The sequence below is a fragment of the Callospermophilus lateralis genome, chromosome 9, assembly GCF_048772815.1.
Source record: "Callospermophilus lateralis isolate mCalLat2 chromosome 9, mCalLat2.hap1, whole genome shotgun sequence".
Classification (NCBI taxonomy): domain Eukaryota; kingdom Metazoa; phylum Chordata; class Mammalia; order Rodentia; family Sciuridae; genus Callospermophilus; species Callospermophilus lateralis.
The window spans coordinates 40,454,956-40,527,044 of record NC_135313.1 but is presented as its reverse complement, the minus strand read 5'-3'; positions in this window follow the sequence as shown (position 1 = coordinate 40,527,044).

Sequence of the window (72,089 nt, the reverse complement as noted above, 5' to 3'; positions counted from 1 at the left end):
TAATTTACATATTATTGAGGCCTTTTTTATGTTGCTCAACAGAAATAAGTAGTAGCAATATTTTTTTATGGTCTACAAAAAGTTTGTAAATAAGAATTATTTGTTGGTTATAGATAAACTTTATATATTATATACTATTAACTTTATTAAACCATGAAAAATCCATATGCATACATCCTTTTTTTTGTATCTAACAACTGATCAAGGAAAAGGTTACTCAGTCCTTTTCTCTTGCATATAATTTAAGGTGTTAAACAGAGGTATAGTCCTGACTTTTAATCTTATTTTGATTTAAATAACAATAAAAATAATTTTTACTAAAAATTGATGTCATAATATTTTGAATATTACTGCTAGAAAGTACAATTCCATGTTAAGATATATTGTTCATAAAGAGTAAATAGGATCACATTGAGATTTTTAAGAGAATGTGATAACAAATAGTGGTACTATAGGCAGGGATAAACTGATAATCTAAATTCAGATATCAGATAACAAAGTAGGAAACTTTATTTCTATTTGAAGCAACATCTATTCTTTTTGTCAGTCTCCATTATCAGAAAAAGACAGCTTAGTTTATTCAACATTAGTTTCTGTGCTTAAAACAAATCAGAGGAATTTTCTTCTTTGTATCAATGAAAAAAGAATTATAAAAGAATGGAAAATGCAGAGAACACTGAACATCATTATGAACAATCCTACAATTGTATAATTAAGCAGTTATCGTCCTGATCATAGATTATTTGATTTCAACTTGCATCAATTCTGGAAAGCTGATAAAAGTTGGAGCAATTGAAAATCAGTAAATTAGAAACATCATATTTTCCAACTTGGCTGTTATATGCAGTGATAAACATTGTATCTGGAGTCACAGGACAGTAGAGAGACATCAAGGTAGCAAAGAGGATGTGCCATATTTTTAACCTGCTATGTCTTCTAAAATCTCATGTGTACAGAGGTGGAAATTTTAGAACCATGAGGTCCCTGACTTCATCAGATAGCTGAATGGACTGCTGGAAGGTGGGACTTAGTTGAAGGAAGTATGTTACTGGAGGCTTGACCTAAGTAGATATATCTTCTTCCCAGTTCCTTCATTTTTCTCTTGTCTCTTTGCTTCTTGGCAACCTTGAGCTAAGCAGCTTTCCTACAGCATGTCCTTACACCATGATGTTCTGCCTTACCTCAGGCCAAAAGTAATGGAGCTGTCAGACCAGAAACTGAAAGTTCTGAAATAATGAGCCCAAATAAAACTTTCTTCCTCTAAGTAGTTATTGTCAGGTATTTGTCACAATTATGCAAATGAAATTGAAAGTTTCAGTTTACATGTAGAGGATTTCTCTTATATATAAAAATTTAAATATATATCAAGTAAGGAAATAGGAAAGTAGGATCATGAAAATAAAGAACTCACTTAAAATGAGGATGAGTAATGGGATGTATTGTTTCAGTGACACCCTGTTAATGAGAGTCATGGTCACTGTTATTAATCATCATTTTAATGAAAATACACTATCTGTATTGGTTATATGTTGCATAACATTTCCACAAACTGATTACATTTCAGTAACACAGATTTATTTTCTAACCATATTTATGAGTTTTAGTATCCAAACATGGCTAGCTGGGTCCTTTGCTTATTGACTAAATGTGTAGGCAAGCTGTCAATCAGGGATGCAGTGTTCTCTAAGACTCTACTAGAGAAGGGTCTGCTTCTAAGTTCACCCATGCTACTGGCAGAATTTAGCTTATTTGATTTTAGGTTTAGGCTTTAATCATTTATGCGGTGAGTGATAGACTGCTCTTAATTCCTAAAGGCTATACATATTTCCTTGCTCCAGAGGGTTTTCTGTCAAGACTGTTCGTTATTCCTATCCATAAAATGAAAGAGATTCACCAAGAGACTACATATGGTCACCTTTGCCATATTCTCAGAAGCAAATCACACAGATTATATCCATACTTCAGGGGAGAAGACTATACAAGTGATTAAACATAAAGAGGCAGAGATTGTAGAAGGCCAATCTCTAATACATTCAACAATACATTCCTCTTATTTGGGGGAATCTTTCATACATTATTATGATACTGTAGTTTTGTTGATTGTGATTGGAAACACTTTCCATGCCCTTTTCCCAGCAGCAGAGAACTAGATATGTGATTGGAAATGGGCATAGGACCTAGTATTCCTGATTACAGTGGTAGGCTTTGGAATGGTCTCATAAATGGAATATTTATGAATGTTACTTGCTACTTCAAAAGTCAAACCAATCAGAATTATTCCTGATAAATGTTCTTTTACAATTTATAAACTAGAACCCTATATTTTTTGGTCTATAAAGTCATGTTTTTTTCCTAAATTAAGGCAAAATCATTAAATTGAAACTTAATGAGCTCCTCTTTTCTCAGACCAGTTGAAAGTAACAGAAATTGCAAGGAAGATGGAGATTGTGATTCCTGTATTTGAGTTATAATTATAAATTTCCAACACCCCTCAAAGAAGAAGTGTTAAAGGGAAACCAAGTGATATTTTAGGTATAGAAAATGCCTGACAAAGTTTTCCTCAAATGGTGAAATGATATATAATTTTGTTTACAGGACATTTTCCAAAATCCTACAGAAACATTAGCTGGAACTTGAAATTTAGTTTTCCTTAGCTTATATTTATTAATGACATTTTCCCCCTAGTTTGACAATAGTTTCTTCTTAGTTTACCTTGATTTAGGTAACCTAAATTGAGATCACATCCTGACCATTTCAAACATATAAAATTTATCACAACTGACAAGTGTTCAAACTATGACTTCCAGAATTTTTATCAGTTTCATCTATAAATTGTTTAGTGTTTAAATGTCAAAGAAAAAAATAGCACCAGTTATTGCTTAAGAATTACAAAACTTTAATGAAGGACTAGTAATTTAATAAAAAGTAAATGTTTACAGATAGTCAGGATCATTCTTTTCTTGGTAATTGCTGGCTGACCCTAGCAGAATTGGCATATTACTAATGGGGGCCAAAATTAATACTTTTCAATAAAGTTAGTAGCTGAGGATACGAGTCATAGTAACCAAGTTCTTACATAATGGAAAACTCTCCACAGATTCATATCCAGTAAGGTTATACAGTGGTCACAAAGAATATATAATGGTCAAAATCTTCTTATTTCCATAACTGGTAAATCTCAAAATTAGCACATGCAAAAATAATTCAATTTATAAACAGATTTCTTGTGAAATATGAGCAAATGTTGGTTGAATAACTTTAAATATTCCTTTTCTTTAAAATACCTTGAGACACTCTTCCTGAAAAAAGGATATATCAGATTATTCAGTAGAGCTGAAATCTCCAAAGTGCCATAGCTATCACTTGTTTTTCACATTAATAAGTTAGATAAATATTAATCCTTTCTTACTGACACTCATATTCCTATTTCATTCATAGAAGAGTAGAATTCCATAATTCTCTTCCTTGACTAGAAAAGTTATTATTTTGGATGTGAATTCAGTACCATTATTTTGTTATAGAGAATTTGGACATAGTAACTATTCAGAAATATTTATGAATATTATTTGCTACTTCAAAATAAAACTAAGGAATTTTTATGCAGTTAGATTCATTTATTTCTTTAGTCACTTGAAATTTGTATATTTTTATAGTATACAGGATAATAACTCAAAACCTTTTATAATGTATAATGATCAAATAGGGTAATAAACAATTAAATTTACTTAATCATCCCTCTGTGTTGACAACTTGAGGAAAATTTATTTTTAAAAGTTTGAATTTCTGCAGAATTTCACATGTCTTTTAGGAAATCTTTACTATTACATTGTAGCTCTGACATAAGGAAGTTCCACTTGAGTACAAATTAATGTGAATGACATTGGAAAAAGAAACAATAACATGAGTAACAAAGAAGCAAGTGGAGACTGTTGGCAGAGCCAAAATAAAAAGTTTTCTTATGGAAGATAGGTTAAAGTTAAATTTACCTGGAGTTATGTACAGAAAATTAATTTACTGAAAGAACCAACTTTTATGTTTTTATTTTCATTGTCTGTTTTACCTAAGAATTCTGGCTGTGGAAATGCACAGGACAGAGTTCTCCTGGTGAGCAAACTCCCAGGGGGTAACAGGTGCCCTGTTGTCCACAGTTGGAATATTCTGCAGTTTCTCCCAGGAACTAGTATAGTAACTAATACATGTACAATGCTGTGACAATGCCCTGAATGAAGAGGCTTTGTGCTAGAGTCTTATCAGCCTCTACCTTGATCTCAGGAACTCAGTTCCTTAGACTAAAGGAAGGTTCTTGTTAGACAACCACAATGTTTCACCAAGCTCAGCTGAGCCTAAACCTACATAATAGTAACTTTAAACAAAGGACTTTCTTGAGAGCTACACAAGGCAACTATAATATGTAATTGAGAAATAAGCTGCATAATGTTGCTAACTCTGAAACCTGCATAATGACACAAGAACAATAATGTACTACTGATGCCAGGGACCAAATGTAACCTATTGATATAAATAAAGCTGGAAGCTTGGACAAGAGCTTTCTACGATTCTGCCACCCTGCTATTCTGCCACTTTGTCACTGTACCGTGTTTTTGTCTCCTTTTGGTTTTCTTACAGTTTTTCTATTTACAGATGGTAAATGACAGACATGTTTAGATATTTATGTATATGTGTGAACATACACATATTTTATGTGTATGTGATGAACACAATACATTTAATTTGCCATATGAAACCAACTTTTAATTCTCCATTAACTTTGGGGCATGTTCAAAGGAACATTGATTCTTTCTGTTTAGACACCTTTTGAGAGCATAACCTGAATGAAAAGGTAACAATAGACAACTGTAATAAACATTAAGACTTAGATTATGCAAAACATATTACACTTTTCATTTCAATATAGTACCTGGAAAAGATAATGACACTTTTATTGGAGAGAAAATTTAAACATAAGGATAAAATCAACGATTGTGGTTTTAAAGAAGGTATTTCTGGGACAATTGGATATATGCTCTTGTAATAAAAACAGAAATGAAAGAATATTTGAATTCAAATCAGTGAAACCTAGAGTTAAAAACAAAATAAAACAAAGTTTAATTATTTTTAAATGGTGGTGTGTCAAACATAGCTGAAATATATATAGCTATATATAAAGTAACCAAAAATAGAACAGACTTAAGGAACGGTGATATTCAAAACACTGAATACATTTTAAATAAGCAATTTATATTTATATTTTATGTAGCTTGATATTTTTATAGAATGTATGTCTTTATAGAAATACTGAAGGATGGAAGAAATCACCTTCAAGATATACATTAGGAACAGAGGAGGAAAATTGATTTGTTTAGGTAAGGAAAAATGTTGTTCAAAGAAATTAATGTTAGATTTCTACCAGATTAAAAATAGTGATTTCACTAAGTGTATCTAATGAAGTTTTTTTTAAAAACATTTATTTATTTATTTATAGTTGTAGATGGACACAATATCTTTATTTATTTATTTACTTATTTTAAATATTTACTTTTTGGTGTGATGAACACAACACAATGCATTTTATTTTTATGTGGTACTGAGGATCAAACCCGGGTCCCGACCGTGCTAGGGGAGCACTCTACCACTGAGTCACAATCCCAGCCCCTCTTTATTTATTTTTTATGTGATGCTGAGGATCAAACCCAATGCCTCACACATGCGAGGTGGGCGCTCTACCACTGAGCTACAGCCCCAATCCTTAAGAAGTTTTAACTTACGAAAGGAGTATTTAGTGTTTATTAGTATTGTATGTGTTGTATTCCTGGAAAAGAGAATGTGGAAAACACACAACTGCTTTTAACTGCTATGGTCTAGGAAAGTCACTTCTCCCTTTCACACATTGTACTGGCAAGAATCCATCTTATGAAGGGTTGAGATGCTGGTAGGTGGAGACAGCACAAGCTGTAAACTAGCAGGTATACCAAGCATTGGAGTACAAATAATAAAAACAATAAACAAATAAAACAAAATACTATTTTTTGTCTATCCTAAAGATTAGACAAAACATGTTTATCCTAAAGGCACTCAGAGGACAATCCATGATATGCAAACACATATAAGGTATATGCTAGATAATCAGCACTGAGGACATCTAGCCACAAGTACTGAATATTTTCTCCCCCAATTCACAATTTGAATATAGAACATGATGATTTTGCTTATACTGGTGATTTCAAGTGAGTCTATCTCACAGCAAATGACAAAGATGTCTTAGAGTAGTTTTTGGGTGACAGGAATTTTCTCTTGCTAGATTTGAACAGTAAAGTGACAGAGGAGTCTGGCATTTTTCCATATTGTCTCTTACATGTTGATTATAATAACTAATGTCCATACTTTTATTACAATAATTGTTTGCCATTTTGGGAGACAGAGTACTTTACTCTGATTACTGTCAAAAAATTTTTTTAAATAATTAATTAAAATAGCAATTGTCTGAAAATTCAGTACTATTTCTTCCTTCAGATAAATATTTCCATAACTTTATTTTTTCAGTGATATTATGTAACTTTACATAATGGCAATTGGAAAAATGACACTTAAAATAACTATCTGTATTATAGTGTCCTAAAATAAAACTTTAGTAACTCCAGTTTTCAATATAAAATTGACAATAGCATCTTCTTTACTATTCTTTTTATTAGTATCATCACATACATCTTTATTTCCAATGCTATTCATTTAAAATCTCAAGATGATAAACTTCACTTCAGATATATATTTAGTACCCACAAATATACTAAGGATATATCTGTTTCAAACAAAAGGCAAATATTACATTTCCTATTTCAATTTAGAATAACTCAAAAGGAAAATGAAATAGATTTTAAAGGATTGATGATATAAAAGAATACATCAAATACTTTCTAGTCTGTTGGTTTTAATAATTCACCGCTTTTCCCTAAGCTATCATTCAACTAATGTAGCACCATTTTCAGAATATAAAACTTTTTCTGTCTATTCATATTTACTATTTAATAATACTTTTAAAATTAATTTAGTCATGTGTGTAAGAAGAAACAAAAGTATTCTTGTTTGGGCACTTTCTCTCCCTCCCTCCCTTGACTTCTCTTTCCTTCATTCTCCTCCTCCCCTCTCCTTATGTGTGTGTGTGTGTGTATGTGTGTACATGTGAGCACACATACACACACACACACATACACACACACATAGAGAAAGTTACATATTTTATGTATATTGTAATATATACATATATATTATACTATAAGTGTATCTTTCTCTCCCATCACCCTGTATATCTATACTGTTTTCTAAGATAAAATTTCTTTAAAATGCTATCTTTTTGTTCTCTGTTCTTACCAGTTTTGATTCTTTTAAGGATATATAGATTCACATTTACTACCATTGTGAATAGGTTGAAAATCTGAAATGATGCTCTATGTACCTACAAAATTTACCCAATCTAAAATGATTTTCATTACATAAGGAAGCTCATTAAATGTTAATGAAGTAGATACTGTTTCCAGTATATGTGCATTATTTGGCTGCTTATTAAACTATTTTAAGTCCACATCTCTAAAGAAGAAAGAAAGATAGTTTTCAGCTGTTTGAGATGCATATATCTTTCATGTGTTTAGAAACTTAGTTGATTCTGCATTAATTACTTGAGTGTGTTTAGCCCAATCACTAAAGTAAGTGTGTGTGTGTGTGTGTGTGTGTGTGTGTGTGTGTAAAGTACCTGCCATTATCATTTTTTCTTAGGAATAAGTGATTTAATATGTAACAGTGTGCTTGTGACATTATAAATGTACCTTAGTCAATGAACTGAAAGCTAAAATAGAGAGTTTAGAGTGAAAGATTAAGAGAAATCTCCTACATATTAAAATAACATGTACAGCTTTGGAATTAACTATCAGTTTATTTATATCAATCTATAAAATACCCAGTGGAATTATTCCCCTAAGTCATTGCATGGCCTACAATTATATGGAAATATGCAAATGTTATTTGAAATCCATGTGAATGTAATGGACATTTAAATTCTGCCTCCCACAATTCCTGTCATCTAAATCAAAAGAATATAATATGGGGAAAATAAAGCAAAATGTTACCTGTATTTCATTCCTGTGTTTTATGAATTTTCCTCTTGCTCAGTATATAAAATATATCCAAATCTTTCTTGGGTGACTTCATTTATTTTTCTGTATTGTGAAGTTTAGAATATTTTTAGGAACTGCCAATCTAAAGGTCATTACCAGATACCTTCCAGTCATTATCTTATTCTGTGCCACTTCAAAGTGAGGTAAAATACACATTTCCTGGGATTAGAACAAAGCTTTATGCCCTTGTTTTTAATAAAAAGTATTTATTTCTATTATATTATTTGTTGGAATGTTCAAGAAAAGAGGTGGTATTTATCCTTTTTCACAGATGGCTTAAATTATTGATATGGAATTGAAATTATGACTCCTGATACCAGTTTGATTGACATGCAGTTCTAGTGCATTGAAATTTGAGCAAAGTTCAAAATTAGTTTAGAGGCTAAAGAGGGATTTTTTTTTATTTTAACGCACCATTTTCAAGTTAATTTACAATCACTTTGCCTGCAGAATGTTTAAAAACTACCCCATATTCCTCATATGCCATAGCATAATTATATTGTTTTTCATCTCTACTTCCTCCTTGTTTAAATCCCCAATTCTTTAGAATTTAGTATACTACAGTTTCTATGGTATTCTTTATTTCTAAAAACAATAAATCCTTTCTTTTATACATTTTCAAAATACAATCAATATTATTCTACAGATCCTATTTCATTGTGACCTTTAGAATGGAGACTTTGGAACTAGGAAGTTCCTCATCCTCCAACACTAAAAGTTGTAATCCAAGAAGGAAAAGAATAAGATTAATATAGAGAATCTATTTTTGCACTTGTCAGTTTTAGGCTCATTGAACTAAGAAAATAATCATAAAATGAGTAATATCTGACTCCAGTATATAGAGGTGAATATTCATAGGCAAGAAAATAGTATCTGTTTGATTTTGATCTCAGCTTCTCATTTTTAAAGAAGTAAAAAAAAAAAACCTCAAGTGAAAAAAAATGAGAACCTGATGTTCTATATTGACTCTATTTAAACAGCTTTTCTTTTTATTTAAAGATTTCTACATCTATCCAAAGTAGAAATGAGAAGTGTGAATTTGTACGTCTATCTCACAACATACTAAAAAAAAATGTGTATTTGACCATGGATCACAAATTCAGAGCTAAAAGTATAAAACACTTAAATGGAAACACAGAAATGTATATTGATGGCCATGGGTTGATGATTTCTTGCACACAACACCTTAAGCTCATATGACAAAGAAGAAAATGGACAAATTACATAAGATAAAAATTTGAATTTTGATAAGAATATTATTTCCATGGAAGTGAAAAATAACTGATAGAATGGTTAATGTATTTGTGTATAAGATGTCTAATAACAGAATTTCATCTGTAAGTCAACAAATAATTCTTAAAATTTGACAATGTAATAAGATAATTTAATTTAAAATAAGAAAATGATGAATCTACATATTACTTTCCATAGTGGTTGTATTGATTTTTCAGTCCCATCAACAATGCCTTTTTCTTCCCCACATCCTAATTAACATTTACTATTATTTGTATTTTTTATGATTGTCATTATTGTGGTGAGATGAAATCTAAGTGCAGTTTTGATATGTTTTTCTCTGGTTGCTAAGGAGGTTGACAAATGTTTCATATACTTGTTTACTATTTGCATTTCTTCTTTTTAGAACTGTCTGTAGAGTTCATTTGCTTCTTTATTAATTGGATTATTTTTTAAATTTTTTTGGTATTAATATTTTTGAGTTCTCTATATATTTTGGTATATGCTTCGTTTATTACTTGAGCTTTAAGAGTCTTATTAGGGATGTCAGGGCTTGTGCCAATATGACGGAGTGGGAACCCAATGTTTTCTTCTAGAAGTTGCAGTGTTTATGTTCTGATACCAGAATCTTTAATCAATTTTGATTTTTGTGCAGAGTAAGAGATGGGGATCTAGTTTAATTTTTCTATATATGTATATCCAGTTTTCCCAGCACCATTTGTTTAAAAACACTATCTTTTCTACAATGTATGCTTTTGAAACTTTTTCAAGAATCAGAGAACTGTATCTATCAGGATGACATCAGGGTCTTGTATTCCATTCCATTAGTCTTTATTTCTGTTTTTATGTGAATACCACCTTGTTTTTGTAGATAGAACTTCTTTGTATCAAAGATATCAGGTATTGTGATGCCACCAACATCACTCATTACTCAGTAATATTTTGGCTATTCTGGGGTTTTTTTCCTTCCATAGAAATTTTAGGAATTTTTTTCTAATTCCACAAAGAATGTTATAGGTATTTTGATGGGGATTGCATTGAATCTGTATGTCACTTTTGGTAATATGAACATTTTGAAAAGATTAATTATGCCTATCAGATAGCATGATAGGTCTTTCCATCTACCAAAATGTTCTTCATTTTCTTCTTCAGTGTTCTGTATTTTCATTGTAGAAGTCTTTCATCTCTTAGTTATATTTTTTCCCAAGTGGCTGTTTGTTATTGTTGTTGTTGTTATTTGGAGACACTTGTGAATTAAGTAGTTTTACTGATTCCTTCCTCAGCACATTTATTTTTGTAATATAGGAACACTTTAGTTTTGTGTGATTTTTGCATCCTTCTACTTTGATAAATTTGATTATAAGCTTTAGAAAATTTTGGTGGAATATTTTGGGTCTTTTAAGTACAGAATTATGTCATCAGCAAGTAGACATAATTCGACTTCTTCTTTTCCTACTTATATCGCTTTGATTTCCTTCTTTTACAGGCCTTCTCTCTGTCTAGAATTTCAAGAACTATATTGAATAGAAAAGGTGAGAGTAGACATTCTTTTCTTATTCTTGATTTTAGAAAAACTGTTTTAAGTGTTTCTTCATTAAGAATAATGTTGACTTTGGTTTGTCATATATAGTGTTTATAGTGTTGAGGTATATTCTTTCTTTCCGTATAATTTCAGGTTTTCTTTTCTTAATTTTAATGGGTGCTGAATTTTTTCAAAACCTTATTCTGTATTTATTGAGGGGAACATGTGATTTTTGCCCTTGATTCTATTCATGAAAAATGATGAACTTCTATAACCTCATTTACTGTGTGTTAGTATCCATTTATCAGAGAGAACATTCAGCCTTTGTTTGGGAAGAAAAAGGGAATGGGAATAGACTGTAGAATGAATCAGGCACAACTTTCCCTATGCTCATATATGAATACACAACCAGTGAAACTCTGCATTATATAGAACCACAAAAATTGAAACCTAATTAGAACAAGTTATATTCCACGTATGTACAATATGTCAAAATACACTCTACTGTCATGTATGCTTAAAAAGAACAATTTTTAAAAAGTAAAAAAAAAAAAGTGATAAATTACATTTGTTGACTTGTTTTTCTTGAATTAACATTGCCTTCCAGGAATGAAACTCACTTGATGCACAAACTTCTTATTAAGTTATTCAGTGTGGACTGCTATTAACTAATTAAGAATTGCCATGCATATGTTCTTAGATTTATAACTCTGTTGTTTTCTTTCCTTTATGTATCTTTCTGGTTTAGGAATCATGTTGATACTAGCTTCATAGAATGATTTTGAGAGTGTTCACTTCCTTTCTATTTTATATAATGAATTAAGGAAAATTGCCATAAATATTTTAAAGATCTGATAAAACTCATCAGAAAATTCATCTGCTTTTAGGTTTTACTTTCAGAAAAGCTTTTTATTACTATTTCAATCTCATTGCTTGATATTTATTTAGACTTTTTGTATCCCCTTGTTTCAGTTTGCGTAAGTACTATGTGTCTAGAAATTTGTCAGTATATTTTAGACTTTCTACTTATTGGAGTGTAAGTTTTTGAAATAATTCCTAATAGTCTCAGAATTTCAGCCATATCTTTGGTGCTTTTTCCTTTTCCATCTCTAATTTCATTGTTGTTGTTGTTTTATTGATTTTATTTTTTTTAAATACATGACAGCAGAATTCTTTATAATTCTTATTACACATATAGAGCACAATTTTTTCATATATTTGTATATAAACTATGTTCACGCCAATTCATGCCTTTATACATGTGCTTTGTTTTTTTTATGCATTATAAATTCTTATTACACATACATACCACAATATTTCAAATCTCTGTTTGTATATAACATATGTTGATCCCCAATTTGAGTCTTCATACATATAATTTGGATAATGATGTCCATCACATTCCACCATCTTTGCTAATATCCTGCCCCTTCCCATTCCCTCCCACCCCTCTGCCCTATCTAGAATTCATCTGTTCCTCCATGCCCCCCACTCGCGACACCACCATGAGTCAGCCTCCTTATATCAGAGAAAACATTCGGCATTTCATTTTTTTTTTGCGGGGGGGATTTTTTTGGATTGACTAACTTCACTTAGCATTATCTTCTCCAAAGCTAGGACTAATTTCATTGTTTTGTGTCTTCTTCTCTCTATATACCAAATTTTATAGCAGCACAAATCACAATTGCCAAGTTATGGAACTAGTTTTGGTGTCCCTCAATAAACAATTGGGTAAAGGAAATTTGGTATATATACACAATGGAGTTTTACTCAATCATAAAGAAAAATGAAATCATGACATTTGTTGTAAATGGATGAAACTGGAGAACATCATGCTGAATGAAATAATTTAGGCATAGAAAGTCAAGGGTCAATATTTCTCTCATATCCAGAAGACAGAGTGAAATAAGCAATTTTAAAAAGGGAGATAATTGAAGTAGACGAAAGGAAATGAGTGGGAATGAGAAAGTATTGAAAAGGGGAATGGAATTAATCAAACTATATGATGTGCATGTAAGAATATATAAAAATAAATTCCACTGTTATGTATAACTATAATGTAGCATTTAAAAAATAAATCAATAATAAAAAGAAAATTATTAAATAAACATTTTCACCAAGAAAAGATAAACAAATGACCTCAGGAAAATATGTTGAAAATTCATTGAGGACAGATAAATCAAAACTGTAGTATGGTATATCTTTACACAAACCATGGTGGCAAAAATAAACATTAAAATTTATCAAAGACATGGTGATAATAGAACCATCATACACTGCCATTGAGAATGTAATATGGTGCAATCTCTTTGGCAGTCCTCTAAATACTACACAGTTTTAATTATGGACACAGGAAAAGCACTTAAATAAATGTGTCTAAAAAATTAAAAGAGTATGTTCATACACATAAAAATTTGTATAGAAATGATTCTACCATAATTTCTATTAGTCAATAATAAAATGAAAAAAACACAGATGTGGTATATCTACACTTTGAATAGTATTTATTGATATATAGGAATAAGTTAATGATTATTAATTGTGATTCAGAGTAAAAGAGATTTGAAAACATATGTTCAACTAAAAATATCCAGTTAGAAATAACTAAATACTGTTTGATTATATTTATATATAAAATATTTAGAATTGACAAGTTCACAGAGATAGAAAGTTGATGAATACTTGTCTATTACTGTAGTTGAAGGTAAATATAATGATGAGGTTTCTCAGTTTTCTTTTTATGGTGATGAAAAATATTAAAAAATTAGAATGAATGATTAAATAACTTTGTGAATATATTCAGTATGATTGTAGTTTACACTTTGATGGAGGAGCTTTGGATACACTATTTACACCATAAAGCTATTTCTCAAAAGTATCAAATGTCTTTGTTCATTGAAGTAGTTAGGGCCCAATCATTGTGCAGGCCAATGTTGTATGACTTGTCTCCTAGGTTTTTTTATGTTTTTTTTTTTAAATTTTATTTTTATACTTTGTGGCCTTTTTTTTTAAGTTGTAGGTGGACACAATGCCTTTATTTTTATTTGTTTAGTTTTATGTGGTGCTGAGTATTAAACCCAGTGCCTCACCCATGCTAGAGGAGCACTCTAGCACTGAGCCACAATCCCAGCCCCTTGTAACATTATTCTTTTATTTTAAATGAATTTGAATTGATTCTTTTATATGCTGTGAGAAGGTACATTTCCATATTTTTTTGTGGATAATCAATTTTTCCAACATTTATTGTATGCTTTTGACAACTTTGTCCCCTAATAGATCATGTGTGAGAAAATGTAAGACTGTCTAGAGGTGAAATGAAAATTAACCCAATCAGTGAATTAATCCCCTGATCAGAATTAATTGAGTGGTGGCTGAAGGCAGGTAGGGTGTGACTGGAAGAGGTAGATCATTGGGTCAAGCCTTTGGGGTATATATTTTGTGTCTGGTAATGAAGTCATTCTTTCTCTCTGCTTCCTGATGTAATGTCCTGGGCCACTTTTCTCTGCCACACTCTTCTGCCATGAAATTCTGCTTTACCTCAAACCCAGAGAAGTAGAGCCAGATATTTATGGACTGAGACCTCTGAAACCATGAGCCCACATCCCCACCCTCAGTTTTCCTCCTTTAATTGTTTTGAAATGGGCTTTTAGTCACAACCATGAAAAACCTGAGTAAAACAATGTATGAAGGTTTACTTCCTACCTTTGATCTTCTTTTAATATCATATAAGTTATGGATACAGGAGCAGGGATGCCCATGTACTTCTTTGTACTTTCTTGGTTTCAAAGCTCCCAACTTGCTCTACATTGAAATCCTGGATGAATTAAAGAGACAGAAGAAGAAATAGAAAAATGTGGTTGTATTGTCATTTATTTTCTGCCTTATTTACTGTTTCAACATCTTCTGAGTCAAACCATATTGTGGAAAAAAAAAAAAGAGCAAGGAGAAAAAAAAAAAAAAAAGGTGTCTCTTCTTTCTCTCTTCATACCTGCCCTCTACTTAAAATTTGGGAATTGACTGAAAACTAGAATATAATTTTAGGATGTTTTTTGTAATGTGTGTGTGTGTGTGTGTGTGTGTGTGTGTGTGTGTAAAATGTATGGCAAACTATGAACATTAAAAAATCACAATTTTCAAAACGACCTAAGATTATGACAAAAAACAATACACACAAGGAAATTCTACACTTATTTCTTTAGGAAATGTTGCCTATACTATGCATCAGAGGCCACGCCACAGAATATTATTAATGATTGTACTAAGATGATGCTAAAGCCAGGTGAAATAACTACCCATGAATAAAATAAAACTGACGGGGTAAAAAATAATGGCAGTGCAAAAAATAAAAATGCTTAATTAAAAAAAAAAAAAGAAAGAAAAATCTAAAGCAGGCTGAGTGATATAGCTCCACTCATGCTCAGAATTAATACATTTGATTCCTATCACTTTTAGCCCCTCATACTCCATAAAATAGCAGTTCTATTTAAAATTTAATTTGGTGCATACAGATAAAAATATATGATTAACAACAGCAGCACTGGTCAAAATAAAGCTTGCTTTTAAAAAAAAAATCTAAAAATACACTGACTGACATAAACAATAGCAACAGGAAAAAAAAATCAATTGACCTATGATCCTGTAAACTAGGATGTGCATTGTGAATGCTGTGCAGTGTGTGTCATTTCAAATGAGGCCTGTCTGATTAGATGATTCATGACTCCTATTTGCAAATTAGATAGCAGTGCCTGGAATGTGTGAAAGGTTATTCTTGGTCTTTAATTTGTGATCATGTAAAGTAAAAGTCATTTTTTTTTATTTTTTTCTCCATGCAAAAGAGTTTATTAGAGAATGTACAATTATTACAATGCCTATAATTAGGAGTATAAGCAATGCAAATCCTAGAATGATTCTCAATGCAGTAACTTTGTTTAATTGCAATTATATGGGAAGAAATTTTTAGTAGAAATGAATCAGTTGAAAAACTGACAGATAAGGGGGAGTTAGGAGCTGACAGATTTTTAGATTACTGTGCCAGGATTATTAATCATATAGGAAAAAGAAAACTTTTCATAAGGCCAATTAAAATATTTAAGTTAAATATATTATTTTATAAGATTTTGGGATGAAGTTATTCATTCATTGATATATGTCTCTAATCAAATTATTGTGATTCTTGTAGTTCATTTAAGCTATAGCTTAAGTATTTATTATAATTTATTACTCATTAGAATAAAGCAAAACCTGTGTAGATATTTATTAATATATATTTGTTGAATGCATACAATAGAATTGCATCTAGGTATATTTAAATTAAGCATCATATATGTATATATATACACACACATATACATAAAGCAAGATACTTTTATGCATACATGATGAAGCTTCACCAGTAGTATATACATTAAATGCTATTTTCATTTTTTCAATTTTCCAAACAAAAAGTTTAAAAAAATGAAACATTGAAAGATGAGATTGAATTTGATTAAAAAATATAGAATTGTATGAAGAGACCTAAAGATATTTGAATGAAAGCCATTAAAATAGATTTCTTTAATTTAGTTTAGGGTGTTAAATCAATCATACTGTATTAAGAATAGTTTATATTTGGAATCAAACCTTGTATTTGAATTTCTATATCACATGCTATATAATATAGTGGAAATTAATCAGTGTCTCAATTTATTCATTGGTTAAATGAATGTTAGAATTTTAAACTCAGAATTATTTTGAGGAACAAACAATGTAAAGTTTATGAAATGCACACTTTTTTCAAAGCAGTTAAAAAAATCTAAGCAGTGAATAAATTGTTATTTCCATTATTATGCTTTTTTAAAAGTTTTTTTTAATGTTCCAATTAAGCAAGTATGCAATGATAAAGAGACTGTTCTTTTTTCTTCTCAAAGTTTTCCACTGTGCCATGGACATTTGGAATGGTTTGGAATGTATTAAAATAAGAGGAAGTCCATTTATAATATTCCTAGTGTAAGAATCACACATTGATTAATTCAACTAGTTTTTTTTTTTTTTTTTGGCAATTCTAGAGATTGAACCTGGGGTGCTTTACTACTATAGCTGTATCTCCCATCTTTTTATTATTATTATTTATTTGGGGGGTACTAAGAATTGAACCCAAGCACATTCAACCACTGAACCCTATCCCCAGTCCTATTTTGTATTTTTTTTTTTTTTTAGAAATAGGATCTCACTGATTTCCTTAGCACTTTGCTTTGGCTGAGGCTGGCTTTGAACTTATGATCTTCTTGCCTCAGCCTCCTGAGCCACTGGGATTCCATGTGTGCACCACCATGCATAGCTCAACAAGATTTTTTCATCTTTTTATATTAAGTATAATGTGAGAAACTTAGAACAAATTATCATGAGATAGAGTTCTTAGCTTAATACAGTTTATAATTTTGAATAACATAAATATATTTGTCAAATAATTACAGAATATAAATACTAAAAGTCATAAATGCATTGAAATAAAAGCACAGCATTCTATATTCATGAAGGATTTGACAAAGTCAGATCAGATAGGCTTCCAAGAATATAATAATTAACAATACAAGTTTAGATAATGCTGATTATATGAGTATTCCACATTTACAAAGTCTGCAAGAGAAGAAATACAGAAAAAATTCTTAATGGAAAACTTGCCCTTTAATTTGGAAAATAAAACAAATTAGATTGTAACTTGTAAGCATAAAGTAATAAATATAGATAAAAAATGTAGGAAACACACATGTATATGACTTTTATAAAAAAAAAGGTCCAATTCAATTTTTCTTTCTTAAATTTGTTTGCCTATAAAGAAACTTCTATAAGTTCATCTCTTATACAGCATAATTATTTTTAAATAAATGTGCTTCTTGGATGTTCTTTGAAATAAACCTGAATTCTTACATCTTATCCATATTTTTTTTCAAGAGAGAGATTATAAATGTAATTCCATTTTGAGGGAGTAACTAATTATAAAAGCAATGTGCCAGGAATGTTACTTGTGTAATCATTTACAATTTTTAGTAATATATTGGACTATAATGACATAAATCATACAATCACGTAGAATGCTAAGTTGCATACTGCATTGTATTGGTAAGCAGAGATGTGTTGTTAAGTATTTCTGTCCAACAAAGATAAGCAAGTGCTTTATCGCTGGAAACCAACTATTCTTTTTCTCTGAATCTAGAGGGCTTAAATTTTAAATTCAACACCTAAAGGAATGTTATGCATTATTTACTTGCTGAGTTCTGTTCATATGTAAACTTTAAAAATTTGTAGTGCTTCTTAACTTTTTGAATAACATCACTGCATTCATATCGAGGGAATTAGCCCTGATAAACACCAATATTCATCACGAACATGTGCAACAAATATATATGTGCCAAGATGGTATAAGAGTAAGTATAATTATTCTCACTTCTTAAATTCAAATTCACTTATAATGGCTGGTTCTTATGATTCACCAGCATGTAGCCTGACATAGTACTATATTTTGTCACTTTGCATTGAGATTTATTTGCCAAAATGAATAAGGTCAAGTGTAAGCTCAAACATTGCCCTTTCTCTCCTTCCCAATCCTTGCCTTGAGCACTGTGGCAGCATCTCTATTCCCTCTCAGTCAGTACACAAAGAAGAAAACAAACAACAACAACAAAAATTTAACAAAATAGAAAAATTAGCTTCATTTTTTTTTCTTTTCATAAAACATCTTTTGGAGTGTTGATAAAGCAAAAGATAAAGTGCTTTAATGGTAAATTGAAAGAAAAGGAAGTATTGTCTCAGAAGAACTTCAAGGATCTCTAAAATATTACAAAAATGATGGATTCTAGTTCTGGAAGTATAGATATAAATGACTATGAAAACCCAGAAATTGAAGTCCTAAGACATTGTCTTTCCAATTATTTCTACTTTTGTTTGGATTTGAAGAAGCTAGCATGTGAGACTTCTAATGCACAGCAGAGTTTTCCTGTAATACCCACGTGAAAATCAAGCAATAGAAATGTGTCTACATTGTAATGACAAGCACCAATTGGAGGACATGTTTTCAGAGGGTCAGCCAAATAGACCTAAATCAACTTATCTCAGAAAAAATTTTAAGTTTCCAGTGTAAATATGGGGGAAAATGTCCCTCAATTTTTTTCCAAGGGAAAGTAAACAGAAAGAAACTAAATACCTCTTAATTAATTAGACTGCATCAAACCTAAATATAAATCAATGGGTATAATTCACCAGTGGTATAATTCAGTAGACCTCCTCTGTCAAGTATTGTAATCAATGGGCTGAGGTAAAGCACACTGAAATCAGATCCATCCTTACAGAAGTCAAAGTAATTAATAATTCTCTCCTTTTTGTTACAGCACCTAACTAGAACTTGCACATTCAAGCTGTTTTATTTTTAATAAAACTTTTTTTGAGATAAATGTAGATTTACAAAATTGTTGCAAGGAAGGGGCTCAGAGTTCCTAAATACCCTTCAGTCATGTATTTCTTAGTTTAAAAGACTATACAATTGAATATTTATCAAAATTAAGAAATTCAAACTGGTATTTTATATTTCATTTTTTTTCTATTTCAATTTTTTCGCCAGTTTTTATTTCACTTCCAGGACCAACAACTACTAAAGGATATTAATGAAAAAAAAATGTGTGTTTGTTAATGCTTAAGTATGTTGAGGCCTACAGATCTGGAGATGATGCCATCAAAAGACTGTATCTCACAGTTTTCAAGAGAAAAAGACCTGTCACACCAAGCAAGATCACATAGGGAAGCATTGAGGTTGGTCAGGAGGCAGATGAAAGAGGGGGAAACAGTACATGGCCCCTTACTGTTCTGCAAAGGGATAGGCAAGGCAGGGTGCATGGAATAATCAGGTTTAGGATTGGATCATTTGAATAATTCAGCAGTCTTTGGGGTGGAAGTGCTTTCTCTGATTATCTGATAATTGTCCCCAGGTAAATTAAGGGAAGAACATGTTGGCCCCCAATGTGGGAGTTCTCTGAGATCCTGATATAGAAGATGGTTGGTCTGCATATAAAAGGTGGTTTCTGGACTGAGTTGTTTTTATTCTCTAGGAATAGTTAATTCTGGAAAGGGAAATCCCTCTGATGTCAGAAAAACCCTAATATGTCAAAGAATCAGAATAAAAAGACATGCTTAATACAGTCATTGATAACCAATTTTCTTTATCTTGCTTAACTTTAAACATTACAGTAAGAGAAATGCATACAGTGTGGTATGAAGGGCACTCTTTATTTTATATATATATTCTGCACTATACTTTCTTCAAAAAATGTAATCTTGTACTTTGTTTCATATGATTTTCTATGGATTTCAATCTGTTGGCTAGTTTTTATTTCCTTGAAAATACTGGCTTTCTTTCTAATTTGAGATCATTATAAAAGAAGTGATTTTTGCATTTGAGTACATACACATACACACAATTTTGCCCTCCACACACACAAACACACATGCACACACACTCCTTAAACTAACTCCTATATACTCTCAGTTATTAGTTTAAATGTTGATTCTATGAATAAATCTCCCTAGTCTCATTGATAAAAGCATCCTTCCCGTTTATGTTACATCATCACTCTCTACTTCTCCTTCATTGAATTTACCACAAGTTCAATGTGTAATTAGTAGTTAAAAGCATTGCTCCTCCAAGAGATCATAAACTGTGTGATTTTAGGCAAGGACTACCTGTTTTGTTCTGTTTTTTGTTTGTTTGTTTGTTTGTTTTTTGTTTTCCATTTATATGCAACATGGCTCTGTCTATTGACTGTAACAATTTATACTTAAGGTGAATGCAATCATATTTACATTGAAATTCTCAAAACTGGCTTTCTATTTGAAGGTCAAGTTTTGTTATATAACTTGTTGATATAAGTCAATATTATTAACAATCTGTTATATTTGATGAATTTATCTTTGTGTTGTGTGTGTATATGAGTGAGTAGATCTCTATGATATATTTATGTATTTAATTATTGTGGGCCACAGGAAGTTTGGTTTCAGAAATTATGTCATGTCATACTAAACACTTCATCAGAAATCTTCTAAAAATAATCATAATCTCTATCAGAACCATATGTAACAAAATATAAGTTCACTAAAATTCCTCAATATGCATCTCATCACTTTTGAAAACCAGAATCCGGATAAGGTCCTTGTACTTATTTGTTATTGCTATGGGATTAATGTCTCTTCAAAAGCTCAAGTGTTCAAAACTTAAACCTTAATGTAATACTGTTGGAAAGGGGGCCTACTGGGAAGTGTTTATGTTACGAGAGCTATCCACTCATGGATAGGCTAATATCAATTTAAAAAGTGTTCCTGTCTGGAAGTGTGTCTTGATTTTACTTTGTTCTTCTGCTAGATCCACACGTCTTGTGGTTTTGGTCTTGATCTTGGACTTTCCAGCATCAGAACCATAAGTCAATAAATGTTTACTCATTTCGAATTATTCAGTTTAAGGTATTCTGTTACAGCAGCAAAAAAAAAAATTGACTTTGACAATTAACTTTGTGAATTCAATTTTAATTAATAATATCCCTGTCTCATCTTGATTCTCCCAGAAGTACAACAAAATGATTGAAACTAATTAATCATTACAAAGGTGAGGGAAACACAGGAAGTGAGGAAGTGATACAAGAGAGAGAAATCACCCAATAAAATGGATATTCCCATGCCAGCTAACATTGTGAATATGGTCCTAATTTTTACAGGAAAAATCTGAAAGCAAAGGTACAGCACACAATTCTGATGTATCCCCTGCTTTTCATGCAGAAAGACAGAAGACACAGAGAATTTATATCTCACTATAGTCAATCTTTTTTTTTCATTTTTTTTGAAGATGTTTTAAAACATTGATAACCTGACATGTGATACCTTACTGGATGAAAGGCAAAAAAAAGGTGCTACCTGGTGTCAAGAAAAAGCCCTCAAGAAACTAAACGAGGTACTCAGAGCGGGCAACCAGACCACACATGCAGAAGAGATGAAAGCAACTGAGGTAGTGTTTCCCACAGTACTATTCTCATACTCTATATTATCCAGTGATCACTTGGCAGAGGACTAGAATGGTTGTATTAAAATTAAAGACCTCTAGTATAAATTTGTCTAGTTGTTGCCTCATGATGTCATCTAAATCATTTCTATACTTATTGAATTCCTTAGAAATTAAGAATTAGTACTATGCAATTGAATGTGCAGATTGAAATTTTTGCAAAGATGTTCCACAAAAGATGCTGTATTTCTTCATGATGTGTCATATTACCTATAAAATGTTAAATTCTCCTGTTTTGTGATATGCCATTTAGTCATCACCTATGGCTTTAACAACTGGATTTTTTCATACTAAAATTATTTTTTTTTCATAGCCACAACTAGCAGGTAAATTCTGAGATATTTTTTTTTACTTTGAAATAGCCAGTGCTCATCTCCTCTTCAAATTTTATTTTTTAATATACACTGATGATCCTTGTATGAAGAAATTATTTCAGAGGAGTAACAAAGATGATATTTTACTAACATTTCTTTTTCAAATATTACCTAGATTTCTCCTGTTTCTATTTTTTTTAAAAAAACAGTGAAGAAAGGGAAAAATTTATAATTTCTTTTAACAAGACAGCCAAAATATTTATATACAAATTTCTTCCTTTACTTCACCATAAAAATTTGGTTTTATAGTGATGTAACAATGATGGCTTGATTCTCTTTCATATGTTACAGAAAACATTATAGATTGTAATACAATCAGAGTTGCAGTCCCTATGTTATTCTATTATAGCATATTTTCCAAGAAAATTTATCAGTTTTTTTGGCTCAGAAGCCTGAGGTAGGAAGATTACAGGTTCAAAGACAGCCTCAGCACATAGCAAGGTCCTAAGCAACTTAGTGAGATTCTAATTTAAAAAAAAAAAAAAAGTGGGGGAGGGTCTGGAGATGTGGCTCACTGTTCAGTGGTAAAGCACCCCTGGGTTCAAACTCTAGTACCAATAAATACATTAATTAGTTCATTAATTAATATTAAGAGTTATGATGCCTACTTTTGGCTCATAGGGACTTATATAAAGTTAAGAATTTATTTGTGACCACTAAACATCATATGGGTGATGTTTATAACAGCAAGTATTCATTTTATATCTTTGTAACTTCTAAATTAATTTTTTCACATAAATTTTTTTAAATGACACAAGTTTTTGCTACCTTTAAAATTATGAATCCATTTATTACTTTCATTGACCCATAATTAAAATGTATGATTAAAAGGTACTGATGATCTCTATTATTTTAAACAACCCAGATGTAGATTCCCCTTTCCCCACCTCAAAATTCACCTTTATTATCTTTAGGAAAACTGAGAACAATTCTTAATTTAATACAGAATTAATTCTGTATTAATTGTGTGTTCTATGTCTTTTCAACTAGAGTACATCAACATATGATTAACTCTCTAAGGTATGCTTTCAAATAATTGACTTTAAAGAATTATTTATGTATGTATGGTTTCTTCCAGGAAACACAAAATATTTTCCCTTGAGGGTTTTTGAAACACAAAAGATGACAGTGCACAATTTTACAAATGAACTTTTAATAAGATTACACTGCCAAATAGCAACGATTTATATGCAATTGTAAAATACAAATACTTAATGTGGTTTTTTAAGGCACTGACTTGCATTGCATCAGTCACCTCCATAAGTCATGGGTGTTGATTTTTTTAAAAACATTATTGATTTGTTAAAGAAAATGGTATCTTGGGCCCATTATTCTCCTCATTATGAAACACTAAGTGGTTAGAGGTTTTAAAGTAGTGGGTCAGCTAGGAGAATCTATATTTAAAGATTAGCTTTAGACTTCTCTAGCATTTGTTCATAATTTTAGGACCATTTGGGATATAATTGAAAATATACTTTTTATTAAATCAGACTTTAGTTAATTGGTTCTTATTACTTGATGATGGTTTGCACAGGTGCATAACTCAGGACACTAAAATTAGGTTGGCACATCAATGCCACATAAAATATATATTGTATAACCTTAGGTAAAAATAACTAATAAAGCTTGCTTCCCTGTTTATGTTGCATTATTATTAAACTGGCATATTGGTCTCATGTAATTTCTTTCTCATCCATGGTTAATCCTTACATTCCCTCTTTCTACTCCACCATCAATTTATTGATAGTATTATAACTATCATAGAAGAAAACAGAGATATAAGTAGGACCCCTGAATACAGGAGATCTGGATTTATCCCTAAATTGTATGTCTGGATAATGACTTTCTGTCCTTCATATTTAAGATTCTGCAGTGGTAATATGTGATAGGTTGGATTGTATTTTGTTCCATTTGTGATATTATGTTCCAACAGGATTATCAAACTAGTGAACGGCATGGCCATATTCTTAAAGTCTGGCTTATAAGACAATTAAACACACTATAATTTTTTATAAACAAATGTACATGTAAAGATTATGTTATTTTCTGTTCAACCTAGTGGTGAAATTACCACTTGTTAACAACAATGCAGTTCCAATCTGGATTAACTCTGGTATAATTTCTTTATTTTTATTCCATTGTGGATTATACTAATAGCTGTCTAAACATCATTGGATCTGATTATACTTTGAAGGGACTGAAGCTATGTTAGCTGACTCCAATCAGAGAGAAAATGTGTAAAGAGTGTCCAGGAAGCTTTCTCTATTGTGTTCAGAAATGCTATCCGAAGATCAGATATAGGACTGACTCCATTGCTTCATGGACAATCTCAGGAAAGCTTTCTAGTACTTACACAGCTTCTAAGTAGTGAATATTTATCTTCTTCATGTGATTGTCCAATTTAATTAAATTGACGTAATGACAATTCCATTGTATCAGAACACTAAATCAATGTTGCAATGTCATGTCACTTGATTCTTAAGCTGATTTAAAAAAAAAGAAAGGAAAAAAAACCTTACTGTTATCAAACAATGATTTATGCATTTGTTTCTACTTGAACATGATAATTGAAATTTTTACACCAAAACTAAAATTTCCCATTACTAATGTGAGTACTAGTAAAAGATCTCAAAAATATGCAAGTTTCATATTATGAAGCAAAATTGTAGATAGTGACCTTATTATTAAGATTCAAACGTTATAGTTCAATTTGGGGGTTTTATAATTTTATCAACAGAAGATGTTTAAGTTAAAGTAGTTAACTTTACAAAATGTTGGACTTAACATTATGAACATTAAAGTATAAATTACATGTATATTTGTTAATTTTTAATTTGAAATGAAAATTATTTTTAGCCTTCTGTTAATATTAATCCAGTCCCAATGTTATATAATAAGATTATCAATTATGTATACATTTTGTCTATAATTGTCTGTCATAAGGCACTTGACAGTCTAAGATTCAAGAATCAAAATTTCATCTCAGATCTCTTTTCTCTCAGCACATGGAAATAATGGATATAAAAATTACCCTCTTTGCTTTCCAGTTTAATGAATTATGATCTTTACTTTTATCTATAAGGAAAAGATAAAACAGATTTCTGCTTAAGTGCTCTGCAATGTCTCTTTTCATTAAAATTTAAATGTTATTTTTCTATTCATTTTGCTTAACCATGGAATTTCATATTTCCACCCTCTTATGCCTTGATCCTAGATGTTTCTGAGCACATGAGTGGGGAAACCCAAATTGTGTTTATCAGAATTGCATGCATCAATCAGAAAGAATGGAAAAGATAAGAAAGAAAGAGCTAAGGTAACACACACATAATAAATGTGGGAAGCAACTACACCCCAAGCCCTGGGTCAGGGGTCGGCAAGCAGTGGCCTGTGAATTAATTTCAGTTGTTCACCTATTTTTTTAAGGTATGTACAGAATGATTTTAACATTTTTAAACTTGCCTATATGTACTATAATTGAATTTACCTCTTGGTAGCAAAACCTCAATTATCTGCCTCATGGGCTTCTAATGAAAATTCTTTCAACCTCTCAAGTCAGGAAAAAAGGAAAAGTTTGGAGTTATAGGATCTAGAGTCCTGGAAAACAGATCTGTGTCTGTCACTCTTTGATACTAAACAATCTGAGGGTGTTGCTTTCAGGATGCTTCTGAGAAAGCAAAAGAAGTTGTAGAGCCAGCTGAGGCAGTCAGACTTCAGTCAGGGACATTGCTTGGGCAATGGAGAGGGGCACTATGCACAGAAGCACAAGTTCTCCTTGCCTTCCATGTTCAGGAAGCTTCTGTTCTTCTCTATCTGTCATTTTCAGAGCCTGGGAGCTACTTTCATGATGCTTGGAGCTTTGAATATCTAGAGCCGAAAGGCTTTTACTTAGTAACCTAGGTCATATTCTGGATAAGTCTGGATTATCTAGCAAGTAGGAGCTATGCTTTTGATATAGGCGACATAACTTTTAAGGTACAGGAGGCAATGATGGCATTCTTAACAAATACATGAAAACATACCTGAGGCTGTTATGTATGGTTTGCCTGGTTTCTACTCTCATTCTAGGTTATATATTTACTCGTAATGTACAAATATTGAAAACTTAAGGGTTTCTTGATTTTCTGTAGTCATTTTCTTCTATTTAGAAAAAAAAAAATTACTAGATCTTCACATAGTATCTTTGCATAGGTACACAATTATGATTATAGCAAATGTAAGCAAATATTAACTACATCTGTGTTAACAACATCTTCATTTTATTTCCCTCCAAGCAATTCACATGGGTCAAAGTAAGTATTCGTTATTATTACAACTAAGGATTTTACTTTTAGAAAAGTAAATGCATGAATGAAAATCAATGTAACCAACCATCACTTCTTCTCTTCACCCATTCCTCTGAGTCATAAGTGAGCATTTGTCACTAGATTAGACTAAGCAGTATGTTCTCTGAAGTGAAATGATTACACTTTAGAAAAATTTGCACAATTTGAATCTTACATCGTTTTCATAAAGTAATTTTGTTGTTAAAAGAAATAGATATTATGTTAATAGGAATGAAAGATGTGGGTTGCCTGAGGTTGTCTGAAAAATATACAGACAGACAGGCATGGTGGCGCACGCTTGTAATCCCAGAGACTTGGGAAGCTGTGACAAGAGAATCAGAAGTTCAAAGCCAGCTCAGTAAAAGCAAGGTGCTAAGCAACTCAGTGAGACCCTGTCACTAAATAAAATACAAAATAGGGCTGGGGATGTGGCTCAGTGGCTGAGTGCTCCTGGGTTCTATCCCTGGTACCCATGCCTCCCCCACCCCTCCCCCCAAAACAACAACAACAACAACAACAAAAAAAAAAAACCTGACAAAAGTCAAGAGGTATGTATTATTTTTCTAGAGCTACCTTAGCAAAATTACACACACTGCTGCTTAGAAAACAGTAATCATTTTCTCACAGTTCTTGAGAATGGAAGTCCAATATCAAGGTACAAATAGGGTTAGTGTCTGGTGAAGATGGACAGCTGTTATTCCTCTGTATGCTTCTATGATCTCTTTGGTTTAAGTGTAGAGAAAGCAAGTAAGCATCTCATTCTTATAAGAATGCTAATCTAATGGGATTGGTGCTCCATTTGTAAGACATAGTTTGAGCTCAATTTGATTCTTTCAGTCTTCTCCAAATACAGCTATGCTGGAGGCTAAGGCCTTAATACTTACCTTTGGTGAGGACACAAATACTGAGTCTATGACAACAGAAGCATAAGAAGAAATTATCTGTGCATACCTTTTATCTTGTTTAGGCATCTAGAAAACATTTTTGTTTGTTTTCTTGCAGAAATTGTAAATTGTTAATGAAGTCTGAAATAATGTTTTAGTTTGAGATGGTATAGCAAAGTTTCATATACTATGTGACTTATAGAAAACAGAAATTTATTTCTCATGGTTCTGGAGTTTGGAAATATACTATGAAATTGCATGACCAATAATGAGGGCCCTTTTCTTATTGTACATTCTCTGCTCTTTCATGCATCCTTACAAGGGAGAAAAGGGGTTGGGGAGATCACTAAGGTTTCCTTTATACAGGCACTAATCCTATTCCTAAGGACCCCACACTCAAGAAGTAATTACACCCGCAATGCTCCTCCTCTATTATTATTACACTGGGGATTAGTATATCAACATATGAATGGGAGGGCACATTTAGACCATAACAAATAATATGAGCACACTAGATTACAAAGGATTCACACTGTAATACAAACAAAACTTAACTGCAAGGGAGCATTTTCACTTTGAGAGAAACGTTGTTTGTCATGTATATGTGTTTGTGACACTTGTTCTTGTACTAACACAAGGGATATTTTCTTCGTTTAAAGTATTTTTCTACATAGCTTATAGAATAATTTGTGCAAGGTTAACAGTGTTGCAGTTAAATGTTGCAGAACACAGGCGGGAATCTGCAGTAAAATGCAACAATTAAAGAAACAAGTTCATTTGTATGTTAAGCTATTGCTGAATGAAATAAGCAACATTTTTTTTTGCTTAAAAGTGACAAAAATACATTAACATATTGTAAACTCCTCTCCTTTTCATATCAACCAAAGGAAATACCCAGACCAATAAAGAAAGAAAAAAACACCTGAATTCTTAAAAAGGAATCTCTTATAGTAAAAGATCAAAAAAAACAGGTCACAGAGATATCAGGGACCTTACTCTGAAAATAATTAAAATAAACCAAATATAAATTAATAAACAGAATTATAGCAATAAGGTTGCATAGGAAGAGATGAGCATAGGATACATTTAGGAGAAAATATAATGTGTTTTAATGAGTAAGATATGCTTACTACAGAATATGATATACTTCTATAGTATTACTAGGCAAACAAGGTAAATGCTTTAAATCTTAATTTTCTTTAAATATAGTGAATAAAAAAATGTCATCAGGCTTATAAACAAGATTGAATGAAATATTTCTGACATCATCAGCTTCATGTCACTGTAACAAATACCTGAGATTCTCAATTTATAAAGGCAAGGTATTTACTTTGACCCATAGATTTGATGTTTCAGTCCATGGTTGTTATCCCCGATTGCTTCTGTCCTGTGGTGAGACTGCATATCCACTATGGCTGAAGTAGCTGGTAGAGCAAAACTGCTCAACTCATGGCCAGGGAGAAAAAAGAAGAAGAGACCAGGGTCTCCCAATCTTCTTTGAAGACATGCTCTCAATAATTTGAAGACTTCCCCTAGGTTCAACCTCTTGGTTTCCATCACATCTCCAATATCACTAAGCTGGGGACAATTCCCTAAACACAAGGGTCTTTGAAGATATTCCAGATCAAACTATAGTACTCGGGTACATGATGAAGAATGACTTAGTGTATATAATGTTACCTTCAATTGGTAAGGAGTAAACAAGTCTTATTCTTTAGTAATATTTGAAAATATAACTTATAGAGATAGAACAAATAACTTCAAAAGTGATCATTTAATTAGAGTTGTAATATTCATCACAAAGTAAAATGAGGGAATGTTTTAGTAGATTATAACTAGGATTCTTGGTTTAGTCTCAGAGATTAGTTATTAACTAGTTAATAGAAACACAAAATTTCATTACAATTATAGCTAAAATAATTGGCAACACAATTTGAAATTTTCTTTTTAACTATTCTTCTATGCCTCAATTCACTTCTAGTACCTTAACTTCCTTTCCTGATTCTTCTAGGAATGAAGTAAGGAAAATAAGGAAAGGAAGTAAGAGTAATGGAGTGGTTTATTGAATTGACAGTGATATAAGATTGGGTTGGTTTCTTATGGCCAATGAAGATGTTGATAGCGACATTACTACTTGAGTTGAAATTTGGAGATTTTTCAGAGGCTTTTCCTTATACTAAATCAATGCTTTTGGGTTCCTTAATCTGGCTACTTAACACTCTATTGTCAGCTTCTAGTTTATGCTAATAGAACTTCATTGATTTTATCTTTTGACATTTCACCCATAACTGTTTTGGAAATTATCTTTTAAAACGTGTTCAGGTCAGTTCTCATTGGTTGTCCATGTCTAAGTGGAATATATCTAATATTATGCCAAAACAAACTCTGAATAGGAAGAATGTTTCCAACATAGTCATCTCATTTGAGTCAATCAGGAGGTCAGGTGGTCATCTTCTCAAGCTTTCAGGATTTCAAGGCATGTGTCTGGAACCAACCATTCTGTGCCCTTCTTCCAAAGATGTCAGGAGAAGTAGGGCAAACTCTCTTAATGATCTCTTGAGACTCTTTTCCTTGAATTAAGAATGAGGTGGAAGTATTATCCTATGTTACAGCTCCAAAGAAAGGAGTAAAAAACTTCACTGTATTAACAGTACATCCCTCCCATTTACCTCTTCAACTTTACTGTTTTTATACAGTCTAAATAGATAAAAACCTAAAGCTTACAAATTAATTTTTAACTACGTTTTTACTTACTGCGAGTAGTCTGGAAGCTCACAGATGTGGGTGCTGATAATATCAAGGCTCTATAGTCTTAAGACATTATGGGATTGGGTTAGTAGGAATCTCATTTGATGTCTTAGTATAATATGCAAAAGGTTATAAGCAAAATGTCAGAGTAGTACAGAAAATGCAGACTGAGTCTTTAAATCATTTTTAGTACTTTCTTAAATTATCTCATTATTAATTTCCTGGCAGGAAATCACTGCCCAAACAATGTATATAATTTTGAGATAAGTCATTATTAATTCTGTTATACTGACAGCTGAATGAATGGGAGATGTTTTAAATTTTATATTTCAGGACATAGATGTTTTAAGCATTTATTGTAAAATAAAATTCAGTCTATAATTGTGTATGAAATACATCACTCACTGCAGAATTGGTTTATCTTTTCAAGAGTTTTCCTGAGCTGCACAATTGATCATACATATTTCATACTATTTTATATCTGTGCATTTTTGCATTTGGTATAATTTAGTTCCAACTGTGTTAGAAAATGAATATCAAACACTATCTGGAGGCAAACTGAGGAGAAAAGTGTTTTATCTGGTTAACTTAAATGTTAGGTCATTAATCATATTCTTCCTCATCAGTTTTTTTTTTTTGTTCCAAAGACAGAGTATTTACATTCAAGTCATATGAATAGGCTCCAAGTCACAACCATATCTGAGAAAGTTGGACTTGTTTAATATTTAAGTTTTCACCATCTTCATTCCATCCTTTTTCTAGCTTGATTTCAAGTACTTTAGAGGATATAAAGTTAGATGAATAAACAAAATATAAACATTGTTTCCCCACTACTTGAAAGCAACATTTCTTTCAGTAGATGCATTCACATGAAAGTTTGTGTTTTTTGTCTATTATTCTTCTGAAAGATCAGTGACGGAAATTCTGTCATCCTGGTCTTTTATTTTGAGATGTGTATTGACAGGTGGCTACACAGCAGATGTTGCAACAATTCCATTGTTTTTTTTTTTTTTTTTGTGTGTGTGTGTGTGTTTTTTTACTATTTCTTGATGAATATGATTCAAATATTGTGCTCTGGTCTATGCTTTAAAATAAATTTTTGTCCTCTCAAACTCTGAAGAATGGATTTTACTTTCATCAGCTAAACTTGCATGTAGGAAAAAAAATCCTTAGGGCAATATAAATAAGAAATAGGTTATTTCTAACATGAATGAGTTTGAGGGTTTGAGGTCTATGAAAGTCTGGTTAGAATTAAAGGAAGAAGTGTAATGATGAAGACTTGCTGAATATTGTTTTCGATGTCACCTAGAAAGATAGATGGAAAGAGATAACTCTCCTCTAGACAGTGTGGCCCTGATTATATGATATTTTAAGAATCATATGAAACTCAAGACTATAAAGTGGGCATATTTCTTCTTACTAGGAAGAAAGTGAAATGAAACTCTAAGAAGTTTAAGTGATCATTTTAGTGCTTTTTAAAAAATAATCCCTGCCATATGCAACAATGTAAATGAGTCTGGAGAATTGAAGACTCCATGAAATAAGCCAGATACAAAAGGACAAATGCTACCTTATTCTATTTATAGAATAGATATAAAATGTTGAAACTCACAAAAGCAAAGAGTGGGATGGTGGTTTCCAGGGAGTGGGTAGGAGAAATGGGAGGTTGGTCAGAGGTTAATCAGCTTCAGTTATAGGAGAAGAATGAGTCCGAGAAAGCTAGTGTATGTCATTAGACATATAGTTTACAGTACTGTCTTGTGCACCTAAATACTTCGATAAGAATATAGATCTTGCATTAAGTGTCCTCATCACAGATCAAAGGAAAAACTTTTAGAGGTGATGGATGTTTACAATGTTCATTATAGCAATAATTTTATGGCGATATACTTATCTCCAAATTTAGTAAGTTGTATACATCAAGTATACCTAAGGACATATAAACATATTTCATATGCAAATCACACCTATATAAAGTGGTTAAACTAAAAATAAAAATGACAGCATTTCATTATCACAGTTCTGCTATGGAGTTTTCAGGGTAAGAGCTATAAAAATATCTTAAATGAATGTGAAAAATCATACTCTTATCTATTCAAATTGCCTGCAGTTCATTTCAACTTCATATATACTAAAGTGTAGTTGATCTTGTATTGGAGGCAAGCAAATAAAGAAAGCCTACTGAAGAAATTTCCCATGTAAAAGAATGACACTTCTCCTGATGACACTCTCCTTTCACTCTCCCAGCCTCCAGATCAACTTCTACTCAGGTATCTACATACTTCATGATATGGAGAACTTGAAGGGTAAAAGTTATATAATAAGGGAATTCAAACATTTTGTTCTTATAATAGCAATAATGTGAGAAATGGGTGTCAGGATGTATATTTCTTGTGTTAGATACATAAAGGCAGATAATTGTATATTAAAATAAATACATTGAGATAGATTAACATTTGATGAGATATTTTTCTATCAACATACCAGTTTCAACAGCTCTCAGAGACCATAACTGTGATTTTTTTAGATTTGCTTTTAGTTTTGATTAATAGCTTATACCCTCCATTCAACAGTACCTATGAAAAATGAAGTTCAGATATTAGAAGTTGCTCAGTTTGGTGTATATATACACACACACACACACACACACATTATATATAATGTGTGTGTGTGTGTGTGTGTGTGTGTGTGTGTGTATGATGAATGATATAAGAATACTATTAATGACCTGTTTAGCTCCTACCTGAATGATTAACAGAAAAAGTTGCAAAAAATTCTTTTTTATTTTGGAAAACACTTTTGAAGAGAAATTTAGTATATTTGAAAAGGTCTACCTGTCTTTTGGGAAAAACAGTAAAAGTAATTGGTTCTGAAATAGGATTCCCGGTTTCATCAGTATTGGCATTCTTGAGTGAAAAAGACAGATATTAACATGTAAGCTGCAAATAAAAAGTTGGCATTGATAATATGTATAAGTAATGAAGATTGTAATGATCTGCAGGGATGTTTTTACAGTGACTAACTGAAATTGTGGGTATTAAGACCAAAAGCAATGAAAAATCCAATAAATGCTATTTTCATTTATATAACAAGAAAAAAAACTATATATCTGGTGAATGAGGACTAATATGATCCACAATGAGACAGTCATGTTCCCCACCCAATTCTGTCTTGCATCTTTATACAATAATAGTACCTCTATCAGCATTGTGTTATTGCATAGGAATTCTGTGTGTGAAAAGATTGGAACCAACCTAGATGCCCTTCAATCGATGAATGGATAAAAAAATGTGGCATATATATACAATATAATATTACTCAGCAATAAAAGAGAATAAAATCATGGAATTTGCAGGTAAGTGGATGGAGTTAAAGAAGATAATGCTAAGTGAAGTTAGCCAATCCCCAAAAACCAAATGCTGAATGTTTTCTTTGAAATTAGGAGGCTGATTCATAGTGAGACAGGGAGAGGGAATATGAGAATAATAGAGAAACTCTAGATAGGGCAGAGGGGTTGGAGGGGACGTGAGGAGGCATGGGGTACTTAATGATTGTGGAATGTAATGATTATTACTATCCAAAGTATAGGTATGAAGACATGAATTGGTGTGAATATACTATGTATTCAACCAGAGATATGAAAAATTGTGCTCTATATGTGTAATAAGAATTGCGATGCATTCTGCTGTCATATATAAATAAATAAAAAATATTACATAAAAAGAAAATATAGAAATTTTTATGATACTTCTTGGAAATAGGCATCCAATTTCATAAAGATTATTATTATATAAAAAGATATCAGATTCATTTAACCATTCCCTATGTTTTTGTCTCCCATAAAATTAGCTCTTGCCTCTGACATCTAAATTTTGCTTCCCTTTACCACTCTAATGTGCTTGAAATGCAACCCTTGTAAACTTCTGAGATTTGATAGTGGACCACTAGATATTTATTTCATTTGTTTGCCAAATAAGACCCCAACTTTTGGTTTTGCACTGAATGAGCCAGCTCTCTTCTACTTCCAAGGGAGGTGTCAGCTTGTTCTAAGTTGCCACTTTGGTGAAGTCTCTATGTACTTTAATTATTTTGTTCCCTACCTCAGAAGGGCTTTAATTTTATGACTTGAAATATGTTACCATGGAAAACGTTTCTATCAATATTGAATAAAAGATGTGATGGAGACATTAAATGTGTACCTTCTTAATGCTACATTGATGCCACATTAGTTTGCACCTGTAGATTTCCTTTTCTGACTGTCTTTCTGTCAATTTATAAATATTCAGTCCTTCTATTATTCCATATGTCAATCTGCTGGTAGGAATTTTCTTTTTCATAGCAGATATATCAGAACTGTTTATTAAGCTTGTGATGCTAAAACACTGAGCTTTCTTTTTATTTAGTATTTTTTACTATCTCCTAGTTGTTCCAATTTCTACTCTATGTTTTCTCAAATATTAGTCACATTAATAAAATTTGAAAAATGTAGAAAAATAAAAAGAACCTATAATATATAATTTGGTAGATTGTGTTAAACATTTTATTTTCTAAATTATTAAATGCACACTTAATATAAAAGTCTATATACACATAAAGAAAAATACACATATTAGATTGCTATGTGAAATTGTATTTTATAAGTAGTATTATATATGGTAGTTTTTCTGCTAAATTCAAATTTACAGCTATTTTACCAACAGCAATTTCTATGTTCATTTAATCTAAAAATTATATTTATACTCTCCAGTTTTTGGCACTGAATTTTAGTTGTTCTTTGAGTAGATGTAATCTATACCTTTCAGGTAATTGGTAGCACATTGAAACAGATGTTTATCTAGCTTATTATGCATTGCCAGAGATATGTCTTGATTTATACTTAACACCTCATAATTACACTTTTATTCTTATGACTGGATCCAAATAATTCATGTCTAAAGGCCATTGCTATTTCCTTGACAACAGTCAATAGAACTTTGAAATATTCTTTGCATTTCTCAGGACACTTTCTCCTCTAAATTTCCACGGTACCACAGCCAGACCAACCATTCTCTCCTGGTTCAGCCTTCTTGCCCTCACCCTCTTTCTACCCTTTTATGTTTTTAGCAGTTGGTTTTTAGACCTCCTGACATCTCTAGATACAGCTATTTTTTTGTGGGGCAGGGTGGTACTTGGATTGAAAGCAAGGGCACTCGATCACTGAGTCACATCACCAGCCCTATTTTGTATTTTATTTAGAGACAGGGTCTTACTGATGAATTTAGTGCCTGGCTTTTGTTGAGGATGGCTTTGAACTTGCAATCCTCCTGTCTTCAGCCTTCCAAGGTGCTGAGATTACAGGCATGTACCACCAGGCCTGGATTCTAGATACACCCATTTTAAATCATAGATCTATTTAAATAGTTCCAATAAATCTGCTAATGGTTTCTAAATTTGTACCATTAGACTGGTCCTGTCTTCTGAGTTGACTCATTCTTTAACACCTCCTTCTAAATTGCCATTTGAATCCCTGTTGTATCACTGCCCATGACAAAGTGAATTTCTATTTTTTTCTTTCTTTCTTTTTTTTTTTCCTACATGGATCTTGAATTCATTCTTTGTTCTTAAAGTCTCTGGATTTTCCACAGTATATCTTGGAGGTTTTATTATTTATGGCACTTTCTTTTTGCCATTAGGCAGCTTACACGTGCCTTTGGATGCACATATTCTGGTATTTTTTTCAGTCTTTCAATTATTAAGTAATTAGCTTTAAATCTATACAGAAAAATCCTGTCACCATCCTCAGAGGTGCTTAAATAACACATGTGTGGTTAATTGCTTGGCGCAAAAACCTTAAATCATTTGCTCTGATGGTTTCAGGTAGGGAATTTGTGCTCATTTTAAAACAGTACATGGGCTATTTTGATTGAACTAGTGGAACACTCTAATCTGTGGTTTTATGTTGGTGGAAACTGCTAGAATACCATGAGGATGATTATCTTCATCCGAATGTAAATGTTATATATGGAGGAAATAGCATTGGAATTCAGTGGTGGAATATTTTTTAAAAATAGTTTTGTCATTTTAAAGCTGAACACGTTTGTTAAGCTTAGAATTTCAGTCAAATTTGCACAACATAATCACAGACCTTTTACAAGAGTGTCATTTGAACTAATCCATTAGCCTTGTCCAAATTAGCCCAATTGTTTATAAGGTATTAAATGCACTACAAAGCCTAACATGTTTGTTATGCTCCATAATCATAGCACCTGTTAAACAGCCCACCACAGCTGTACCTTTAGCAGATTACAGGCCATTAGGCAAGTTATACAGTACCTTCTTTTTATAACCTAATTTCTCTTCTTTTGCAGGAGACTTTCTGGTTCATAAAATGAGAACTTTTTCATGGCCCTTCACTGATTGAGATGACGAGAATGGTTTTAAAATTATCAGGATTTTTAGATACAGTTTTCAAATGCTGTGGTAAAATGCAATAGTAAATATATTTCATTAACTTTTAATCCAATTTATGATTGTTTTTTCCACTTGGTGTAGGATGTCTTCAGATTTATCATGCTCTTTTTTTTTTTGAACAATTTCTTGAAAACAAGTTAAGTAGAAAACTATGTGTTAAGGAAGCACAAAATCCTATATTAAAAGATTTTGTTATGGGTCTAGACAGTTGCCAAATGGAAGAAACATCTGGCATCTATTTTATTCCCTCATTAATTTTTAAGCATTTGCAGGTTATCTAAATCATCAAATCCTCCCGTGTATGCAGACTCATACACATGAAATTACATTTAGAGTCACAAAGAATGTAAAATAGATGAGGCAATCTATCCACTTATTCAAAATTCAGTAGGAGTCCAGAAGTTTGAGTCATTCTGGTATGGACTGATGATAAAATAGAGAGAAAATCTTACAAGGTGACTCAGTCCCTGTTCTCATGGAGCTTACAGTTTCCTTTAGAAGACAGACTTCAATCAAATTAATCAGAAAAACAATAATAGCAGAAATTATTATATTTATATGTGTGTGCAGAGAAAAACAAATGACAGGTAGGTAGATATCTATATAAATACCCCTTGTATGTATACATACATACATATATGTATCACATAAATATGTAGGTCATGTATTTGGAGGTGTACATATATATATATATATATATATATATATATATATATATATGTACATATATATGTATATGAAGTAGAAATACTTGAATATGTATACATATACACATAACAAATAACTGAGAATATTAAATATGCTGTAGTTCACCACTATCCTAAAGTAGTACAATTTTCATTGAAATATATTATTAAATTGGCAACGTTGGAGTAGGGTATGTGGGGGAGTGAATACAGAATACAGGATTGTTCCTGGTAAAAGAACAATGGATACAGAAATTCTGTGTAATGGTGGCATAGGGAGCATTTGGATATTTTGAAGTAGATCAATATGCCTGGATCACAAAATAAGGCAAAGAGTTCATTTGATGAGTCTGCTGAGATTATGCTGGACCAGTCATTTCAGAACTTCATAGCCAGTTTTTTTTTTTTCCCCTTAATGCTCAGTGTAATGAAAAACCAGAAGTGCTTTTAGACGAGGGAATTCTATGATCAGATTTGAATTCAACACTACTTTTGCTGCTTTATGGATAAATTAGGTAAAAAAGGAAGGAAAGTGGTGTCTGATAAGTGGATACAAATATGGAAATTCATATCCAGAATACATACAAAGAACTCAAGAACCTAACACTAAAAATCAAATAAGCCAATCAATAAATAAGCAAAAGAATTAAATGGATACTTCTCAAAAGAAGTAATACAAATAGTCAACATATACATGAAAAAATTTCAATATATCTAGAAATTAAAGAAATGCAAATCAAAACTACATTGAGATTTCATTTCAGTGCAGTCAGAATGGCAGTTATTAAAAATACAAATACTAATAAAATATGGGCGAGAATGTGGGGAAGAAGGTACACCATACATTGTCGGTGGCACTGCTTGGTGCAACCAATTTGGAAAGCAGTATGGAGATTCCTCAGAAAACTTGGAATGGAACCACCATTTGACTCAGATATCCCACTCCTCACTGTATATCTAAAGGACTTAAAATCAGCATACTACAATGACACAGCCACATCAACATTTATAGCAGCTCAATTCACAATAGCTAAACTATGGAACCAACCTAGGTGCTCTTCGGCAGATGAATGGATAAAGAAAATATGCTACATGTACACAATGGAATAATACTCAGCCATAAAGAAGAATGAAATTATGTCATTTTCAGGTAAATGGTTGAAACTAGAGAATATCATTCTAAGTGAATCCTGAAAAATCTAAGTCAATCCTGAAAAATCAACAGCCAAAGTTTTCTCTGACAAGTGGATGCTGATCCATAGTGGGGTGAGGGAATATAAAAGAATGAAGTAACTTTGGGGTTTGTGGAGGGAATAGAGGGAAGGGGTGGGACTGTGGTGATGGGAAGAACCGCAGAATGAGACAGACATTATGACCCTTTATACATGTAAGATTACACTAATGTAGTGACTCTGTACCATGTACAGCCAGAGGAAAAAGAAGTTGTGCTCTATTTGTGTACAGTGTGTCAAATTGTGCTCTATTATCAAGTATAACTAATTAGAACAAATAAAAAATAAACTCAGTATACTACAGTGATGCAAGCACCTCAGCGTTTATGTCAGCATAATTTACAACAGCCAACCTGTGGAGCCAAACTAGGTGCCCTTCAACAGATGAACTTATGAAGAAAATGTGGTATATATGCACAAAAAAGTGTTACTGAGCCACAAAGAAGAATGAAATTATGGTATTTACTGGTAAATGGATGGAAATTGAGACTATAATGCTTAGTGAAATAAGCCAATCCCCAAAATTCAAAGATTAAATGTTTTCTTTGATAGGGGAACACTAATCCAAAAGAAGCAAGTGAGTGGGGGAGGTTAAAATAGAATGAAAAATATAAAGTGGATAAAAAGAGAGAGAAAATAGAGAAAAATCAATAGAGTAATAAGTGAAAAGGATTGAGGAGGAGGAAGAAGGGACAAGAAAAAGGAAAAATAGTGAAATGAATCTGAACAAACTTTACTATGTACATACATGAATATGGCATGATAGGTCCCAGCATTGGTATATCCACAGGTCACTAGTAAATAGATTGGAGAGGGATTGGTGGAGTGGAAGAAGGAGAGCAAAGGGAGATTGGGTGGAGTACCAGGGAATTAATTGGAACAAGTTGTGTTCTACACTTTTGTGATTATGTCAGGGTGCATTCTGGTATTGCACATAAAAAAAAGAGTTATAGAAGAAGAATAAAGAGAAGAAGGAGGAGAAGGAGGAGGAGGAGGAGGAGGAGGAGGAGGATGAGAAGAGGATCTCATTTTGCAACAAACTTCAAACTAAGAAATAGAACATACAGAATTCTTTTCATGTTATGAAACAGATTTTTTTCAATTTTAATAACATTTTATGATAAATGTGTATGACCCTTGCATTAAAATAAAGCAATGAATTCATTGGAAACTGTCACTGTGGGAGTAAATAAAATACATAAGAATATGATCATTTGAGAGCATTTAGAACATATCATGCCATTTGGGATGTTTGAGGCATTATGTTAATATACATCATGTTCCTTCCTCCTTTTTCTGTTTATCACAGAGATAATAAAAGTATTTTTTATTTATGGTGATTATTATGGTATATTAATGAACTACTTAGAATGGAACTAACCAAATATTCCAGGAATAAATCCCTCTTCATCATAATTAAGTTTTCTCATTAAACTAATGTTTTTCTTTTCTTCAATTTTTAAATTGTAATAAAATACACAAAACATAAGATCTGACATCTAAACCATTTTAAGTGTACAATTCAATGATATAAAGTACATTTGCATTGTTTACCATAATCACTAACATATAGAATTCTTTTCATCTTATGAAACAGAAACTTTATAATAATTTAACCTTTTTTATTATTTAAAATCTATTTTACCTCATATAGTATAGCCATCCTACTCTGTTTTGTTTACTGTCTGCCTAGAATGTGTGTTCTTCATTTTTTAACTTTTATACTTTTAGTGTCATTGTATTTAAAGTGAGTCATTTTTATTGGTGCATTTTAATTTTATATAGTAGTAGGATTCATTGTGTCATATATATTCAACAAAATAATTTGCTCAATCTCATTCCCTCTACTTTCCCTTCCATACCTGTCAGAAAACTAATTTTTTAGTTTTAGAACAAAATAAAGAACAATAAAAATGAAGAATGTCTTTGAACTATTTTTCATAAAATGAAATAAACTATAAGCAAACTAAGTAGACAAAAATAAAACATAATGGTAATTTTAAAAAGGGTTGACTGATGCTTACTAAGAAATTGTGGTTTAAAACTAACTTGTAGAGGTAGGTCAAGTAGTTTTAAAGAATTTTCTAAATGAATCTTTGCTATTTGTCCTGTAAAATATATACCAACCCTACTTCTACCTACTGTTTACAGAAAGTTGAATATTTGATGCAAGAAAATTTAGGTATTAACTGATTGAAAGGCATATGGAATTTCATGAAATAAATTATATTTTGTGTTTTTAGGGTGCCTACACATACTTAATAACTTCTCGTGAAAAATTTTGTATAAGTTGTAAGGAAAGATTTTTTCATTTCTCCATTTAGTAAAATGGTAACTGAGAAAACCAACATGGGCTGACCTGAAATAAGAACAAGATTTCCTCATCACCTTTCCGCGATTTACTTTGCTGGATGCATTATGGTGAGGTTATAGGAATGGAATATGAGAATGTTTCATGTTTTTGTTCTTTGTGGTATTTGAAAAGAGAATACAGTGATCTTATTAATACCTTTTCATTTTCCTGGCCATAATACTGACATTGGCAACATTCATATGAAAACAATATGGTATATTAGTTTGCTTCATAGATGCCTTTAATTTTTTAAAATTTATTAAATTTCACCATGGATTTCCATTTCACTGTGCCTAAACTGTATAATTTGCAATTTTTCCTCCTATTCCAGAGGTATTTTTTTTCTATTTGATACCATAAACCATATGATTTTGAAGATAATATGGGTGTAAAAACTATACACATAGAAGATCAAAATTTTTAGAAAAAGACGAAGAGAGAGGTTAAAAAAATAAAGAGATGGAAAAGAAAAGCAGGAAAACAGAAGCAAATACAGTTAATGGGATATATATAAAATATTTTGCAGCCTAATTTCATTATGATAGGTCAGAGAATACATCTTTGGCTATTAATCCTACAATACACAGCATCAGGCCTAGTATCTGACCAAGGGCTAAGGAAGGAAGAAGGGAAGTCAAGCATGCATTAAGACTTAATGACTCAGGGGCTTTCTTATGTCAAACTTATTTCATTTTATGCTTTACTATGTTACACTTTTGAATCTGCTCTTTAACTATTTTAATGCAATTTATTCATATGAACATTTAATCATTTTATAATATATGGAATATAATACAAAATATGGGGATTTCAGTTAATAATTCATAGTTTTTGATCTCTACTATGTTAAGATGGCCCACAGGGGAAATGACCTTTTTAAAATAAATTAAAAATTAATATAATACTAACTCCCAGATCTTAGTTTCTAATACCATTTGCCAACAAAATAAACTTAGAGAAATTACTGATTCTGAAGATAAGGCAAGAATATACAAAATAAGATTGCAGTATCCTCTAGTTCCAGAAAGGAAATATTCATAAATCAAAAGGATAGAGCTTGTAAAAGGGACATGGAAGCAAATTAAAAGACATACCTATAAACAGAACTTTAGCAACTTGAGCATTGATAAGGCAAGTACTATTATGTTATAATCTAAAGTATGAAATAAATATCCATAAGTCCAAATTGACAAAAATATATGATTGGCAAACTAAATAAATGAGGCAAATAGACAAATATCCTGTAATTGAAAATATTTGCTTGGTTACTGATAACTTAAGGATATAAAGTATATCTTCTTTCCAAAGAATATAACACAAAATAAGACAAAAATTGGTTGGTTTTAATTAGATAAATACAATCTCTGCCCTGAAATCAAGGAGCACAATATCAGTTAAATAACCCTATAGATAATAGATATTTTCCCATAATATGCTAAGGGTGGCACTTTACTTCTGTGTCTTCCTCTAAAAACTCATAGTAATGTCTCAAAACCTCTTGTCATGAAGGAAACGTCAGATAATCTAAAATAGTGAAACATTTTACAATACATAATCAGTAATTCTCAAGCCATTAAGATCATTAAAACAAGAAATAATTGCAAAATTGTCACAGTCCAGAGGGGGACAAATAACATAAATACTAAATAAAATATGGATGCTGGATGGAATAGTCTAGATTAAAAAATAATTAGGTAAAAAGAAAAAATACAAATAAATATGTCCTAGTGTTAACATTGGCTCATCAACTGATTCAAATATGCCATTCAAATAGGAGATGTTAATAAGAGGTGAAACTGGAGTTAGGGTGAAAGGACACTCTTTGTAACATCTTTGTAACTTTTCAAAGTCTAAAACATTCAAATATTAATGCTTACAAAATATTTTGTGTAGTGATTTTAATTATTTTATTTTTATTCTATGCATATACCTTTAGGAGCCTGGATGAAGTTTACTAAATATTGGTTGTGTGTGTAAATGTTAAACTAGCATAGTAAGCCTATGCTTATGATTGTACTTTGTTGCTATATTTACCCATTTAAAGTAGTTCAGAGACTTATAATTAGAACTATTAGTCATTTTTTGATTTTTCTGCTTTTTTAAATCTGGTTTTCATACTAATGCTGATAAAGACAATATAAAAATAGACTATTAAAATATTATAGCAAGTTATGCTTTGTTTATTATTGCAGTGTTAAGATTGCTTTGGGTTCTCTTATTCTCTGGCAATCATAACAGTATTCAATACACAGAACTCTACTACCATCACAAGCAACAAACCTAATTAAGAGCAGAACAATACAGTGAGTCCATTTTTTTTTCATGGGATGGGAAAATAAAAGAAAGTATAAACATTTATACAGATTGGGGCAAAGGTTTCCCTCTAAACTCCATTACATCTAAAGATATATTTCACATGTATATTTCTGCTTACTATTTTCTAAATAACATTAAACATAATTTTGTGATTTTTAAAGCAATCTGACTGATGTATAATTGTAAGAACAAACTGCATATATGTAACCATACAATTGAATGTGTTTTCAAAGCCATCACCACAATCTAGCTATGTATGCCAAAGGTATTACTCTTAACCAACTATCTTATCCCTCTCCTTCCCTAAGAAAATAATCACTAATCTTTTTTTGTGTCACTACAGATTAGTCTACATTATCTCCAATTTTATAGAATTTGAATAATAGAGTTCTATTTTTTATTTTCATTTAGAAGTGTTAGCTTGAGGTTCATCCCTGTTGCTGTGCATGTTAATGGGTTTCCCTTTTTACTGTTGAATGATATTCTCTTCTGTGTATTTACAAAATTTGTTTTCTCATACATCTTTTCATGAATATTTATGTGTCTAACTTTAAGTTATCGTAAAACAGTAGTGTAAGCACTCATTCACAAATCTTTTTATTTTTCTGTTGGACAAATATTTCGAAATAAAATAGCTGTATCATAGGTAGGCAAGTTTAAATTTTAAGAAATTGTCCAAATGTTTTAGTCATTGTACCTTTTTCATTATTTACATTAGTGTTTATTTTTTAAAAGCATATAGATTATGTAAAGCAATAACTAATAATAAAATAAATAGAGATGATAAAAATTAGGTAGCCCTTCCCAGGCATAGTGGCCCATGCCTGTAATCCCAGCAACTTGGAAGGTGAGGTAGGAGATTGTAAGTAAGTTTGAGGTCAGCCTCAGCAACTTAACTAGGCCCTAAGCAACTTAGTGAGACACCGTCTCAAAATAAAAGTAAATAACTAAAAAAGGTTGGGGATGTAGATCAACATTCTTGGTACAAAAAAAGAAAAAAAAAGTAGATGGACCATGTTTTGCCTACCTTGTACAGTCTCAAAATATACATTTTTTATATCTCATTGTAGATTCGTATGCACAATGTTTTCTGCTAGCACTAAAATAGTGTCAAGTACTCAAATTAGCTTTTCAAAATTCAGAGATTTACAGAATTGATAGAAAACCTAGGGCATGTATTATTGAAATTAATTTTATTATGTGGTCAGATACTTGTCAACTCTGACAAGAAAAGGACAAATTGTCTACATTTTTGAGATTCATAAAAGTACATTTGGACTTGAAGTTCATTTTCATATCTAATATTTATTATATGAGAGCATTATCACTCAATATTCTGTTTCTTTCAAATTATCTGACAGCAATTACTAGATACTATCTAGAAAAAAAAAAAAATATATATATATATATATTTAATTCATTTCTCTTGTTAAATTCTCTAAAGATAAGTGTAAGACATAAATAACAGAAATATTTTTCAAGAAAAGTCTGATCTAGTTCTCTTACCTATGAGCTTATTAAAAAAAATTTAGATATTACTGTATCCTTCCATGTTTGATTGCAAGTTACCTTTATAAATGAGAAGAGTTTGAACTTTCATCTCAAAATTTCTACTATTAGTTTTGATAGTTTAAACTAAGTTTATATTTTAAGCAATGATACTTGTTTTTCAGGAGAATCAGGGGTTTGTAGATCTGCATTAAGTATCAAGATGGTAAATTCCACTGGCACAGCTGTAGAGGCATCTGAAATATTATTCTAATGATTAGTACCATGAATGTATATCTCACACTACTTACAGGATAAGACATGGATGGTGGGAAAGATTCGACTACAGTAATAGCTGGGGATGTCAACACTCCACTTTCCTCAATAGAGAATCCATGCACAAATAAAAACAAACAAACAACAACAACAAAAAAAAAACCCACAATGCAATAGATCCATACTATAGAACAAATGAACCTAACAGACATTTATAGAACTTTTCATCTTATACATGCATAATATACTTTTTCTCAGTAACACATGGAACATTCTCCAAGAATGTACCTATTTATGCCACATTATAAAGCAGTCTCAATAAACCCTAAAAACGCCCTGAAAACTTGTCATGTATCTTCTCTGGTCACAAAACAATAAATTAGAAATCAACAATAGTAGGAAATGTGGAAATTTTACAAATATGTGGAAACTAAACAATGTGCTTCTGAATAACAAATTAGACAATGAAGACAGTAAAGGAGAAATGTTTGAAAATTGTTGAAACAATTGAAAACAGCTTACTAAAAATCTTGTGGGATATATCAAAATAACCTAATATGGAATATTGTAGCAATCAATGCCTGCACCAAAAAAGGAAAAGTATTTCAAGTAACCTACCCTTGCAAGTCAATGGGCTAGAAAGACCGAAGCAATTTCAAAATTAAAATAAAAAAGGAAAAATAAGTATTAGATCTGAAATAAAAATGAAGCTAAAATAGACAAAAGATTAACAAAACAGAAAGTTAAACTTGTTAAGTAGATAAACAAAATGGAAAAATTCTTAGCTATGCAAAGAAATAATACAAGACCCAAATAAATAAAATACACAAAAAATGGGTAGTATAGCTCATTACAGAGAAGTATAGAGGATAATCATAAAACTATATGTCAATAAATTTAAACATGCATATGAAATGAAAAAATGTCTGAGCACATATGACCAACCAGTATTAAACCCTGAAAACCCAGAAAATCTAAACAGACCAATAATGATAACACAAAATTAGTCAGATTGATTATACAAAATTAATCAGAATTAAAAAGTCTCCACCAAAAAAAAAAAAAAAAAAATCCATGGACTGGAAAGGTTTCTGCTTAATTCTACTTATTTTTTTAAACTATCAGCAATTCTTCTCAAAATATTCCAAATAATTGGATGTAAAATATATTTTATCACTGATTATACAAGACTAGCATTTCCCTGATACCGAAATCAGAAAAGGAGATAATAAAAAGGAAAGTGGCAAAGTTATGTATCTGATGAACACTGATGCAAAAAATCTTAACAATATAATAGGAGACGGAATCCAATAGCACCTGAAAAATGTTAGACACTTTGATCAAGTGAATGGTAAAGAAGGGTCAACATATGCAAGTCATAAAACTTATTACATCATATCAATTGAAACGAAAAATACACATGATCAACTCAATTGACACAGAAAGAGCATTCAATAATATTTAACATCTCTTCATCATAAAATAGACTCTCAATCTATAATGTATAGAAAAAGCATAGGACAACGAAATATAGGCCATATATGAACACCCCCACATTTAACATCATACTGAATGGGGCAAAAAATGGAAAACATTTCATCTGGAATCTGTAATAAGAATGCCCATTTCCACAAATCTTATTAAACATAGTACTAGAGTCTTTAAAATTTAGAGTACTTAGGCAAAAACAACAACAACATCAAAAAGTAAAGCATCCAAATTGGAGAAGTCAAACTCTCCCTGTTATAGATGTTATAATTTTATGTAGGAAAAGAAAAGAAAAGAAATCCTAAAGACTCTGTGCGTACACACATAATTAAAGTTTCCTAAAAAAGAAAATTTTTATTTATGTTGATCTTGTTTTATTCTTAGTCTAGTTAATGGTTTTCTAATTTTGTTTACCTTTTCACCAAATCAACTTTTTGTTTTATTCATCTTTTCTATTTATTGTTTCAATTTTATTTCTGCTCAAATATTTATTATGTCATATAATGACTATGAATAGAAATAAAAAAATAACAGAGAAAGGGGAACTCTCATGCACTAGTGTTGATAATTAAACTTAATGGTGACATTATGAAAAGAAGTATGGAGATTTCTCTATATCTACCACATGATCCAGAAACTTTAGGATTATGTATATATCCATGGGAAGAAAATCTGAATTTCAAAGTGATAACTGAATTTTTATGTTTATTGCAGCACTACTTACAATAGTCAAAATATCAACCTTGATATTCATTGATGAATAATGGATAAAGAAAGTGTGGTACCTATATAAAAATAAATAATATAGAGCAATTAAAAATAAATACGGGAGAGGATGGAGTATAGGGGAATAGAGAGAGGAAGATGAATGGGTAAAGGGGTGCAACTAGAAAGGAGCCATTACTTGGAATACTCTATTGCCCAAGAGGGCAACTATGTTTGAAGACAAATACTTGTTTGTTTCAGAGTACCCAGTAGAGAAGTTTTGAATATTACCAGGAAAAAGACATGAAAATATTTGTGTTGGATATGTCGATTACACTGGTCTGATTATTACATATTATACACATATATTACCATGTGACCCTGTATTCTATGTATGTACAATTATAATATTTCTAATTAAGATAAGTAAATAAAAACTTAAGCCTTCATTGAGATTCTATTTTATATAAGGTTTATTATATATTGATTTATTTATTATCCATAGCAGATATGCATGTTAATTTTTAATTTCATGACAAATTCAGCTTGAGAATTTTAATTAATTGGTGAGGGTCATTTATAAATATCAAAGTGAGAATAATAATTCAAGTTTGTCTCATTAACAAAATATACCTTTGATTTTACTTGCATTAGGATTGTTTCTAAGAACCAACACCAACTAGAGTATACACGATGTGCTGAATACAAAGCAGCTGCCCAGAGTGATCAGAGGCAGGATCATAAAGAAGTTGCCAGGCTGCCACAGCAGTCACCTATTGTGGGGTTCACAGTGTGCCTGGACCAGTGTGACTGAAAAGGAGCAGAGAGAATTGTGGCCAAGGTGATCCAGGTGCCAGACAGAAGGGAAAAGGTCTCCCTTCATTGCTGGTGTCCCATGTAAACAACAGGAAAAATGCCAGTAACCAAGGTATTCAATGCACGTAACCTACTCTCCAGGTCTGATTCTTGGTAATTCACATCCTTTATGGTGAATATGTGAGGCAAGGGGAAGAACAGCCTTCTCACTCTAAAAGTAGAATTTTCAGAGGCACCTGAGAACCAGATATTCAAAAGAGATTGCAACTGCCCAAGCTATAAGAAATTTGAATCAAATCTCAAACAGTCATGGATAGATTTCTAAAACTTAGCCATGACTAAATTACACCTACCCGAAATTCTAATTTAGACTCGAAATTCTAATTTAGACTCCGCAACATACCTGCTATAGGGGTATATCATTCATCAGTACACCTCAATGTATCCCATCCTTTACTGGGATATTGGAAGCTGAGAGTTATTAACAAGTTTTGGCTCCTGGCCACAACAGTTGGCAATTTTGTGAGAAACACAGAAGTGGACTTAACTCCTAAATCATAAACCAAAGGTCGAAAAGCCACTATCCCCTCCCAAATACAAAGACAGGCACAAGAATATAAGAAATGAACATCCATTATTACCAACAGTTTTGACCACCTCAGCAGAAACAAACACTCTATTTCTCATTAAGGTTCATTCATCATTATTACTTTTCTTTTTCTAAATTTTAATTTATTTTTCATTTTTAATTATTTTAATGTTTTTCCAATCAGCATGATTATGTGTGTCTGTGTGTGTGTCTGTGTGTGTCTGTGTGTGTGTGGGTCCTCACTGCATTGATAGGTTTCAACCTATATATTCTCTAAAACTCCATCAAAACACCAAACCTAATAGACATTGGGATAGAAGAGAACTTGGAGATATAAGCTAAAGGCATTAAGAAATTCTCCAGTAAAAAAAATACCAGAAAATTTTTCTAATCATCTAAATGAGATAGAAATCTGCAAACAAGGCACATACAGAACTCAGAATAGACAAAATCTTAAAAAAACCACTTGAATATACATTACAATAAAAATTCCCAAAATAGAAAATAAGAATAAAATGCTGCAAGAGATAAATGCCAGGTCTCATTTAGAGGCTAACTAATAAGGCACACTTCTGACTTCTCAAAACAGACCCTAAAATATAGGAGAGCTTGGAATGAGATATTCTAAGCTCTAAAAGAAAACACTTTCTAGATAGATTGTTATATCTAACAAAGGTATCTTTCAGAATTGATAAGAAATGAAACTTTTCAGGAGGATAAGAGAATCCATGACCACTAAGCCATTGCTACAAAGAATACTTAAAATTATACTACACATAAGAACTCAAAAACAAAATCCAAAGCTACCAACAGATGATGCTCACTAGAAGTGCCAAGGTATTCAATACAGAAAAGCTAGTCTTTTCAAAAAATTATGTTGAAATAACCAGAGAGACATGAAAAATCTAAATAAATTTTAAGCTTCGCTTTATACATCAAATATTAGATGAACAGCAGTCCTAAACATTGTGATTTTAAAACATTGTGATTAAAGCGATGAAAAACTTTAGAAAAGATGGGAGAATAATCTTCACAATCTTTTCATAGATAAAAAGATAAATGATAATTTAAAAGTTTTCCTCTTATATTAGAACAATAAAAAAGGAAACCATAAGCTATAAATATATCTGCATAAAACATGAAGAAAAGCTGCAATACAGTAAAATGTGGGTACACTTTTGAATGCACACCCATCCTTATATGCTTTATTGGGTACTCAACATTTGAAAATTTACTGGGAGTGGGGGCAAGACACTAAGGGAGACAGTGGACCCCAAATCCCACTAACAAGGTTTATACCCCAATAAAACTTTGGCCAGGCAATAAGGTTTCCTGGAACTGAGTCATGGTTCTTTCAATAGGGCACGTTTTTGAGTTCCAGTTTTTGGTCTTTTAGGCTAAACCCTACTTTTGCAGACTACATTGAGAGTGGTGGCAAGAGACTAAGGGGACTAAGTGATAAATCCAGGCAAAAACACACAATAAGCTGTATGCCATCAAGCACAGTGGCATAGAATTCACATATATTGACACTTTTGCTCATAACTCATTTACATTCTGGGGCCGTTTGGTACCACCAAACCATAAGACTCAGAAAATATGATGCAACTATATGACTGGAAGGAGAAATTGGTGGTGAATGATAACCCTATTCAAGGAGACATGCTGAGGGTTTCTTAAATAGTTATATTAAGCAGGGAGCTCTATACATTTTAAGATTCCCTTCTAGGATTAATATTCGTAATATGATCTTAAGGTTTTGGAAGATGCTTTGGGTTATGTATTTTATCTCCTAAACTGGAATTTATTAACTAGTTCAGGTAGTTGGATTTAGAGTAGAAAAAAGTACTCCCTATGGTGAAGTTAGGATCAAACTCTACTTAGTGCAACTCAGGAAACTAAGCTGACAAAATATTGTCGAATTGATTCCCACACACATTGCCACGTCTGAGCAGAAGTGAAAGGATGCTGTTCTCTGTCACACTGTCTGTGGTCCCCCCAGGGAGGCTCAGCTCTTTACAATTTCTTGAATCATTGTTTCTTTGCACCCACCAAACCTTTGCGCTTGCTAATTCTTCTCTTTGGGACATTCTTATACACTTTCATTGCCTGAGAAGTTTCTTCTCCAAATTTTCACTTCAACATCATTACTTATATACTTGACTGTTTTCCCACATCCTCAGATAACTCAATCTGTTCCTTGTTGTTAGTCATTAGAAATTTCATATACAACTATTTTATAGTACAATTCACATTATACTGAAATTAAATCTATCAATATTCTTTCTGGATATTTTAATAATCATCCTAAATGCCTCTTAATTTTACAAGTTTTTTGTGTATCTGATCTATAGTACTCCAACAACACCAAACATAGCAATTGTTTAATAATTATTCAGTCAATCAATAAATTGAAATGAATGTATAGCATAACAAAATGAAGACACATCAGTTTAAACAGCATTTACTATCTTAAGAAAAATCACCTGGCCAAAAACATTCTAATACTAACTCACAGCTACTTATCAATCATTTTTTTCAAGTCATGTTTAGCAGTTTGAAGGTAGACAAAGCCAAGCTTATTCTTATATGAAGGAACATTAGGACTTCCATAGACTAACCACCATAAGGCATTTTTTCCATTTCAACAAAAAATTTACAAGGAAGGGAGTTGAGAGAAAGAAGAGTAGAGACTCAGAAAGAACAAAAAGTAAGATCATTCTGCCCCAAATATAGAATGGAATGGTTATTTGCAGATTCCTGCAGGTGAATGTGGACAATGAACTCTAGTATGCCTAATTTTCAGTTCAATTCAGAGCTTTTCCTAGAGAGTTTTGTAAATCTTCTTGGTTGAGATATAAAAATTATATATTGAGTGTCAGAATTGTGAAGGGGAAAATTATGCTCTGTATGTATATGGTACTTATATAACACAAGAGATTTTAGGAACATTCCAAAGGGTACAAAGAATATTAAAGAAATCTTAACACATGGTTAATAGTAAATTGGAATCTCTCATATCAAGCAAGGTCATCCTAAATTGAGATTAAGCCCTTCCAAGTTGCTTGCAAACACGTTCTGAAATGTTTCAAAGAGCAACCTTTTAAAAGTCATTTGTAGGCAGAAAATTTAATATCTGACATCAATTATTCCCTTCTAGGTGGTTGCCTATCTTGCTGACAAGCTCTTATTGTTGGTGCAAAGGATTTTTGTATGATGGTAAAAAAAGATATTAAAGCATTATTTATATTTAATACTTTTCTATTGTTGCAGTTATTAATATATTTGAGAAAAGTTTGGGCAGCATAATTAAGAATTTAAAACTTAAAATATCCTCCTCCTGACAGTTGTTAAGCATTGCTAGTAAAAATTAATTATCTGCTTAAGTGATGAAATATAAAATTATATTTCTTTTTTGGTGAATAGAGGAACATAAAAATAGTACTTAATCTTTCTGTTATATATCATATGTAATTTATTATGTATTTACCTGTATTGTGCTCTAATACTTGCCAAGGAATTCATTCAAATGTCTTTTCTTAAAATTTATTAATCCCATATGAATTTTTTCTACCTCTCTATTCATCTGTCAGAGTAAAGTTTATCTCTTTATAAGCAAATGATTAATCTAACCAGGTGTTGGAGATGATCTAACTCCTTCCATGCTTAATACTCTCTGATTAAATAATGGTTTAGCACTCCATTGGGCTTATGGGTTAATTCTGTGATCACCAAATTAATAAAATAATTAATAAATAAATCAGTTTTTAACTAATATTATAGGTAGTGACATTATGATTTTGCTCAAAATATGTTCAAGTTAGCTTTTAAAAAACAAAGTAAGACCAGACATTTCTTACAAACTTAGTTTGTCAAAAGATAGACAAAATTCCTAAATAATTCACAAGTACATTATTAACCTTACTAACTATACTTTGGAAAACTGGCCTATATCCAATATGATTCCTGTACTCATTTTCATTGAATTCTGAAATGTCTGTTTATAAAAGCTTTTTTTTTCTTTTTAACTTCAAAAATATGTCAAAATGTGGGGGTTTTTTTTCATTAATGGTGAATGGACCCAGGGGTACTCTACCACTGAGGCACATCTCCAGTCTCACTAAGTTGCTGAGGCTTTTCTTAAACTTGCAATCTTCCTGCCTCAACCTCCAAAGTCACTAGGAATACAAATGTGTGTGACTGAGCCTTACTGAAATGCAAACTTTTGACATAGAAAGTCTAGGAGCTAAAAGTTAGTTCAGGGTCCTGACCCACATCTGTTATTCTCTTCTAAGTTGTGTTATAACTGTTACATCTTGTCCTTATTTTGCTATAAATTGAGCATGTATGCAGAATGAACAAATAAACTGTAATGAGATTATTACCTTGCCCCCTTTCTGAAATAAAAAATGGTGGGGAAAATATTGGAAGAAAACAATTTCATGAGCATATATATTCATGGATTTTCATAGTAGGCAATAACTGGAGTTTTATGTGCACTCACACATAAATAGAACCTTATAAATAAAACTTTATAAACAGAAAAAAAGATTTTCATGTGTTAGTCTCTATATCCTCCCCTAAATCCTGTCATGTTGGGATTCCCTGACATTTCCTAATCTGAAAAGATAACGATAGAATAAATTCAGTGAAGTGTCTATTAAAATTTCTATTATCTATAAAGTGTTTGACATACTTTATGCCAAAAAGTAAGCACTCAAAAAACATTGGGAATTAAAATTATTTTAAGCTTTTTATGAAAGGTTAAACATATGCCCTTGCTTTATAACATTTAATAACAATTTTAGTCATTTTGGCCTGTTTATATGCCACTGAGAAATTGAGAACAATTTAATAAAATTTAGAAAGTGCTAAGTAGTTACAATTTATTCAAACAATCTATCTAAATTTTACTTTATTTCTACTTGTTTTAAGGTGAGGGTGATATCAAGGAAACTAGCATTTATGTCAAATTCCTTTTCTGCCTCTTCAACTTTACTTTCAAACTTATCGAAAAATCTGATCAGGGTGTGCACATGATCAGACATTTGACAGATGCTTGCCTTTTTCAAGGTGAATCGTTTTTATTAAAACATATTGTTCATGACATTTTACCCTTAAAGTTTGGCATTTCAGAGTTCAGACTACTACTTTTCTTGCTAAAAATAATATTAGAAAGTGACTCTTACCAAATAATAAACACCTGCCATTGTATATATAGAAGAAGGAAGTGAAATTCTTTTCATGTCAAAGATTCAATTCCCTTTTTCTTTTTTATGATCAAAACCACTAAGCACCTTACATGTCCTATAAATGTAACAATACTTCATTGCCTTGCCTCAGATTGCAAACCTTGTATCATTCTACTTCAAATCTTTCCAAGCAGGTACGGGACTCATTACTTCCCTTTTCTAAAGAAACATCTTAGAGGTTTGCATAATGAATTGCAGGACAATTTTGAAAGTATTCTATTCTTAATAAAGGTAAAAGAAATTCTGAGCTCACACTAAATAAAGAAAATACAAATACAACATAAGGCAAAATATGAATTAAAAATAAATATGTTTAGGTCTGTGATTAAGCCTAGAAATACCATTGTTTTATACTCATACATTTAGTATGATGTAAATAATAATTATTTATTTTTAAGACTTTTTTTCCAAAACAACTTTTTGAGAGAGAGAGAAAGAGAGAGAGAGAGAGAGAGAGAGAGAGAGAGAGAGAGAGAGAGAGAATTTTTTAATATTTATATTTTAGTTTTTGGTGGACACAACATCTTTATTTTATTTTTATGTGATGCTGAGGATTGAACCCAGCACCCTGTGCATGCCAGATGAATGTGCTACCGCTGAGCCACATCCCCAGCCCCAAAACAACTTTTTCATATAATAGTATCTCTGCATATAAAATAATAACAATGAATTGTCTCTAAAATCATTCTTTCCCCTATACACAAAGAAATCATTATTAATGTATATATGGATAGATAGATAGATACAGATAGATAGATATAGATATATTGAAATATATACATTGAAATATATTTGGTGAATTGTATGGTAAGAAGAGGAAAAGAATTTTAAAAATGAAAAACAGAATAAATATACTATTTCTCTTACTCAGAATGCTCCCTCTGACAAAGAAAAAAAAATATCAGAAACAATACTTTACTCATCAAACTTCATAGCAAACCTATACATTTTAGTGTTCAATTCATAAGTTAATTCAAGAAACATTTAATAAACATACCTTGAATTCTGACCTCATGGATGACCAAGTCGTGTTTCTTGACATCAAATATTCACAGTGTACTAGGAAAGATAGACTTGCAACCAGTTAAGTGTATTAAGATATGTTAGAATCACAGAGTGAAAGTGCACATGGATTATAATTGGAAATTGGAAATAGATTCATATTGCTTTACCGCAGGAAAAAAGAGGGGAGAACCTAATTAAGTGCCAGTCTACCATGAAGCCAGTGTGAATTGAGGATTCAAGGATAACAAGATTTTCTAAACCAGAATTTGATAAGGTCTTTCTAGGCAATACAAAACTTATACAAATGTGTAGAGCTGGAACTTGTTACACTACTGCTGGAAGATGAAGTATGAAGGAATAAGTGGTAGAAAATGAATTTGACATGAGCTAGAACAAAGAAGGCCTTTTCCTACAATACAAGATATTCTAGGCCTTGGCCCACTATAATGGTCCATTTTCTGTTACTATAATGAAATGCCCAAGGCTGGTTAATTTATTAGAAATTAGGAATGTTTGGGCTCATGATTCTGTTTCAAGTCTGAGTACCTTCTACCAGTGATGGCCTTTGAGTAGGCACAGTCTCAGGACACTCTGATTTTAGCTATGTATTTGCCATTCCAAGTGAGTTTCATATTTTCGGATGTTTTATTTTTGTTAATACTTCGTGTTTTGTTCAACTCTAATTATTTTTCTCATAAAACAGTCCTATTAGTAATGAACTTCCTAAAGTTTTATTTATCTTGGCATGACCTTATGTAAACTTTAATATTTTAATATACTTCTCATTTTATTCACATACTGTTGTCCTGATTTTAGTTCTCTCTTTTGTCTTGTGTCTTATTGTGATTCTTAAGATAATTAAGAGTTTTTTGTCAGGAAGTTTTTACATCTTTGTTGTTATTTTTTCTTTGTGTGTGTGTGTGTGTGTGTGTGTGTGTGTGTGTGTATGTCGTTGGTTACTGAGCCTATGTCTTCATTGTTGACATCCTATTTGCCTGGATCTCAGGATCCACAAAATTTTGATGGAGTTTGCATTAGAAGGAGAAAATGCTTCCATTTTTTTGGAGACTGACATATGCAAGTACATACTTTCTCCTGTGTGTTAACAGAGGAGAATGAATTTTCTTTGGTATTGTAATTATGTCAGTTTAGAGTCAGGTCATTTGTCTGCTACTATGCCCACTAAAGGTCTGCAGTTGGAAAGCCTTTACCAGGAGTTGATCAAATGTAGACCTTGCCTGGTTCTGGGGTGGACAGCATATTTCTCAGTAGATTTAGTGCTGGGACAAGGGTCTACTTCAGGATGTGCAGTTAAGTCTGCAGTGGAAAATCTGCTACCAGATATGTGGGTAGGTATGGCTCATTTCTGGTCACTGGACAGATTCTGGGTGGTTAGGACTACTCTCAGACTAGGGCCAAGTAGTATTAGAACAGGTTATAGGTCTGTTAAGGTCCATGGTTGGTCTAAGGTTTGTGTGTCTGTCTTTTGGAGTATGTCTCCCATCAGGCCTCTGAGGGGGCAGGACTGCTCCTAGTCCAGGATTGAGAGGGGGATGGGATTGAGTTACTAGGCCACAATCAGGTGCATAAGCAGGGCTGCTGTCAGTGGGACTATCACCCAAGACTGGATGGAAATTTCTCCTCTGAGTTCCTCCTTGGCAGATAGTACTGGTATCAGGATGAGGACCCAAAAGGGATGAAGCTAAGTCTCCTAGGCAATGGACTATTCAAAGGTCTGTAGCCAGTGCCATCATTGGTAAGTCTGCATCTAGATGCAGCCCTGCCTTTTTAAATCAGTCCTCCTTGTGCACAACCACAGTTTTAAGGCTCTTTTCCTGGATATCAAAGCTCCCACAAAGGTACATTTGTCTATATATAATGGTGAAATTATTGGTGTTTCAGAGGGTATACACATCAGGAAACTATTATACTATCATCTTGCTCTACATTTACTATATTTTGTGTCAGAAACCTCATTAGAAACAAGAAAATTTTAATTTTAACTTATTAACTTTGAGGAAAGCAAAGGCCTGAGAGTGCACAGTAATTTGACAAACAGGAAATAATCATTTGATTGGAAAATTAAGACTAAATTATTAGTCTCTGGATTTTGAATCTAGTAGTCTGTGCAGGGATGAAAATGTTAATACATAGATTTCTGAGATATGGCATATTTCATTTTACTGAAGATCTTTTCTCTATTTCTCTAATATGACCAATAAACTGAAGGGAGAAGACAGTTTTATGTTAAGGAAAGAAGAATCCACTAATTGATAATTTCAGAGAAAATTATTTGGATGGAAAATAAAATTTGGAGGGAGAGATTTTACACATTCACTTCATGTAGCAAGATCTGGAGAAAAAGGGAAGGAATAAGAATTGAAAGTAAGCATACATTTTCAGGAGTTGTTGGGACTCTGACCACTAAACTCGCAGAATGAATGCACTGAAAGGATACAAGGAAATATAAAGAAGAGTTAACCTTATGAAACCTGTGGTTATTGGTTAGCAAGATGATGGGCACACTGTTTTCCAACACTATTCTTGGTATAAGCACTTACTGGGTTGTAGTAACATCAGTCACCAGGCCTCAGAAGAACAGCTCAGTTGTTGAATGATCCGTTTGCATAGGCAGATTCCCCTTGACATCCTGCAGCACATATTGCCAGGGCAGATTTTCTCCTGGTATCCCATGACTTAAGTGTGGGGAAGTGTTAAGAATGGTGAATGACAAGCTTACCAGTCTACAGTATGGAAGAGAGATGAATCTTGTGATGCCACCAGCTGAAGACCAAAAGAAAGGAACAGCTGAATCCCAAAGGGGTTGTCAATACCAAGGGAAGCAAATAGAATAAAATATGTGCCTAACACAGCCATGTTATTCCACTGAGTCAGTCCAAAAAAGACACAAGTAGATTTAATTTCATTGATATGCAGATATTCTTTCTCATATTTATAGTTCCACAGCATTTAAAATGTGACATAAAAGCAGCAAAAAAAAAAAAAAAAACAGAGGACATAAATTTAACCTGCAATTGGAATAGTATAATAAATTGGATATTTGTCCAAAAGAGTCACTAGATTCAACTAAATGCTCCTATAAGCAAGCATGATGAAATCACTTGATCAGAAACATGAAAGATCATTTTTTTCAACCCTAAACTACATGTTTATCAGAACAAGCCTCATTATTTAGATGTGCAAAGCCTGGATCCAGTGATCAATTTGATCCATAAAAAAATACAAGACTCAAAGTAGTAGCACAGCAAAATGAAGATAAATATCTTAGTCATTTCTGGATTGTAGAACTCAAACTTTGGGTTGTACATGAAAAAAAAAATCACAAGCTTTCTTATTATACTAAAATAAGTAAGTATTCTAATAGAACATCATGTACAATTTAATTTAAGTGTTTGCACTAAAAGTTTAAATTCATACATTCAAAATTTGTGAACTTGTGTAAACCTAACAATGTATTAAAGTCAGTTTTATTAATGAGCATTGCTAATCAAAAGAGTTTGTAGAAGAAGAATGGTGGAACATGATCAATTCACAATGAATGAATATATGGGATTATCAGTGAATTCTATTATTTTTATAATTAATAAGAGTTAATAATTATAATCACAAATAAAATGTAATTAAAGCCAAAATTAATGCTGCAATGTAAAAAAGGTTATAAAAGTTTTAGGAAAATAATAAATTACAATTTTTTAAAAATTCATAAAATTGTACTTTACAAATTTTAAATTTATTAAAATTATTTTAAATTTCTAACTATATCTACATATTGCATATTATCTTATATTTAGTAACTAAAAATTATCACACAAAATCTCTTATATCTTTTTACCACACCACTTCATATCTTACCCCCATTTTCTTGTTTCCAGTAATGGCATCTCTGTCACTCAGTTTTTTAAAGTAAAAAGTTTTATATTTGTCTTTTCATCTTCATTCTTTTATACAGCTTCCATTCAGTTGTTTTTTTATATCATATCAACTTTCAACACAGTTGTTTTTATATCTAGCTTTATTTACCTTAGTTTAATGCAGTTGGTACCTCTACTTTATTTCTCACCTGGGTTAATGGAATTCCTCCATACTAGACTCTGCAATTTGACTTTTCCTATTTTAACATATCTTCTATTGTTCTAAATTTCCTCACATGATATTCTTGTTAAAAACCTACATGTGGCTACGTGATGAAACCCAAACTGGCTAGACACAGACAAAGAAACTGAAAAATGTGACTCCAAACTGTCATTTAAGCATTATCTTCAAATACTTCATCAATTTCCACTACAATTTGTTCAAAATTCTCCTTTCAGGTCACATTCTTCCTTCAGGTACTAAATTTTCTACTTATTTGTGAGTCCCAGATGTAATGTACACTTTTTTCCCCATTTCCCAAGAGATGGAAAGATGGGCATTCTTCCTATTCATCATTTCCTAGTATACATTATTTACACACCATTCTGTTGTAGTTTTATTCTAATACCACTGTTTCATTAGACTAATATGAGATTAACATTCAGGAAAAAAATTCAATTTTTGCTTATTGGTAACATGTAACAAACATCCTGTGTACAATATATTTTAAATAAATTTCCTGAAAGCATGAAGTGTCTGTTCAAATTAGAGTATTAATTAAATGAAAAAAAACTTTGAAAATTATACATATCTGAAATATATATCTTAAGGTGTAATTAAAAAGTGGCAAAATCAACAACAAAATATTGATTCAAAAATGTATTTGGGGGCAAATATTTTCCTATATTGTTTTTTTAACATGTATTAATTAACAAGAACTCCAAGTGTGAATTTAAAACATAAATGAGAAATGAGAATTGAAAAGCTTATTAAATGTTAATTTTGATTAAGAAAATACAAAATGAAGTAATATGCATTTGCAGATTAAACTATAACATTAATATTTTCATTAAATTATAACAAACATTCAGCTTATCACTACTTCAGCCTTACATAGCTGTTTGGTTCTGATAGGATTCATAAGATTCCTTTATTAACAAACATAAACAGCAGTAGTAAAGTTAGTATCACCTATTATTTGTTGAAGATTTACTTTTGGCAGAAAATAAAGGCTACTTTTATGTAAGACACTTTAATGAATGGATTCTTTCATTAAAAATTACAGTTTTGTATTCTTTTCACTATATTTTCAAATAAGAGTTGGATTTCATATTCTTATCTACAAATTCATCATTTTAAGGATTAAGTCTTATAAATATTTCTTTAACCTTTAACAGAAATGGATCCCACATAAATGCAGGGACCCCACAGATGCTGTCATCAAAATGCTTCATATTACTGTAACAATCATTAACATTATATCTTGAAAGACTACATGATGAATAAAAAAGCTTAATATTATATCAACAGTAAGGAATATCGCAACTCATGCTTTAACAAAATAAGTCAAGATTATTTTAAATTTTATTCATATATTTAGAACTGTACATTTTCTTTCTGGTACAATGTCAGCCTTATGTTGCCCACTCACCAATTATCACCTTAAAGAGTGACTATAGATGATTCAAGTAGTTCACAGTCAGCCTACAATCACTTGTCCATGTTTCTTTGTGTCAATTTGGTTTTGCTCTCAGATCCCTTTAGCTTTTTACATCCATATTTGTTCACTTGCTTTTTTGTCCAGGTGAGTAGGCATGAATTCAGTGGCAGAATTTGGATGATTAATAGAGGTCCTGAATCTTCTAGAAAACTACTTTTTTATCAGTAAGTTAAGCAACATACACTTTCACAGAAATTATTTCAAACTTTAACAGAATAAATTATCCTTGAGTCCTCTCAGGCCCAGAGAAATATCATTCAAGCTCAATGGAAAATAATTTAATCATATTTTGCTTAGACTTGCTGGTGTTTTTTATTGTTGTTGTTGTTGCTGTTGTTTGCTTGTTTATTTGTTTTTTGGTGCAGCTGTGGATTGAACACAGGGACACTCTACCACTGAGATACACCCACTTAAGTTTACTTTTTAGTTATAAGTAGGTTACCTAAATATTTTAACAGAAGAATGTTTATGTTATACTTTTTAAATCTAGGTATGTTATGGCTTTAAAGTATTCCATGAGTTTTACAATGGTATATATTCTGTTATTCTAAGAGATTAACATATTTTACCAATTTAGACAAGTTTATGGCCTCACATATTAATTTACATTAATATATAATACATATTTACATTAATATTAGTGAAATTATTTGCAACTAATTTTTCTGCCCCTTATCTCATTTTAAAAATTCTCATATACTTTAAATTACATTTTTATTGTTTGTAATCAAAATTATAATAGTGTTTATTAATATATTTTAAAAACTTCTAGTATAATTTACTGTATTTTGATTATGTGGGCTGAACTGGGCCTCTTCAAATTCCATGTTTTGAAGACCTCACCCAATGCCTTGATGTATCTGGAGATAAGGATTTGTAAAAAGTAATTAAGTTAAAATTATTTATCATGATAGAACAATATCCAATCTTTTGATAGTAGACTGGAACAGACAGGTGGTCATAGAGATGACTGTATGAAGAGACACAGAAGCAAATTAGAAGCCATCTGCAAGCCAAGCAGACAGGTCTCCAGAGAAACAAAACCTGCAATCACCTTCAACTTGGTCTTCTAGCTTTCACAACTATGGGAAAGCAAACTTCTATAGTTTAAGACCACCAGTCTTTTTTTTTTTTTTTTTTTAATGCCAACCCTAGCAAACTAATACCATACGTTCTATTAACGTGTGAGTATTACCCGGAGTCCTTGTTTTCATTGGAAATAGCATGAGAAAATATGAGGTTTCTGAATAAATAAATATAAAAATTCAGCTCAGCTATTTAACAACAGTTGGATTTACCAAAATTCTCTGAACTTCAATGATATGATTTATGGCATCCATCTCATGAGAGTTATAAAAATTAAATAAGCTTATATATAGTAAGTTAATTGAAATAATTAATTTCACTGCCTACTTTAATAAGGGGAAAGATGTTGTTTACTTTGGGAAACTTCTGTTGACTATTACTAAAAAATTTTACTTTTCATGTTAAAGTTGCTTTTAAGAGATGGATCTTTATTTTGTTTCATTTTCTCTCAGCAACCTTTTTGAATAGTTCTCATATATTCAAAGTTATGTGTTTTAAATCTCTATGCTCTACATTGACAATAATTTTTAAAACACTGAAAATCACCAATAATTCACAACATTAAATAACACTAATAACAATTCAAACTTATAGATATGTGGTGTTTATGTTTCAGAATTCATGTGACTCAAAGAACTATGTATTTTACTCATTATTTTTCTTCCTGTTCTGTCTAATCAAATTTTAAGGTATTTCCATTAAATTAACAATATTGTATCTTAGCCATTATTCATGTGTTCAGTTACAACATAGGGCTAGTAGTTACAGTATTGAATAGATCAGACATATAACATATTCATGATCTCAGAGAGTTTTATTAGACTGCTGCTAATCAATAGTAACTTCAGTTAACACAAAGTTGATGCTCATTTTCTGTAAACTTTTAGTTTTAATAAAATAATATCCATGTTTCATTTTGACAATATGAAATGTACACAGTTCTCTGAGTGGTTAAGTATTAAAAAGTAAAATTTTGAAGTTTTCTTTTTAATACTATTATTAGAAATATGTCAGTTAACTTGGCTTCATTTCCTTTTTGATAACAATGGAAGTAGAAAATTAAATGATGTTTATTAAAACTCCCTCTGGTACTCAATACATCAAAATAATGCATTTACCACGATCAGATATCAAAGGAGAAGAAGAAAATAGAGCATTCGAATTAATTAATAATATTAAAATGTCTATCCCTTCATATAAATTTTTATTATATTCTGCAACTTACAGCATTACAACAATGATATAGACATATTTCATCTAGATTAAAAATGAATGAGAATGGATACTCAGGATAATAAGGAAGAACCTTTGCTGAAAAGAAATGCTTTACAATGCTGTTTCTTTTCACTTTTTAACTGACACTGACATATGAAAATTAAAATAATATATCAAGACCTAACTCTTATAATTTCTTCCTAGAACTGTAGTATTGGTACCTTAAATTTAGATACACTAATATTGTGTTATGATAAACTAGTATACATTGACAAACTTTGTTTTATTCATTTTTTAAGTAAGTAGGGTTTATGTATTGAGCATATTTAGCAAAAAATTGAACAAGAAGTATAGATTTCTATGTTCCATCACTCCTCCATCTCAGTTTCAACTATTATTAACGTCTTCATTAATGTTGTTCATTTATTATAATTCATGAGCTAATATTGATATATCATTATAAGTAAAATTTGGTAGTTGATGTTAAGGTTCTCTGGTGTATATTATAAGACTATTCACAATTACATTACTCTATATTATTGAGTTCCAATTGAACCTAACTGAATCATTTTTCAACAATGCCCTATTGTGATTATTGAAAGGCTCCATATTAATCTCTATATTGATGACAATAATTCATTAATTTCTAGAACACAATCAAGCTTTTCCAACTATGTCTAGAAGCATATTTTCAAAAATTGACTCTTGATCTATATGTATCCTGTTCACATAAACAAAACCCAAAATAAAACCTTCATCTCATAGAACACACAGCATCCTTTCACTCAATGTTTCTCATACAGTAAAATTCAGCAGTAACTCACAATAATACCTGCACTATTTTACTTTAAACTATTTTCTAAGGTGATCTTTTAAAGAAGTTTTTGAAAGAACTTTTAAAGAGGTAGAATCTTGGAAAAATATAGCATTTTATACCATCAACTACTCAATGATGCTCTAGTCTGTCAGTAAAATAAGGCTCTCATATTTATTCTGCCATAAATTTCAGATCTGAGTTTGAGTGAAAATAAAAATTATTGTCAATACTAGAAAAAGTCCATGAAAAAATAAATAAATTGCCTTCATCCTATATTTTTCTTTTTATATGTTTTCTGAAATGGTTACAAGTTTTCTTCTGAATTCATAAGACATTATGGATAAAAGGAGTTCAAACAACAGTAGCAAAATATGTTTGTTTAAAATCATTAGCTTAAAAAAACTATTCACACAACATAAGCATTTTTCCTTAAAATAATAAGAAAAACAATTTAATCATACTGACAACTGGTCAATATGTAGGAAATTATTGGATTTACATGCTTTCCAAATTGTTTAATCTCCTTATAAGTAATACAGATATCAAATGCTTTTCTAGCACTGGATCCAGTATAGGATGTAATCTTATTCCAATTGAAATATTTATTTTGGATGTGAAAGTTTTTAAATTACTTATTATGGTCAGAAGAGGGAATTTAGCAAGGCAGAGAAAGCAGGCCAAGCCCAGCAGTCCCTCAGCATCAGACTTACAAAATGGGAACACTTACACTCAGTGAGGTAAAATAACAAAGGATCCTCACTGAAACCTAATATTTAATTGTAATTAAAAAAAATCATAAAGGTACAGAAGCCAGTTACTTGAATATGAGAAATAATATCTTACATACATGCCATCTTCTTCACCATCAGAGAGTGATGGGGAGCACAGACAATGTTATATTCCATGAAGGTATAATATGTCAAAATACATGCTATTGTCATGTATATATAAAAATAACAAAAAAAGGAAGAAAAGAAAAGAAAGGGGAAAAACATGGCCAGCAAATAAGAAAATTAAAAAATAAAGAAAAACTTTAAATTTTTAAAATTTCAATTAAAACAAATCCAAAATAGTCCCCTGTGGTGAAAGTATTCCATGGGAACAGCAAGCCCTCCAGGAGTATGAAGCAGAAAGCCCCCAACCCCCATGGGCAGCCCTCCAATAAAACACAGCATGCTGGAAGATGAGGAAAATTTTATTAGGAGCTGAAAGCTGCCCATGCACAGCTCACACTACTGTAAACAGAGACAGGGGATTGAAAACTTGTAGATAAAGTTATCAAAAGCTGAGAGAAAAAAAAATCCCAGTAGGAGAAACTGAGGGAAGAACAATGAACATTTTGTCTGGGTCACTCAGTCTTTGGATCACAAAGGAGAAAGGTCTCATGATGGCTGGCACCCCATAAGGGCTATTGTGAAAATGCTCACTGCAGCCATTCACATATGTCTGCATCCAGTGCAGACACCTAGATTACACAATTCACCAGGATTCCCATTGTATCCCACCGAATACTGGGAGATTGGAAACAGAACTACTATATCCCACTTGCAGCTAGGTAAGGAGCATAAGGAAGGTGGCTAAAAATATAGACATTCCATTGCGTTTGACCACCACAGCTGAAATAAACCCTTTTATCTCTCACAAAGATTTTTTTTCTTTATTTCCCTCATGTTCTTAGTTTTTTTGCTCTTTTAATTTTTAATATATTTTCCAATTTTCTTCAAGCATTATTTTATCACATTTATTTTATTGTTCTTTACCCTTTTTCTTCTTTTTATTATTGAGATTTTGTGTGTATGTGAATGTTTGTATTTCTGTGATTATGTATGCTCTCACTTCAAAGATGTTATATAACTTTACTTACACATTAGTAGCTCTCTCCTGCATGTGTTCATTATTTACGCAAGATTAGACTTAGGTGAGGGTCAAGTTGTTTCAATCTTACATTTGCTGGTTCTCTTATACCTGGGTTCTGGGCCCTCCAATCTTCCTTCTTCACTGTCTTCCTCCAATAACAACCAAAACTTCCTATTCTCTCCTTCTCTCTTACTTTTTTTTTTTTTTAATTTCTTTCAGAAAACTTACTTTTTGTTACAGGAATTGAACTCAGGGTGTTTAACCACTGAGCCACATCCTTAAACCTTTTTTACTTTTTTCTTTTTTTTTTTTTTATGTTGAAATAGGGTCTTACTAAGTTCCTTGGGTCCTTGCTAAGTTTCAGAGACTAACCTCAAACTTGTGGCCCTCCGGCCTCAGACACCTGAGCTGTTGGGATTACAGGCATGTGTCACCACCCATCTCAATTAATTTGTTATTTATTCTTTCAGTTGATAGCTGTTTCCTACTTCTTTCCTCTATTCTGATTACTTTTTCTGTTACCTTCCTACTCTATTTTCTATTACTTAAGAAACTGCAATCTCATTAAATAATAGAAATTTTCCAAACAATGTAATTCCTAATCCACTCAAAATGATGAGATTATTAATATAAGGGACACCATAGAATGCACCAGCTGTCAAATGTCTGATTTAGTTTATAGTTCTTTGTCATTGGTACTATAGTTAAATGTTGACCCCACCATTCCCATTTCAGTGGCAATTAGTGTTAGAAACGTCAAAGTAGACACTGGACATTTATATTAGGGGCATATATCTGTTGCTGAAGTTAGTGCTATTTCTGGCTTTCCCTCCATTCACAAGAGGGACAGGAAAAAGATTGGGACACTTTCAGATTACAGAGTAGAGATCCTGCAAGAATGAATCTCACCCCTCCACAAAATATAACCCTACCTGAGCCCTAAATGTACTCTAACTCAAAGAACTGAGGATACAAAAACCCCAGACCAACCCAAGGATAAACAATCAATAAGGGATTTCTGGTCTCACCCATTGATATCTAATCATATATCAAAACCATATGAGTTTCAGAACATATAAGACACATAAAGGACACACATATGAAAGAGGAAGAAGAACTCCTTTCAATCAGTGTGTAAGTCAAAGACCTCTGAAAACATTAGGAAAGAGCAAACACATCTACCCCCAAAATCCACAATCCCTCAACAAAATATCCCACTTATATTAATGTGGATGAAACACCAGAAAAGATTATAGAAAACTCATTATTAAAAAGTTCAATGAACTAAAAGAAGACTAAATGAATGAATTAATAAAGAAAATAAAGTAAACAAAAGACCATTTCAATTAAAAAAAAGAGTGAAAATAAACCAATCAAAACTCCCATAAATGAAAGACACAATCAACCAAATTAAAAATTTACTTGAAAACATCACTAACAGATTAGATTGTATAGAAAATAGAACACCAGCCATCGAAGACGTAAGTTCAGGTCTTGAAGACAGGCTATAAGATCTTGAGTACACAGAATTCCATAAAGAAGAAAACTATAGGACGTGATCAGAATATGCAAGAACTGTGTGACAACTTCAAAAGACTAAACCTGAGAATCATTGTGATAGAAGAGAACACAGAGATACAAGCTAAAGGCATAAAGAATGTTTTCAATGATATAGTTACAGAAAAGTTTTCCCATATCAGGAATGACAAGTAGACCCACATAGAGTAGGCTTATAGAACCCCTATTCAAACAAGAAACTCTCCAAGATATATCATAATCAAAATGCCTAACATAGAAAATAGGCTGGGGGGGTGCGGTACAGAAAAAAACATCAAGTTACATTTAAAGGCAAACCAAAGAGTTTACTTCTGATTTATCATTTCTAAAATCAATGATGGCCTGGAATCAAATATTTCAAGTTCTAAAAGAGAACATCTGACAGTCAAGTTTACTATACTCAGCAAAGCTCACTTTCAAATTTGAAACAAAAACAAAAACTTTTCACAACAAATACACACTAAAAGAATTCATGAATACCAAGCCAGCACTACAAAAAATACTCGAAACTTAATTGCACATGGAAGAACTAAAAAGACATGTCGCAGTCCGGCTGCAGAAAACTAACCAGGGGGTAACGAACAACTTGTGTAGATTGATACAGCAGGAGTAGGAGTCATTTATTGTAAGACAACAGAGGTATTTATACATTCCGAACAGCTTATCTTAATTAGCATAAACTAGATACAGCAGTCAACCAATAAGAAATCTCCACACTTAATGGCTCGCTGGAGTTACTTCACTAACCACTCCCCCTGGCAAAATGCCAGGCGCCATCCAGACTTGTTTACAAACTCTAACAAAGACATAATTCCCAAAGCTTCCAAATAGAAGAAGATCAATAGAAGAGTAATCCACTAAACATGAATCAAGAAAGTATTAAACATCAAAAAATCAAAATGGCAAGAAGCCACAAACACATATCCACACTAACACTGAATGTTAATAATCTCAATTCTTCAAAGACATAGATGATGAGGATGATTCACAAAACAAGATTCAACTATATGCTGTTTATGAAAGATTCATCTTATAGGCAAAGACACAGGCTGAAGATAAAATAATGCCAAAAAAATCTATTCCAGGCACATGGACCCTGAAAACAAGCCAGAATCATTATTCTCATATGTGCAAATCATATTTCAAGGAAAAAATAATAAAAAGACACAAACAAGGATACTACATCCAGGTAAAGGGAATAATCCAAACAAAAGATACAATTATAGTAAATATTTATGCCCCAAATTTCAGTTCACTCAGTTACATTAAAAATACTATGACATTAAATCCCAGATAGACCCAACACAATAATACTGGCTGATGTCAACACACCCCAAAAAGAACAAAGGTGTCTCCAAATTAAATAATACTATAAATAAAGTGAACCTAAGATATATCTACAAAATATTTCAACACAATAATACTGGCTGATGTCAACACACCCCAAAAAGAACAAAGATGTCTCCAAACGAAATAATACTATAAATAAAGTGAACCTAAAATATATCTACAAAATATTTCACCACAAGACAGCTGAATTTAGCTACTTGGCAGCTAATGAAACTTTTTCAAAAATAGACCATATTTGAAATCACAAAGCAATAAAGTTGATATAGTACCATACATTCTATCAGATCATAATGGAATAAAACTAGAAGTCAACACCAAGAAAAATTGTACACACACACACACACACACACACACACACACATATATATATATATATGTATATACACATACATATATCCATGATCACGTGGGTTTTATTTTATTTCAGGGATGCAAATCAATAAATGTGATTCACCACTTAAACATAATTTAAGATAAAAATCACATAATCAACCCAACAGTTGCAGAACAGGCCTTTGATAAAAGGCCATTCACGTTAAGAACACTAATGAAGTTAGGGATGGAAGGAATTTACCTATATATCATAAAGGTATTTATGACAAACTCAAAATGACATCATACTAAACAGAGGAAAACTAAATGCATTTCCTCTATAATCAGGAAGAAGACAAGCTTTTCATTCTCAGCACTTCTATTCAATATAACCCTTGAAACATCAGCCAGAGTGATAAGGCAAGAAGTAGTTAAAATATCTCTATTTACTGACAACATTATCCTATATCTAGAAGACTCAAAACAATCTGCCAGAAGACTTCTAGAGTTTATAAATGGGTTCAGCAAAATACCAGGATATGAGATCAACACCTATAGATTAATAGCTTTCCTATATTCCAACAGTGAATCAGCTGAGGAGGAATTAAAAAAAAAAAAATTAACCAGCCAGGAGTGTGGTAGTGCATACCTGTAATCCCAGCACCTTGGAAGTCTGAGATAGGAGAACTTTGAGTTCAAGCCTGACTTAGAAGCTTAACAAGGCCCTACGCAACTCAGTGAGACTCTGTCTCTTGATAAAAATATGGAAAACTTTGGGGTCTGAAGCTCATTGGTTAAGCATGCCTGGGTTCAAATCCTGGCACTACAATAAGCAAATAAATAAATAAATAAATAGATAAATAAATAAATAAATAAATCTGGACAGGAAAACCACGCCATGATCCTATTCAGAATAACCTAAAAAAGAAAAAGAAAGAAATTCTCAGGAATTAATTAATCTAAGTATGTATGTAAAAGAGCTCCACAATGAAAATTATAGAATGCTGAAGAAGGAAATTGAAGATCTTAGAAGTAAAATCAATCTACAGATTCAATGCAATCGCCATCAAAATACCAATGGCATTATTCACATAAGTAAAATAATAATAATAATAATAATAATAATAATAATAATAATAATAATTTTTAAATTCATTTGAAAGAACAAAAGACCAAGAATAGTCAAACAATACTGAGCTAGAAAAACAAAGTAGGATTTGTCACAATACCTAATCTGAAATTATAAACAGCATGATATTGACATAAAAATAGTCATAAAGACCAATGAAACAGAATAGATATAGAGAAAACCCCACAGACCTACACTATTTGCTACTTGACAAAGATGCTGAAAGTATGTATTAGGAAAAGACAGCCTTTTAACAGTAAGACTGGGGAAATTGGATATCTATATGTAGAAAATGAAACTAGATCCCTCTCTTTCACCCTGCAGAAAAACTCCTAAAAGAAAATTTAGGCTCAGCACTCCATCATATAGGGTCTGGCACCAACTTTCTTAACAAGACTCCCAAAAGGCAAGAAATAAAACTCAAAATCAATAAGTGGAATATCATCACACTAAAAAGTTTTTCCACAGCAAAGTGAATAATTATGAGTTTGAAGAGAGCCTACTGAATGAGAGAAAATCATAGTCAGCTTCAACTCTAATAGGGGATTAATATCCACAATATATAAATAACTCAAAAAATGTAATACCCAAAATAAATAAAAAAAGATGAACAAAAAATATACAGAAACTTATTGAAAGAAGAAACACAAATGTCTAAAAATGTATATTTTAAAAAGTTCAACATGTCTAGCAATCAGGAAATGCAAATCAAACCTACACTAAGATTTCATCTCACTTCAGTCAGAATGGCAATGATCAAGGATACAACCAATATTAAGTGCTGGAACTTAATAAGGTTTTGGGGGAAAAAGAGAAATTTATACATTTCTGGTGAGACTGCAGACTAATAGAACCACTTCAAAAGAAGAATGGAGATTCCCCACTGAAAGCATCATATGGAAGCACCATATGATCCAGGTATTTCACACTTGGATATTTTCCTCAAAGATCTAAAATCATTATACTACAGCAATATAGACACCTGAGTGTTATAGCAGCTATTCACAATAGCTAAATAATGGAATCAACCCAGGTGCCTGTGAATAGATGAATGGATTAAGAAATTGTGGTACGTTTACACAATTGCATTGTACTCAGTCATAGAGAAGAATAAAAATATGGCATTTTTCAAGAAAATGTTTGGAAATGGAGAATATCATGCTAAGTGAAATAAGTGAAATCAGAAACTCAAAGGTTTAATGTTTTCTCTTATATTCAAAAGATACAGTTAAATAACGGAAAGGGGTAGGGGAGGATAGGATATCAAAAGATAAAGGGAAAATCAGTAGGGTAGAAGAAGGACTTTAAGAGGCAAAAAGGAGGGATGAAATTGAAGAGGTAATGTGGAATGAATTCTTAAAATATCATGTTATGTGCATATATGAATATACCATAGGACATTTCAACTTTATATCTAAGTAAAAAGAACCAAAAGTATAAATAAGTAGATAAGTGAAAGGAAGTCTAGCAGAGTAGAAAAAGGTGAACAGGTGAAGGAGGGAGGACAAGAAGGAAAAGGGACAGAGAATGAGATCTGAAATCACGTTCCCTGCAATGAATGAATTGGTCCGGATGAATCCAACTATTGTGTACAACTGTAAACTGCTAATAAAAAAACACATGCTAAAAAATTAATAGATAAATTACTTATTAGCTAGTTACTAGTATTTATTAATAACAGTAATTAAAAATAATTACTCACATTTCTCTCTTTTTTTAAAGAGAAAGGGAGAGAGGGAGAGAGAGAGAGATAATTTTTTTTTAATATTTATTTTTTAGTTTTCGGCAGACACAACATCTTTGTTTGTATGTGGTGTTGAGGATCGAACCCGGGCCGCACGCATGCCAGGCGAGCGCACTACAACTTGAGCCACATCCCCAGCCCTCACATTTCTCTTTAATAGCTTAAATTTGTACAACACCAGTCTACCTAGTGACCTCAACATAAATGTCATAACTTGGAATCCATAAGGCATGCTGTAGAAGTTATTGGAGTTTCTGTAAATATTAAATAGAGTAGGGAGAAAAAGATGTAACTGGATGAATCTATTAATACAAAAAAGGGGTTAAAACTAATTTGCATATTTAAGTGTTTAGTTTTGAGCAAAAATAATTGGATTGAAGATGACAATTTTTAATTTGTATAAATATCAAAATTAACTAGAACAAATAATTAAGGAAGTTTTTTTTTTATA